Source organism: Canis lupus, chromosome 25 (assembly GCF_011100685.1).
Source record: "Canis lupus familiaris isolate Mischka breed German Shepherd chromosome 25, alternate assembly UU_Cfam_GSD_1.0, whole genome shotgun sequence".
NCBI classification, from domain to species: domain Eukaryota; kingdom Metazoa; phylum Chordata; class Mammalia; order Carnivora; family Canidae; genus Canis; species Canis lupus.
The window spans coordinates 40,607,105-40,678,865 of NC_049246.1; the positions used below are offsets into that span (position 1 = coordinate 40,607,105).

A 71,761-nucleotide genomic window follows, 5' to 3' on the forward strand; every position below is an offset into this window, starting at 1 on the left:
TACTTTTGCACAGATGATGAGCTACTGCTTTCATTATTTTGGCTTCTTTCCACTTAATAATTTATTTTAGAAACCTGTATCACTATATAAGGATTTTTCTCATTTTTTATCCAATTAATATTAATACAAGTGAACATATTGGGGCACCATTATATATTTTCCCCACTCATGTGACAACATTTAAATAGTTTCCAATCCTTTGTCCTCAGAAACACTGCTGAAATGAAAAACATCTGTGAGTCATTTCCAAGGCAGGCGGTACACAGAGGTGTATATTTCAACCACAAAAATCTATAGGTGGAAAGATATTCATATTTTTAATTGTGAGAGTTCAGAGTTTTTCATCACAGCAATGAAGCTAATATATACTCTCACCAACCACCTTTGAGACAGTCTGTTGAACCATTCCCAAAGAACCAAGCATATTATTACACTTTTGGATTAGCTTCTAGTCTGCCAGGTGAAAAATGGTATCTCATTGTACTTTGACAAACATTTCCCAGATGAGTTCATTTAAACATCATGTACATGTCTGAGTCATTTGTATTTCACTTTCTCTGAATTTCCTGTTCACATTCTTTGCCCATTTTTCTATCAGGTAACTGATCTTTTTCTTATCAGTTGGTAATGGTTCTTTATAAACTAGGGAAAGCAGATTTGGAATTTTAAAAAAGATTTTATTTATTTATTCATGAAAGAGAGAGAGAGAGAGAGAGAGAGAGAGACAGAGACACAGGCAGAGGGAGAAGCAGGCTCCATGCAGGGAGCCCGACATGGGACTCGATCCTGGGTTTCCAGGATCACGCCCTGGGCTGAGGGTGGTGCTAAACTGCTGAGCCACCCGGGCTGCCCAGCAGATTTGAAATGTTGCAATATTTATTCCAGCTTATTGTGTCTTTTGCATTTGTTTGCAGTGGTTTTTCTTCCACACGTGTTTAGTTTTATGCTATTTTTTTAATGATTTCAAGGTTTTATACTACTTTAGAAAGGTTTAAGATTATAAAATAATGTTTACATTTTTCTTAGTATTTTTGTGGTTTCACTTTTTTATATCTGTGCATTGATACATCTGTATTACATATAGATGAAGTTATTCTATCACTTGTGGGTACAACTTTGTTTCCCTTTGAAAAAAATGTTCTAATTTATTAAATGTTATTTTTCTTCCTTTTGTATGAGATGCTATCTTTATCATAGTCTAAAATCCCATTAGGAACTAAGGATTAATTCAGAACTTTCTACTCTGTTCCAGTGGACTGTCTCTTTGTGTTACTGTTTCTGTAGTTGAGAGTTTATTTATTTAAAGATTTTATTTATTTGTTCATGAGAGACACACACACACACACAGAGAAAGAGAGAGAGAGGGGGGCAGAGACACAGGCAGAGGGAGAAGCAGGTTCCATGCTGGGAGCCTGATATGGGACTTGATCCCGGGACTCCAGGATCATGCCCTGGGCCAAAGGCAGGCACTAAACCACTGAGCCACCCAGGGATCCCATGTAGTTGAGAGTTTAAATAGAATTTTTTTCTCTGCAAATTATTTAATTTCATTTTCCAACTGGACAAAGCATTTTCTTGGTTCTTCTTTGTTTTCTTTCCAAATTAAATTTAGAATCACCCTTACTAGTTCTGAATAAAGATGTATTTTTTTCCTTCTAGGATGGGATTTAACTTATAAATTTATTTAGAAAACATGATGTCTTTATGTATTTTTTTCTTCCTGAGAACAAGATAGGCTTTTCCATATGTTTAGGTGTTATTTTGCAATCTACAGAAGTGTTTGCAGGTATGGTCATAGATGCCTTACACATTTATTAAATAGATTACATGTAATTATTTTGTATTTTTTTTGTCCTATCATAAATTGGATCTTTTACTCCTATGCATCTTCTAAATGGTTGTTGTATCATGAGTAAAGCTGATTTCTATATACTTTCTGCACTGCAATCTTAGTTTTTAGTTGAGTCTCCTGGGTGAATACTTGTGGTCTCTAGAATAATGATAGTTTTGCCTCCTCTTTTAAAGTTTTTATTTTCTCTCTCTCTCTCTCTCTCTCTCTCTCTCTCTCTCTCCTTGTCTAATTGTGTTGGCTTATACCTCTAGTACAATAAATTAAATAAGGAGAATAATAGCGATTATCTTTTCCTTGGTTTTGATATAAGTAGGAATGTCACTAGTTTTCTCTACTTAGTAGGTGTTGGCTTTGGAGCTGAGTTTTATTTTCAGTCCAGTGATCGAATTTTAGAATTTGGAGAAAAGTATATGTGAGACACAAATCTTGAACCGGCATTCTTTATTTCCATGGCAGATTATTCCATGTGTCTTCTATTGAAGTTTCAAAGGACATACAAGCACAGATGATTCTTAGCACAATTCATCAAGAATTTAGAAAGGCAATTTAATATTTTTGCACATAGTATTTTATGTAGGACAATCTCTGCCACTTAAAAATTAGATGTCCCCCTCGCTGCTGGCCCCATCATTATTTTTTTTTATTTACAAATATTTTCAGAAATTCCTGGAAATTTCCACTTACATTTTTCTGTTTTAGACAGAGATCAAACTGACATATCATGACCTATCTGGAGTCATGGTAGGGAGAAAGCTCACTTCCTCCCCTAGGCCACCAGGAATTGACTTGAATGTCATTCTGTGGATACACAGGAATGTCTGGGGCTATTCCTGAGATAGAATTTCAACAACACTCAGAATAACACAAAGTAAAAAGTAATCATGACAAAATCAAATGGTGATATTATCAAATAGTAGTTTGTGAACAATGCCATGTTATCAGGATTGAAGAGGGGTCCTTAGAAACTGGACCAGACCTGGAGATTCTCTCAGAGCACTGCAAGTTATATAGAAATATACTTGATAAAATAAGGAAAATAACTATGTGACAAAAAATGTCCCATCTCTTGTCTGTTTTGGTAAAATAAAACAAATATTTAAACCTAGCAAAGGGGTTGGTCCAGTTAGTATTTCTGTTTATGAATGGAGAACTTCAACTCCAGGATGACTGGTGTTTTCTCATAGTTTATTTCCATGCCATGTGTATGTCCTAGTGAGTAATCAAAACCAGAATATCTCAGTTCTTGCTACTCACTGGGGTCCCCAACATAAGCTATTTGATCGAGATGATGGGCCTTGTTGACTGCATACAGATGGACACATAGTAGCCGGTCTAAAACTGAGATTTTGTTGTGGTTTTGAAAAGGTTTGTTGAAAACCAGACTTAGGAAGTGTACCAATTTGTGGAACTTAGTAACTTTATGACCAGGAGGATCCTTGCCCAGCGGATGCAGTGGCTGCCATAAGGTTAGAGCTTTGTTCCTGTAATGACATTCCTTAGCCCCTCTGGGTGGGGCTCATCTGGATTCTGACTTGTAGCTGGTCTCTGTGCTTGCTTTTGGCATCTGGTTGAGTAGATGATGTACATGCTTCTCGTTAGAAAAATGCCAGCAATAACTGTAAAATAACTCCCATAAACTAAAAACTAGAGAAAAACACATAGAGGTAATTAGACACACATAAAATATGACTATGTCACTGATAATACACAGTGATGATAATGATTTGCTTGGATTATGGGATAACTAAGACCCAGGATATACACAATACTTTCTTCTTCTATCTTAGAAGAATCAACTATAAAAATGTAAGAAATTCAGTAACTAAGAATGTGGGTTCTGGAGCCAAGGTTGCTTGGGTTCACACCCCAGCTAACACCAACAATAGTGAAAAAACACTAAATTCCACTGATCCATGTGTTTATGTCTACAGGATAGTGAATGAATTTAGTGAATGATAGGAATGAATTTTAGATAATGAGGTTACTTCTTACATAACTATCCCTTTCTTTCCCAGATCCATATGTAAAATGTGAAATGGGGCTATTTCAAGACCCTCAGTGGAGTAGGGAAAAGGAGTTGAGCTCTGCAGTCATGTACCACTTCTAGTCAAATCTCCTAAACCTTGGAACGAATATTATGGCAGGAGGAAAAGCAGACATAGAGGGGGCACAATGGCCAGAGCGGCATCTGACGACATGTTAGTAGCCACCGGCAAATGTTACCGAGTATGGTTATTGCTGAAAACCTACTTGGTGTGTTACAATATGATAAGGAAGGAATTGCTTATTTAAAAATTTGCTCAACTAAGCAATTCAAGAAATTAAATACTGCTTGTGGTGAGGTTGAAAAAACCTTTCAGATTACCTAGTTATTCCACATTCCCCCAACTACCTGAGTAGGAAAACAACAATATTACAGCTTACCTGAATGCTGATTGGCAGGTTGAGTCCTTTCTGATCTACTACGATCACTGTCATAATGGTCTGGATCACCAGGGCCATGAAGGTGTTCATTCCAAACACCAAGGCATAGCGTTCCACACTCAGATTAACCGCGATCTGAAATCTATCATTAAATGTTGAATTACATTCTTTATCAAAATACACATGGGATCCTTACCCTTAAAAGACAGAAAATAAAGAAATGGAGATCAAAGCAGTGTCTTGCTATCAGCCCTTTTTGTCTAAATCTCTTCCAGTTTAGACAAATAGGCAGAGCAAAGGGAATTAAAAAAATACAATACAGTTGAAGGCTGAATTAAAACACCAGTTAAAGGAAATATGGCACAATTTCTCCTCTTCAATTTAATGCTTCCAGAAATTGAACCTAGATTTTCTGAGTCTTCATAACCTGAGAATATTTGATGGTTTCTGATTATAGATACTCTTTCACAGTGAATTTTTATGAAAATGCAAGCAATGTCCAATTCATGGAATCATTTGGAGAGTTATTCTTTTTCCTGTCAATTGTATCAACAGTTTCAAATTTTGGTGGGCGAGTTATTTATTTTTAGGAAGATCCAGATCATGATTGGTTGTATAATTGAGTGAATCTATAAATAATTTATTCTAATAACTATATAGGTTTTGACACCTTATAACTACTGAATGACTGGCAAATGTATGTTATCTAGAGCTGTTCTGTGGAACAAGGGTAAAAGGCTTTTGGTTCTGAAGATTCTTAAAATGAGAAGAAGTAATGTAATCCTACCTTAACAATGTCCTTGAATTAAAAAGAAGAAACTTAAGAGACATGAGTTTGATTTGTTAAACTGACATATTTCCACTAAAAAAAAAAAGTAAACAACCTTATTCTCTTTCATGATCTTTTTCCAAGCTGCTCATATTTCTGTGGTTTGTCAATTCCTTATCAAACATTTTCACACATTAAACCTCAGAACTTAATAAAGCTTCTGGCTCTACTTCTTTCATGTGATTTGAAATTCAAATATTTCTTATCTCTTTTGATTAATATCAAAGCACATTTCCTGTAGTCAGCTTTCTCTGCACTTCTATATGAAACAAAACGTTTTTCATTGTTAAAAACTGATTTCTGAGCTAGTTTCTTATAATCGTTGCATCCACTTTTTTCAATATCCAAGTTTTTATAACCCGCTGAGTATGTTTTGCTTCACCCAAATGTATATGTCTGGTATTACACAAACAACTAAATGAAATTAATGATGAAACCTAAACTTAATCATTCAGAAGCAGATTGCACCCTGCCTTGTTATGGCAAAAAACTTGAAATAAAAATCACAACCCGACAGTGTATCTTTGCTTTTGGTTCATGAACCCATAGGATTTTTTTTCTTTGATGACTTATCTTAGCAGCATTCAGAGGTCAAATAGTTAAATGAAAACATGGCTTCATTGTGCCCAATTTAATATGTAGCCAACATTTAATATTGCTATTGATTAAAATACTTCTGAAGTTTTGCAAAGAACTACAGAAATGCTACAGAAGAGAGAACATGGTGTGGGTTTAGGAGTGGAGAGAAATGATTGGTAATACTTACACTGCTATGGTTATAAGAAGCATATAGCTGGACTTGAATATCAAGTAGCCAGCATAGCATGCCCAGATGTCAGTTGTGTAATGCATGAGAAACAGAGAGCCTGCATTGATGATGGAGAAGATCGCTAGAGCCAACTCTCCCAGAAGATCCCAGTTGACTTTCACGTAGCCCACTGCAAAGGCAGTCACGGCCCCTGAGAAAGAAACATTAAGGGAGATCCACACATTGACTGTGCACATGGGATATGCCACCGTGCTCTATTTACATTTATTTATTTATTTATTTATTTATTTATTTATTATTTATTTATTTTTTTACCGTGCTCTCTTTAAAAAGTCAAGTCTTAGGCAAATGTACATGATGAATGTATGGATTTCACAAAAATAGCATGTAGATTTATCTTTTTCTCAACCATATTTTCTGTTGGCTTCTCTCTTTACCTCCTCCTCTTTCAATCAGGTAGTTGCCACACTTTTAATTAATATCCATTACATGCCATGCACTGTGCCATGTGGAGAGGCCCGAAAGTTTTTTTACCACAGCAGCCTGGGGAGAAACGATCCATAAACCCTGTCACTTGCTACAACATGTGAGGAGCAGGAATAGAGAAGAGTGAAAGGGCTGCTCTGATAGTATACCTGGCCCGTCCATACTTGCCTTTCTCATTGGTTGTTTATCGTAATTTTTTTCAATGGGTAACAGATATGTTGCCCTGGATAGAAAATTTTAGTCTTTATTAGTAATCTTAAACTGCTGGTGTCCATCTCAGTGTCTTTGAGATCTAACCCATTTACTTGAGGTTTTCAGTGAACTCAATATTGACTTACAGAGTTTAAGAGACTGAATAATTGGCAGTCATTAGGGTTAGCATTTATAGTTCTTTTTAGCAAAATAAAAGGTACTTATGTTTCAAGTTACTGATGTTTGATGAACTTTTCCATGTGTGATCCAGGAAAGAACCAATGCTACAAAGGAAATACCATTCTTTCACCCCACCCTCCCAGAATTTGGAATGTAGAAGAAATAATTTCAGTGAACCAAGTCCAGAGCAGTCCTGGTGTGCAGGAGTAAAGGTGAAGCCTACCAAAAGAGAGACAATAAGAGAATGGACGCCACTTGACTTTTCTGAATTTTTTGTAAACGAGGGTGTGGAAATCTCCTACTTCCTAGAAAATATCTTTAAAGTCTCAGTTGAATTTAAGTTCCCACTTACCAGGATATAAATATTTATTGTAGAGTAAACTTCAAAGGCAGATTTCCTTCTGGTGTTAGAATCCTGACTCTTGCATACATTCCACATCTCACTTAAATCTCTTAAGAAAGCTATTTTTAGAACTTTTTTTAAAAAAGATTTATTTATTTATTCATGAGAGAGAGAGAGAGAGAGAGAGAGAGAGAGAGATGTAGAGACACAGGCAGAGGGAGAAGCAGGCTCCATGCAGGGAGCCTGATGTGGGACTCGATCCCAGGACTCCAGGATCATGCCCTGGGCTGAAGGCAGGGACTAAACCGCTGAGCCACCCAGGGATCCCCCCATTTTTAGAACTTTTTGGTGTGGAACCTAAGATTGCTAATGGTCGGCACTAGTTAAATCAAATCTTTTAGTGGTAATCTGGAAGGCTTGAGGGTTCAATCTATTTTACTAAAATAATGAAAACTTCTTACTTATATATAAGGTGAGTATTTTTCTTTGTATATAAAAAAAACAACCTGAAAGAAGAAGGGGTATTATTAACCCCTTTCCTAATGATGAATTGGAATCTTAGGAGTTTGCCTAAAATTTAATCATTTGGTGCTTAATCCAGAGCTCTTGAGTTACTTGCCATAACTCTACCACATTACATACAAATGTCATGGTCCTCTTTTTCTTTCTTCCAGTGCCTTCCATTAAAAACAAAGGTTAATATGCCTTCTGACAGAATTAGCTTACCACCATGGAGTTTAGCAACAAAGACAAAAACTTAATGGGGGTAGCCCATCAAGGGAAGATAAATCAATGTTTGCTTACCTCCAAAGGTTGCAATAGCTTCTACTGCCCCATTATAGATGAAAGAACTCTGGGATGGTGCCTTGTAATCCCACAGGATTTGAACATAGTTCAAAATTTGGTTAAAACCTGCTGTAGAGAAGGCCCACCAGAGGGACCAGTAAAAAAGACGCTTTGAGGAGTAGCATTCCTTCAAATCTTGGAACCACTGCACAAAAACACTTAAAACCAAATTTTTAGGCATTGGGCTATTCACCGGAGCACCATCCAGGTTCCCTGAAATGGTTGGTATTTCTGAAGTGGGTATCTCTTCACCATCTTGTGTGGTAACTTTGGAAGGTTCATCTGACACTGTATTTTTGTTTGATGGTTTCTGTACCTCTTTGTTGGATTTTGCATGAAAAAACATGCTCTTCTTAGGCATTGGTAGGAAAAGTGAAAAAAGAAAGGCCACACAGACAGAGGCCAAGGATATGACATTGAGATAAAAGTACGATACGTTGGCCAGGGACACCAGGAGCTGGGCCAGCACGGAGGCCACTGTGTAGGCCACCAGTGTGATGCTCCTGCAGTAGCCACTCACTTTCTGGTAGTGCTCTGGGCTGACCACGCTGTAAATGTAGGCATAGTAGGCCACCTCGGTGGCAGTCACCATCCCATAGAAGAACTCTACAACCTGCATTGTCTTCACTCCCTGGCCAAACAAGAGCAGCAGCCAGGTGATGATGAAGCTGATCCCTTGCAGGATGATGACTGGCTTGTAGCGGACATAGTCAGTGAGGATGAACACGGGGAGCAGCAGCACCAGATAAGAGTATGTCCAAACTGGTAAGATCTCGTTTGTGATCTGTGAGGTTGAAAAATGGATCATGTGACCATGAAGCACCAGGAGGTGAAAGAGATACCTTTTTACGTAGTACATTACTAAGGTGTAGGTGGCTTGCCCAATATCAAACTCTGCATCCAACTGGATAGGATATTCTTCATATTATGGAAAAGCACAAGTGAAAACTGATTTTCTTTCTTTCTTCTTTCTTTCTTTCTTTCTTTCTTTGATTATTTATTTATTTATTTGAGACAGCGCACAGAGAGAGAGGGAGAGGAAGAAGCATACTCCCTGCTGAGCAGAGAGCCCAACACGGCACTCGATCCCAGGACCTCGAGATCATGACCTGGGTTGAAGGCAGACACTCAACTGACTGAGCCATCCAGGGGCCCCCAGAAAATGGATTTTCAAGGAAAAAAGAGGTCCTCCCCCTTCTTCAAAATAAAACCAATTTATAAATTTATGTGCATCCCAACGGAAGAATATATTTGCTTAATGTGCAATCTGAACTCTCTTAAAGTTAAACAGTATGTACATTTGAGTTAAATTAGTTAAAAATTATTCAACAGACACTCCTGGGGTTTTTAGTCTCTTAAAAAAATACCATTCCTCTTTTGTTCAAAGATTTTAACATTAGACAAAGGGGCTACAATGTTAGAAGACTCCAACAAACTTTATGTTTATTTGATCCATCACCATGTCAGAAATGTCCACAGTCTAATGAACACATGTGAGGACAGAAAAGAATAAATAACCTTGCAAAATTGCAAAGTGGGAACAAGTCATGCATTGCATTATCTTCCTGGCCAAATCTCCCAAAGCTTTTCCCCTCCCAATTCTACTGGTTAACCTCTGCTTACTCAATTCTGTCTCATTTGATGTGGGTATCTCATGGCTATCGTCAGAAATGCAAGGAACCGCAGTGATCATTCCTAGGAAGGAAGGACCAAAGGGGTTGATCTCTGGGGCAGGATGGGTGCGGCGGCAGCACTGTCACACCACACCTGCATTTGTTCTGTTCTGTGCCACTGCTGTAGACAGCAGAGTGATTGCAAAGGCTAGTGGGACTGAGTGGCACCTCTGGGCATAGGTATGCAAACTGGTCTATAGTGGTCACAGAAGCAGACCCCAGTCGGTTCACTGGCTGATTTAGGACCTGTATTTGTCCTTTGTTTTGTCTCAATTGTGATCGGCTTCCATCTAGAAAAAAATTGGAAACAGAGTTGTCGCAAAGTGATTTTACATCACCACACAACACGCTTGCTTTTTTGTCCGTAGCACCTCATCACCAAATTAACTAGCATCGGTTAGCCTTCTGGGTGAAGGCACACACTCTGTAGTGTCTTCGTGGCTATGGCTGGAGATTATAAAACTAGAGCAGGGTAATTCTCCAGGTGGGTGAGTGCCTTTTCTTGTTGCACTTATTATTAAAAAAGGAGGTGGATCTTTTAAGACAATTTGGCCTTCAGGGGAAGATAGAGCTGAGAGATAAAGCTGTTAAGTCTCACTGGCTGGTAAACAGTTTTTCACAACTGAGTAAGTGTCCTAAAAAAAATGATATGGTTCTTTATCATATCCTGCTTATACCTCAGCCATCTAAAAGTTTATTAGGACTAGATCCTGTGCCTGGCAGAGATTTTACGTTAGGATTACGTTAGTATAACAGAATTGATGGAGCCCTGAAAATTACCTTGTGTTAAGACTAATGGTAGAGCTCCATAAAAGTTAAAATATGTGGGATCCCTGGGTGGCGCAGCGGTTTAGCGCCTGCCTTTGGCCCAGGGCGTGATCTTGGAGACCCGGGATCGAATCCTACGTCGGGCTCCTGGTGCATGGAGCCTGCTTCTCCCTCTGCCTATGTCTCTGCCTCTCTCTCTCTGTGACTATCATACATAAATAATAATAATAAAAAATTAAAAAAAATATGTATTGGACTTTAATATGCTGAGGCTTCCCATTTTTACAAGTGTGAGGAGGGAAGACTAGTTTGAATCATTGTATTAAATGACAAATACTATGAAAATGGATCACCAAGGTTAGTGCGTTAATATCTCAAGTTTGATGAAGCCCTAACCCCACATCTTGTTCAAATCCTGTAAAATTAAACCACGTTAAGATATGTATGTATGTATATTAATTTACCTCTGAGCTGGTCAGGTTTTTATCTGGTCCAGATAAATACGGGATAAGGAAGGGTTCTGAGGGTCTCATCATGGAGAAAAATCCAAATAAGCACAGGATCACAGTAGGATAAATCCAGGAATGACTTGACAAAGTTTTGAAACAATCCATGGCTGATCAAATGGAAACAGAGTCAAAATTAGCTGACATTTAATTACTTTTGGCATCTTGGATATAACGAGAAACGTGTTTCTAAATGTTTTGTGGAAGGATAAAGTTTCCTCTGTCTGCAGCTGAAATGGGAAGGTGAATGATTCATAAGTGTTTTCACATCTTCCTTAGGTGCGCCGGTCAAACCCTCCTTAGTCAACAGGCTTCTTACTCATTATTGCTGGGACAGGTTACGCCCCCTTAGTGCTCTTCAGCATAAACATGGTAATGAGTAGTTCCTGATAAATGGTAAACATGGGTTAATTAATGCTTGAAAGGAAGTACAACCCTGGCTGGTGCATTACTGGTGTACATGTGGTAGGTGACATACTTCTAGGAGGTCAACTCCAACTTCACAAGATTTAGTGGCTCAAGTTACTATTTTTTTTTAAGATTTTATTTATTCACGATAGACACAGAGAGAGAGGCAGAGACACAGGCAGAGGGAGAAGTAGGCTCCATGTAGGGAGCCTGATGTGGGACTCGATCCCAGGACTCCAGGATCACGCCCTGAGCTGAAGGCTGACATTCAACCGCTGAGCCACCCAGACATCCCTCAAGTTACTATTAATTCATCTGCCATAGTATTTTGTATTGTGACCCTGAAATCTTTAACACACTGAATGGCCTGTTTATTTACACATTTATCTCCCCGTTAGACCATCCCTTACTTTTGTGGTTGCTTGACACATAGTACACATCCAAAATACTTTTGTTAGGTGTCTCCAATCTGAGAACTTATAATTTCTCAGTTTAAAAAAAAAATTAAGCCAGATGAAGAATCGACTGGCCATTTTTTCCTATATCCCCTCTGTTCGAGACTGATGCTTAGTCTGTGTTGGGAACGAAAGGCACCAGTTTGTAGGTTGCTACCCTGCTCTTCATTAAGATTGGGCCCATTTCTTCCATTGGTCTGCAACTTCACACCACTCAGTGGGGGCAGGGAGCTGATTAATAATAGTTCATGCTTTGTTTCGAAGCCACAAGTGTAATTGCTTGAAATTCAAACTTCAGGCAAGAAGTCCAATGGTGAATCTGCCACAGGAAAATCCCCTCTGATTCCTTCATATTGGGGATCCAGTCTACTTACAAAGTGTCCACATTTTTGGAAGCCTTGGATGGGGAAATTAACTTGCTGTATGATGCTTTTCTGTATATTATCTAGTTTATTAACTCCTAATAATAACTGTAAAAATATATACCACTTTCCCAAATTCCCAGGTGAGCATATGGGACATCCAAGGTGTCCTACAACTGGCTTCCAATCACCCGGTCAAGATCTGAATCCACATATCTCTGATGTCCATCTGGATCCCTTTTCCTGCTCCACTCTGCCTCATTCTGGTAGCTCTAATGATAACCTTTCCTCGTAGTGAGGGAAGAAAGTATTTTCATGAACACATTCATCCTAAAGATTATGACTAACTACATAGAGCCAATTATAGTTTGAAAGTGGACCTAAGAGAGGGAAAGTGATGATCTCTCCAGCAGAGGAAGTCACTGGGTGCAATTCCAGGTATTCAGGAAGACAAACTTTGCTAGGGGCTAGGGAGGTGGGTAGGTCTTGCAGAAGGAAGCGGATGAAGGTCAAACTTCACCGCTGAGAGCTAGTAAAGCTTTGTTTGCATTTCCAGAGTGTACTGCTGGCTGCATCAGGAGAAGGCCAGGGAGGCCCTTAACTCTACAAATGCCTTGCAGTTCAGTTGTGCATCTGTAGAAGGGGGTAATGATGTTAACTGTGTAGGCTTTCTGTGAGTACCGGGTGCCTTGACTGATATCTGGAAAGGACCTGGTGCCATGTTGGGCATAGCACCGCTGCTCAAACACACGGCACTTCTCTTCCCTTTCCTTTCCTCTCTTCATGTTGGAGGATCCAGAATCCACAGTGATTCTGGCTTAATGAGGAGAAATGAGAGAATGTGTCTGGCCTTAGCTGCAAACAGCCGGGAAGTATCTGGGGGGCTCACACCTGTATCCTAGGATATACTGGGCTTCCTTTCCTCACTCCTTTTCTAGCCTCCTCCCCACAGAAACAAACACACGCTCCAAAGCTAGGTTTTCTGCTAGAGGAAATAAGAGAAGACATCTAATCCAACATTTGCAGGAATCCTTTAGTCCAGACAACAGCAGGAGCAACCAGACCCTTTCTGAGGCCATGTCTTGCTTGGTGTCTCTTCTTCCTCCTGCAGGGCTCCAGCCCTTGTCGCTGCCTGCTGGGAGACTTCTACACTGGCAAATATTTGGCTGTTCTTTCACCTGCCCCGACCCAAGGTCTCCTAGGCATCTAGCACTTGCCTCATTTCCTAATCCTTCCTTACTCCGGCCCCTTAACAAAGACCGTGTGGACTTGACTTATGTATCAGATCCCCTGGGAACTTGGAGAAATATGGGCTCCCCGACTCCATCCCTAACGTGTGGTTCAGTAGGTATGGGGGCCAGGGAATCTGCATTCATGCAGAGTGTGATTCTGAGACATGATGCCCAAGGACCACTTGTCCCTCTCTCACCCTCTGGGCAAACTGGCTCCATGCCACGGCCTTGGATCTTAACAGGGTGGAGAGGGAAGTGGATGGAAATTGTCCAGGGAGCTTTTGCAAAATTACACGTAGACATGCAGCCCTGAAATTCTTTTCTGGTTCTCTAGGCCCTGAAGAGTCCAGGCCAGGTGATGGAAAGGTCCTCAGGTGACTGATGTTTTGGGTAGACATCTCACACCGTCAGCCCCAACCCACTAACCTCTTCATGTGCACACATCACTCCCTGTCTGTGACCCATTCTGGCCCAGTTAGCTGAAAACCTTTTCCTGTAGGTGCCCTGGAGTGTCTGTGTCTAGCACTGAATAAATACCACGGGTCTGGCTTCTTTAGTTACTGGCACACGGGTATCTGAAATTCTCCAGCTCAGCATGGCCTTTCACCCACTCTCTGAAGGCAGTGATTTTTTTTCTTACTTGTGAAAGATCCTGCCAACTCACACAGATAAAATGAGAACAACCTATCAGCTACTGTCGGCTTGGCTCCTGCCTTACACCAAGTACTGTATTAGTTGCTGTATAACATTATTGTCTCTGATCCTTAGAACAACCCTAATTATATATATTTACCTATAATTATATATCTTATAGAATATATACAGATACTATTATTTAAATAATTAAAATTATTAAATATGGTTCTATTAAATAAATATGAATAGAATTATATGATATAATAATATATTTATCATATTTAATATTACATATAGTTGACCTTTGACCAACAGGTGTGAATTGCATGGGTCCACTTATAGGTGGATTTTTTCTGGATAAATACAGTACAGTACTATAAATCTGTTTTCTCTACCTTACGATTTTTTCTCTAGCTTACTTTATTGGAAGAATACAATATATAATGCATATAACACATGAAATATGTGTTAATTAACTGTTATCAGTAGGCTTCTGGTCAACAGTAGGCTATTAGTAGTTAAGTTTTGGGGGAGTCAAAAGACAAATGTGGATTTTCAACCGTGCAGGGGTTGGCATCACTAATCTCTATGTTGTTCAAGGATCGATGGTAATTACATAATTTTTATATGTATCTAAAATGTCCCCAATTTCTCAGACATGGGAACGGAGCCCCCTTAAAGCTCATGGGCACTCAGCCAAGCAAGGTTAAGATTGAGGTCAGGGTCAGGTCTGTTGGTGCCAGGTTTATGCCTTCCCTCTACATGGATGAGTAGATGGGTCTGACTTCTCTGGCACCATTCCCACCTCCTGGACATTTTCCTCACCAGCCATCCCCATAGGCACCGTCAGCATGGCCTCTAGGTTTCCAACCCAACAATCCCTGCCCAAATCATTCTCTCCTTACTAGAGAAACCTCTGGCTAATGGGGTCATATAGCTTGGAAGCATTGATCATCACTTTTTATTTTTATCTTATTGAGGAGATGCTACTCTTATCTGTCACATGACTATAGCGATGATAATCAAATTACACAATCCATAATTTCTACATTTGAAAAATTATTTTTTTCCTTGACAGTTTTGTGAGGTAGGTAGATAGAGAAGATGGTATTTACTCATTTTTTGGATGAGGAAATTGAGGGCCACAGGCAGTATTATGTGTGCAGGTTTTCACCCGGATTTGAACTCAGTTTTTCCAATTCCAAGTTCAGTAATCTTTCCTCTGTGTTGCGAGTGCCTGGTCAGCATCCAATTCCTCTTTATTTTAGAATAATGTTTTTCAGATTGTGAGTGTCAACAAAATTTAGTGGGTTGCAAACAGGATTTTTTTAAATGTCCTGTTTGCAGATAAAATATATTAAGAATCAAAATGCACTGCAGAATCAGGCTATGTTTTTTTCTGAGCTTTGTTTGGATTATCAATATAGAAATATACAAAAATGGTCACATCGTAAATTACATCTTTCTCTGGGACACAGTCATGGAGTTAGAAATTGCAGAGGAAAGTGATGCTTGGATGGCTCAGTCGGTTAAGTGTCCAAATCCTGATTTCAGCTTAGGTCATGATCTCAGGGTTGTGAGATCGAGCCCTGCATCTGCCTCTGCACTGGCTGTGGAGCCTGCTTAAGACTCTTTCTCTCCCTCTCCCCCCATTGACACACACTCTCTTTCTAGCTCTCTAAGAAAAAAAAGAAAAGACAAAAGAAGTTGCAGAGGAAAATATAGGATTGAATATTTACTCACATCTCTCCTAAGCACACCTGTTAGGGTCATCATAGGATACCCGTTCCGTCTGGGAGGGCCTCCAGCCTTCATGGTAAAGCACCATTCTAGAAAAGACTGTCCTTTTGCTACTTTTCCATTTATTATTATTTTTGACCATGTAATATTATCCTCATCCTAGAAAGTACTCTAAACCTTCCCTCACTTCATTGACTCTAACTCAAGGACATGAATTGGATGGATTTTCTGACTTGACACTTCTGAAAGTTAGATGTTGATCTTTCCCCCCTTTCTGTGCTTTCCAAAGAAGACAATCCTCTTAAAAAGTTGCTCCTGTAGTAGTAATTCTCACCTATTACTCGTATGCTCCATTACATGGAGCACATGTTCTTGTGCTCCATTTTTAAAAAGGCACAAGAACATTATATGGGCAGTTGGTCAAAAGAAAATACAATAAAAGAATGTTCTCCAAACAAAAGTCAGCTTAGTGTGTTATCATTACTTGAAATCTACAGTGAAAACGCCAGAAACAACCAGAAAGCTGAATCAATCAGCTGCTCCTTCTGGAGGAGACTTGGAGCAGTAACTAGATTTGCCACAGAGCTTACCTCAGTGGGTCGGCTGGGTGGTGTAGGAGAGCTCTTTGGAGGGAGAGCTGTAGCCAACAAGAGCAGGTGAAGGAAAAGAACGCTGGGCATTAGCTTTTGCTTCACTCTCAAGCAAAAGTGGCCCCAGGCAGGGTGCAGTCTCCCTGCGTGGCCTGCCCAGTGTACTAGAGAGCACCTACTTCTGACCCAGTTACACCACCTGCACACATGCAGCGCATATGGCCCCAGTAATAAATGGCCACGTGCACTGCTGGCCTCTCCATATGACCTTGCATGAGCTCTGGGGAACGCAAACACCTTTGCACTGGGAAGTGACCCATCTAAATTACTTGGGAAATGATGTGTTCCGTTCTCTTTTTGATGGCTAAGAAATGATGGTGATTTTTCATTAAAATTCATCAGGGACCTTTTAGCAAGTCTCTGGTCGCTTCTCTCAATCCCTACCTGCAGTCTATTTCTGGAAGGCCACTTATTTTTAGTGCCGCTTCCCTTTCTCTGGTTAGTGTATCTAAACCAACTTTGTTTTAAGACACTCATAGACTCATCTCCATCTCCTAAAAAATGTAAGGTTTACTTGTGTTTCAACTATGACTGGGGTGGGCTGGGGTGGCTTCTCATTGTTTTTGTTTTTATCTTCCTTGGAACAAATTCTTATCATGCATTTCTAGTCTCTTGCTATCAGAGTTCAAGTTTTCATCTCCTCTTTCACTCCAATTCTTAGCATATTATTGACTTTTTCCCATTTTTATCATTCTTTAAGCATTTCTAGTCTCTTGCTATCAGAGTTCAAGTTTTCATCTCCTCTTTCACTCCAATTCTTAGCATATTATTGACTTTTTCCTATTTTTATCATTCTTTAACTACATCTTTAAATCTTTCCAACTGGCTTCAGGTCAATGTCTTTTCCATATGATTCTGCATAGCTTTAATAATCATCACAAGTATTCTTTGATTTATAATAGTGTCCCTGAAATGCCTAGTTTTCTTATATTGGCTGCAGGAGAAATTCATTTATCATCATAATTCTATGGTATAGGGAAAAGGAAACTTTATTTTTATTGTTGCCAGGATCCCCATTTGTACTGAGTTGCAAGGTAAACCTAGAACCTACATTTCCTGGTTGCTGAAGTCTACAGCCATCCCCTTGGCTGTATTTCCTTCAGTTAACTAACTTAGAGACTCATTGTGTGAACCAAACCTTTTCCATATTTGTGCACATAAATATTTTCTCATGCATTGCTCATCTATGCCCTGAAGAACCAGACTGGACACGTGCCAATGTGGACCTTATCTAACTCACAAGCACTGACAGTGTCCTATTTCCTAAACAATAGGCTATACATATGTACTGGTAAGTTGTGGTCACAAATATTTCTAAGTATATATTTACATTGGTGCAGAATAGGCAAGGATAATAAATAATAAACAATAATACAAAGCAAGAACTATAGAGACTGGTACAAGTTGGTGGGCCTTCTCTCTCCTTGAGGCCTGAGTAGACTTCTCTAGCTAGGGGGACCTTTGGGGACCAAATTCTTCCACACACTCTGAGAAGATGGGATTCTCCTCCCACAATGGAAGCCTTTAGAGCTGTGGGTTCCCTGATGCAGGGGACAAGATGACGTAGTCAAAGCAAAGACCATTCGCAAACCTGGTTTTCCAAAGGTTCCAGAGAGCCTAGAGTATCAGGACCTAGTCAGTGGAAAGGAATCATTTTATCAACTCCTTTTCCATGTTTGTTTAGAAGACACTGCCAGAAGTAATTGAGGTGCTAATAAATCTGGAGAAAATTATCTGGAATCTCCAGTCTCCACCCAATTCCTGTCCAATCCTCCCTACTAAACATCCCAGTCATCTCAGAGAGGGTGCCTGACCAGGCAAACCGCATCTGAGAATGGGCTGGTCTCATTTTCACATTATTCTCCAGAATCTTTACTTCAGTCAAAACATCAATTTCAAATAACCGAGCATCAGGTTGGTAAATTAAAATAATCATGAATCTCACCATCTCAAAATGGCAAAGGACTTGGACAGCTGGCCAAGAGATACAACATTTGCAATGGGTTTTCTCCCCAAGGTCCAAGGCCCCTTTAAAAACAGAGTGATGGCCAGCATTTGTTCCATTTTCCCAAAACTCACCTTTCAGGTTTTTCAACACTGCTGGAGCCAAACCCCTCACCAGACAGAAGCAAACCCAAAGTCTGATGACTGAAAACTGAAATATATGCTTGTCACGGACAGCAGAGTATAACAGCTAGTTATGCCTCTCAATCTACTTACTGCTCATGTAGAAGAGACTAGAACTTTGAGTGAAACATCCAAATAAAACGAGGAGCTGCAGTATGCGTAAATCAAGGTACGCTGATGCTGGAGGGAGGCACATTCCAGGGAATTGCTTAATTCTCAATCCTCTATTGCAAAATCAGGATCAGAGGATGATTTCACCAATTTCTAGAGAGCTATTGTATTTTAGCCCTCATCTTATTTAAAGGGCATTTCCCTGACCTCTACCTCACTCTATACACAAAAACTACTTTGATGTAATCAACTCTACGAACCATAAAAGTATCATCTAGAAGAAAACAGATCACTATGAACATAGGCATTGAAAACTCTGTCACTGAACTGATAAAAAGGACTCAAAAGAAAATAAATCAATAAATTGGATTTTATCAAAAAACTGTTATCTGCTTATCAAGAGATACCATTAGGAAAATGGAAAGGAAAACCACAAGAACACTCTACAACCACTAGAATGCCTAAGCACAAAAAAACCTAGCAAACCAAATGTTGGGAACGATTTAGAATTTGTACGCACTCCTTGTGGGAAAGTAAAATGATACCAACAACACTTTGGAAAACCATTTGGCACTCTAGTCAAGAAAATTCATAAACTCACAATGGTGAAAAAAAAAACAGGAAGCAACTGAAATGTCCATTAAGAAGTGAATGAGTAAACAATATCATATATTTAAGTAATGAATACTGATTTTTATCAGCAATAAAAAGGAATGCACTATTGCAAAACTTGGGTGAATATTTAAAGAGTGATGTTCTGCCAAAGGCTCCACACACAAAACTGTGATTCCATTAATGTATGTAAAGTCCTAAAACCAGCAGAACTACTCTGCTGTGATGGAAACTGGATAAGAGTTTGCCCAGGGTAGGAGACAGGGGAGGAACCGACTGTAGTAGGGCACGAGAGAACTTTCTGGAATAATGGAATATCCTATATCTTGATGAGACATAGATACATGGGTGTACATCTTTATAAATGCTCAAACTTAAAATCTATACTTCATATTCTATGTAAATTCTACTTCAAGCAAAACAAAAACAAAAACAAACCCCATTCTATTCCACCTCCCCATCCCCTACTCCTTAAAAGCATTTCACTGTGTGGGACTCTATGCAGCCCTGGACTTTTCTTACTGTTGGAAGCACTAAGGGTTTTCCAAATTCTACATGGCACGATGTGAAAACAGAACAGCATCTCTCTAACTGGGTCTGTCCTAGAAGATTTAGAACAGAAACTGTGCCCACAAATCAAAGCTAGGACAAACTAACAAACTTGGGAAGTCTGGCCACATGTAACATTCTTCGAAATAATACAGAGAGAATCAGAGTTACCTGCGCCTTTCGTGTTCTGAGTTTATTTCTCTCTAGAACTGAGTCCAGTTTCCTGCCTTCAGATCCAACTCCTGCTCCTTCCTGATGTCCCCTGCTGGGAGTCCCTGTCACAATACCCCTCCCTCTCCTTGGAGTCTGGAGTCCTTCAGAACTGAGCTGTCAAGAGCAATGGCTTTATACACTAAAGCCCACCCCCTTCTGAGGGCTTGCAACACCTCTTCCGCGGCCACCCTCTTCTGGAATCTCATTAGAAAAAAAAAAAATAGAGAAACAGATCTTTGTGAAAGAAACACAGGCAGGGAGGTAAACATACCAAAAACATTTTTTTCCTGAATGTTAGAATTAAAATAATCTAGTTTTTTCTCAAAGTTTGTATTAAGGGACTTAGAATCTCAGAAAACTGGGAAGTAGTCTTATTACCTACCAACCACTCATAAGCCCCCTCTCCACAAAAAACAAAACAAAACAAAAACAAAACACAAACAACAACAACAACAACAAACCATGACAAAAGCAAACACTAGAGAACCTTTGCTGAAATGAAGCTTTCTACACAACTTCAAAAAGTATGAATTAGGTCTACATATTCAACATGCTGGCCAGAATAGTTCTCCTTTTGGTCAAAACCACCACAAGAGTAGATACAAGATCTTTAAAACACTTCAGATTCCATTTTGTCATCTATGGCATCATTCTTTTTTGCTGGTGTGAAACATTTGCTGATGAATTAATCATCCTGTTCTGGGCTGTTTCTTCTCTATATGTCTTTGATTAGATCGATCTAGCCTCAGGTGTGGCTCAAGGAATAAAACCAGTAGACAGCTTATAGGGAAAGTCAACTGACCAAGTCTAGCCACTGAAATGTCATGTAGGTAACTAGTCCGATGCAAGGGGTATGTGGACTCAGGCAGGAAAACATTTGTGCTTCAGGGAAAAACAAACAAAACAAAACAAAACAAAACAAAACAAAACAAAAACAACAAAAAAACCAACCTGCATAGTTTGAGTTATTTTACAACTATATGAATTGTAGTGACCAATGGCAATATGAAAGAATTCTTGTCTACAGACATGCAAAGGAATTCTATCCAATGAGGGGACAGCCCTGTGCCCCCACCCCCACAGAAGACCAGTTTTACCTCTATTTCAATATTCCTGATCTATAAATATACCCATTCTTTGGGTTCTCCTTTGACCAGGTTGTAATGGCCTTACCAGTTTCCCCATTGATGAGTTAACAAGACCTCTAACACATGATCATATTTATATCTGTGTGTCCGTCATCACTTTATCTTTTCCCCCAAACCATCCTTTAATACTTGTTATCATTTGTCATGTCTCTAGCCTAGCCAAATGGCTTCCAATTTATTCCTCTGAACTTAAATGACTTGTCAATAGTTGTTAATTATGGAATATGCTATTTAAAATTTTGACATCTTACTGCAGACTTTCCCAGCTTTAGGCTCCCCCCACCCCTGCCTCTCTCCAGGTTGGAGTGTGTGGTGTCCAGTGTGGTTTGGTGGAAAGAATGAAACTTTGGAGTTGGAAGCTTCAATTCCTTCTAGTCCTACCCCGATTGCAGCAAGTAGCTAACCTCCTGAATTTGGCTTATAAAATGTGGATAACCGTACCCACCTCACAAAGTTGTCTCAGGAACTGCTCAATCTGGTTCTAGGCACATAGTAGTTGCTCAATAAAGCTTCTTTCCCATCTGTGTCCTGCAAGCACATGTAGTAAATTCAACCAGAATGAATACAGCTGGGCACTCATAGTTCAAAGAGGGTCACTTCAAAAAAAAGCACAAGGTAAATAATTTCATTTAAATTCATGTGACTATTTATCTTTGAATACAATTACCATTACCCAACTTTGAGAAACCACGGATGATCTCTGACCAATAATGACTGAGCAAACGTCGTATTTTTGACCATTTCTGCCCCTTCTAAGGCAGTATGAAGAAAAACATATTCGAAAGTTAGTTATGTTTGGGTCTATTTAGAATATGTACCTTCATAAAAACACAGCTTTTTGCCTTAGGAGATACAAATGTGTTCCATCCAGTCTTGGTAGTGGCAAAACAGCTCAGTATGAGTATTTGTAGAAAATATTTTCTTCGCCCTTTACAAAGTTTAAGCACTCCACATCCTCACATGTTTTGCACATTGACAGCAGCAGCAGTGATTTGCCAAATAACTGTTCTACGTGTTATTTGATGAATTAGGTTTCCTCTCCAGAAATATCACTGTAAGGTACGGCTGTGTTTTCCTTTATTTTTATTTATTTTTATTTTTAAAATAAATTTTTTTTTTTTTATTTTCCTTTTTCCTGTGTTTTCCTTTAATCCCAATTAAGGGAGGCCTCAGTCTCCCAGGCCTCTTCACTTCAAAGTCCCTTCTCTTTTTCCCCACGGGGGCCTTTCTTCCTTCCATTCTTGTTTTTGTTTGTTTGTTTGTTTTTATTGAAGTTCGATTTGCCAACATATAACACCCAGTGCTCATCCGATCCAGTGCCCTCCTCAGTGCTGTCAACCAGTTACAGGCCCCCCCACTTCCCCTTCCACAACCCTTTGTGTTTCTCAGAGTTAGGAGTCTCTCATGGTTTGTCTCCTTCTCTAATTCCACCCCCCCTCAGTTCCTCTCCCTTTCCTTAAAATCCTTTTCACTATTTCTTATATTCCCTGTATGAGTGAAACCCTATGATGATTGTCCTTCTCCCATGGATTGGGATTTAGAACCCTGGGCCCAAGCTTCTTTTCAGTTGTGATCTGTGCACGTGGGCGTCACCAAGGGGGATGCTGGCCCCTTACCAGAGTCGTGGTCTCATTTACTCGACTTTGCAGACGGCTGAGAGCGAGAGTCTCCCCAGGTTAGGGAGGCGAGCCTCACCCCAGCAGGCGGGAGAGCGCAGGGGCCGCAGCGCCAGGCCCAGGCCGCCCGTCCCGGGGCGCGCGATGGAATCCAGGCGGGTCCGGACCCGCCCGCTGCGGCGCAGAGCGCGCCCCGCCCGCGCAGCCCAACCGGGAGACGCGGGAGGGCGGGGAGGAGGGGTGGGGGTGGGGGTGGGGGTGGGGGTCGGGGTGTTCCTGCCGGACCTCGCCCCCCGCAGCTAGTCTTACCTAGAGGAGGGGGTATCTGCTCGCCGGGTCGCTCACCGGGGAGAACAGGTGCAGCCCGGCGCTGAAGGTAGCCGCGCACCTGGCCCCGAGGCCCCGCCCACCGATTTGCATATGCTAATCACCGGCCTCCCGAACCTTTAGCACCTTTAACACAAGGAGACAATTCCAGGTCCGTGGGCCCACCGGGTAAGGTACCCTGTGTACCGCACCCGAAAGGAGCAACCAAAAGTAATAACCTGATATCTCAATGTGATGAAGCAGGATGGACCGAATACAGTGTGCATCTATTTCTGAATATGTCCTTGCCCATGAGTCCATTTCCTTTTCCCAAAAACTTGCGAGAGAGGTACAGTCAAAAAGCCCATTTTGCACTGAAGCAGGTGAGTCAGAAGTAAACGGAAAAGTCTGGTTTTTGTCGGGGCATCCTGGCTCCAGAGTTAATGTGCTCAGTCACTGTGATTTTATTTTAATATTTTATTTTATTTTATTTTATTTTATTTTATTTTATTATTATTGTATTGTATTGTATTTATTTTATTTTATTTATTTTATTGTATTTATTGTATTTATTTATTTATTTTATTTATTTTATTTATTTATTTATTTATTTTATTTATTTTATTTTATCTTATTTATTTTATTTATTTTATTTTATTTTGTTTTATTTTGTTTTATTTTATTTTGTTTTACTTTATTTCATTTCATTTCATTTTTATTTTATTTCATTTCGTTTCATTTTTATTTTATTTTATTTCATTTCATTTTAATTTAATTTAATTTAATTTAATTTTTTATAAATTTATATTTTATTGGTGTTCAATTTGCCAACATATAGAATAACATTTTCATTTCATTTCATTTCATTCTATTTTATTTTTAAGGTTGTGAGGAGGTGTGGTTTTCTTGCGCTTTGAGAATTTTCCAACGCAAATAGTTCCAATATTAAATAGTTTTTGTTAAGCGGAGGTTGTTAAACAAAAAAGCGTTATGAAGTTCTCATAGATTAAAATGGAAAAAAAAAACCCCACCAGAATCCAGTCTTTTTTTGGTTATCTGTTGGTAGAAATGGAAAACCCTCCCCAAAGATAAATACTGTTTGGTTTCTAAGGACTATGACTGGAACTGAGACTGATTCAAAGCTCCCCCACTGTGTTTTGGATCACTGTCCCGTTGGCTTGGGTTTTCTATTTTCACCTTCCTGTGATTTGCAGAAAATCAATTTAGAAATTACCAAGCTACTCATTGAGGGTGGGAGGACCCTGCTCATTGTGCAAGAGTGCCTTTGTACATTGACTGCCGGGTCCTCCCAGAGAACACCAGAATTTCTTAAAGGTCCAGGGTGTCACAATTTCCTGCATAACCTCTTGCCAAGAGAGGACCTCATTTTGGACCTTGAGTTTACGTCTGTGTTTCTTTGATAGCCCTTGGCCATAGTCTAAGTCAGAGAGAGATGATGAGGAATTCATTCATTGGAAGGAATGTAAATACATTGCTGATTAGGTGGTGAGGTCTGGATTTAGTTGTGTATTATTAGCCAGTGGTGGGAGGGGTATGGATGAGGTTATAGATGATAAGAGATTGGCCATGTTGATTATTGTTGGCTTGGGTGATGGTTCTTAGGAATTTATTGTGCTACATTATCCACTTCCGTTTATATTTGGCATGTTTCATAATAAAAAAAAGTTTGCAAAATTATTTATTTATTAAGAAGCTATTTAGGGGTGCCTCAGTCAGTTAAACATCTAGCTTCAGCTGAGATCATGATCTCAGGGTCCTGGGATCGAGCTCCACGTCAAGCTCCCTGCTCAGAGGAGAGTCTGCTTGTCCCTCTCCCTCTGCTTCCCTCTCCTGCTCATAGTCTCTCCCTTTTCATAAATAAATAAATAAATAAATAAATAAATAAATAAATAAATAAATAAATTCTTTAAAAAGGAAGCTATTTATTGAGTGTATATATATATAGTGTTTTATGTTCTAGGCACTTGAGATACTGCCAGTGAACAAGAGAGTGAATGAGAAATCTTTGCTTTGTGGAATGCACATTTCAGTTTTGTGTGGGGTGAGGCAGAGGGGCGCACCATGCGATAAACATGATAAATTCCTGAATTTTATAGTATGTTAGAAAGTGTTAGGTGTTGGAAAATTAAAAAAAATATATAGGAGAGATTTGATGAGGACACAGGATGATGGAGGAGAGGGCTAAGGTCTGAGCACTGGGGTGTCCATGTCGGGCAAGGCCACATACAGGATGTGAGGGGGTCCCCAGGAGGAGGATGAAAAGCTGAGCGATGAAAGTTTACTAGGGAGGGAGGGTGCTCAGTTGTGTCAAATGCCACTGGGAGCCAGGGAAAAACCCCATGGAAAGTGTCAACCACTCACTTGGTTTTTTTACCCCGTAAATGAATTAAGGGACTCTTATTTTGGTGTTCACCAAAGTGGCCGCAGGGATATACACACAGATTTACTTGAATCGGTGACACAGGAGGTGGAGAAAGTGTGACCACAGAAACCTGTATAGGGTCCTATTTTGTAATGGACTTTCTTTCTCGACATCAATTCCTTGAAGGCATAGACTTGTTTTTCTTTAGACCTCTGGCAAGATACCTGGCCTAACAGCAGCACTTACACATGTGCTGAATGAATGAATGAGTAAAATGTACTCAGAGCAGTGGGGTGAAGCACCCCCGCCATGTGGGGCTGTCCAACACGTACACCCAGAACTCGGTTGCAGACAGACAGCAGGAAGCAGCTGCAGGAGAGTACAGGAATTTCCCTCAATGACACTGATGGCCAAAATTTCAGGTTCTACCCCTCCCCCCCATAGATTTCTCTCTTTATTGTAAAACCCATTATAGGACAGTGTAGGACCAGTCATCCACTAATTGAAACCTATCCCAGGTCTTTAAATATCACCCTTTGTCTTCTGCTCCATTGGCCTCAGTCATGGGACGGTACGCATCTTGTGGAAAGAGACACATTAGAATAATGTGAATATTTTTTTTTTTTTATTAAGAAAGAGTCGCTTTTTTGTTTGCTTGTTTTTTTTACAGAGTCATAGAAATGGGAAGAAGTTAGGGAGTGTACAATAGAAGATTTCATCATAAGTAATTTTTTAAAAAATATTTTATTTATTCATTCTTGAGAGACAGAGAGAGAGAGAGAGAGAGAGAGAGAGAGAGAGGCAGAGACACAGGCAGAGGGAGAAGCAGGCTCCATGCAGGGAGCCCGGTGTAGGACTCGATCCCAGGACTCCAGGATCACACCCTGGGCTAAAGGTGGCACTAAACCACTGAGCCACCCGGGCTACCCCATAAGTAATTTTTTTTAAGAAAATGAAATATTAACCCTCATGATTGTACTTTATCAAGCTTATAATGTAAAAAGATGTTAGACCAGGGTGACCGCCTTCCCACTCTCTAAGGCTGACGCTGTACGGTGGTGGTTTATCTTTCCTCCAAACGGAGACAAGATTTCAAAGATGACGGAGAAGAGTTACCTGCTTGACCTTACCCTCTGGAAAATACAGAGAGAGGAAATTGGTGAAATCACGTGGAAGGGAAAGAACCAGCCCTGCAACTTCAGAGCCCAAGGACAGAGTGAGCAGCTCTGAGACATCAAAGCACATAGAACAGGAGCAAGCAGGCAGGCGGGATGTTGGGAAGCCTTACCCAGTGCTCTGCAAGGAGCCCCCCAACAACTCTGGCCCTGGAGGCAGAGCTGAGGGGCCACCTAGGAGCAGCACTGCTTCTTGCAGCAGCACTTCTGCTGGCAGCACTTCCCGCAGCCGCAGCCGCACGAGCTGCACCCGCAGGAGCGGCGACAGCAGCAGACCACGGGGGCACTGCAGCAGCCCCCACAGCAGCCGCAGCAGCAGGGGCAGCAGGACGAGCAGCAGCCCACCCGGTAGCACCTGCAGGTGGTACAGCTGCCCCCGCAGCCCCCGCAGCCTCCGCAGCTACCGCAGCCTCCGCAGCCACTGCTGCAGCCACCGCAGCCACTGCTGCAGCCACCGCAGCCTCCACAGCCACAGCACCCCATGGTGTCAGTAGAGAGGACTCAGGACAGGTGAGGAGGGCGATCAGGAGAGGTCGAGGGGGGTCTGATGATGCCCTTTGCTTCACGGACCCTTATATACTCCATACAGGGCCTGACCTGGGGCACGTGGCCACTTCCCTGTTGTGGTTTCCACCAGCTTCCTGGGCAGAATTTCACAACAGCCTGAATGCATTTCCTCACTGAATTCCTTTGACTTCAGACTTCACGGAATTGCCTGTTTTAGCATTTACCTCTTCCCCATGTTGTGCTTCTAATAAAACAGCGTGTGTCTAAAACGCTTAATCTTGGTTGCATCTAGCAGCCTTCCAGGGCAAGGAGGGGGTGCACAGGAGTCTCACTTGGATGATGGAAGCCCACCCGGTCTGTGAGCATCAGGATCCCTTCTCACTGAGCGATCTGATCGTCTTTCCTTTGGTTACTGGCAAACCTTTCTCTGCTTGCAGATAATCTTTGCTGAATGTGGGAGGAGATGGAATCCCACCTGGGGAAGCTAAGCATCCCCATTTTCCTCTTTTCACACGTTATGAAGTGCTGAGCTAGAAAGTCCAAAACTTTTCTCATTGAGTTTCAGATTCACCATGTCCTTGACTCATGGGTCAAAATATGGGAAAGTTGCTTGGAGAGACATTGCTCTGGGGTTGGAAGGCTTGTAAGGATGTATTCCAAAATGAGCTTCCCATGCTGGCTCATGTCTCCCTGTATTCTGCACTCATGGGGTAGTGGATGGAGCCAAGTTGGCTCCAAGGCTCAGAGAAAGCCATGGTCTCTCCATGCCTCAGTTTCCTTAGTTTAGGTTAAGTCATGTCTATTTTTTTTTTTTTTAAGTAGACTATAGTTTTTAGTTTTAGGATCACAACACATCTGACCTGAAAGTTCTGAGATTTCCTATATACTCTGTGTTCCCTACAGGGCCTCCCCCACCATCAGCATCCTGCCCCAGAGTGGGACAGTTGTCACAATGGAGGAACCTAACTCAACATGCCATTATCTCCCGAAGTCCACCGTTGACTGCAAGCTCACTTTTGGTGTTACAAATTCCTTGAGTTTTGGTAAATGTATAATGACAGGTAACCACTATTATAGTGTCATACAGAGCAGTGTTCTGCGGATTTGTCCCCTTTTCCCCACTAATCTCTGTCTCCAGTTTTGCCTTTTCCAGAATGTCTTATAATTGAAATAATTCACATTTGATTTGAAAAAATATGCAGTTGACCCTTGAAAAATTCAGTGGTTTCATCCATGATGAAATCCATGATTTCATTTCTATGTGGAATTTCTTTTCGATAAATGCAGTATAGTTGTGTAAATGTATTTTCTGTGCCTTATGATTTTCTAAATAGCATTTTTTCTCTAGCTTAAAGTAAGAACATAGTATATTATATATATATACTAACATATAAAATGTGTCATCCATGTTTTATGCTATCAGTAAGGCTTCTAGTCAACAGTAGACTATTAGTAGTTAAGTTTTCTGGGAGTCAAAAGTTATATTTTAAACTGTGTAGGGGTTTGGTGCCCCAACTCTGCATTGTTCAAGGGTCAACAGTATATCATTTATGTCCTACCTAGGGTTTGTGTTGCCAGGCTTAGAAAAATCACAACAAGATCTTGACTACTACTTACTGAGGTACACAATAAAAGTAAGAGACTTACTTTGTCACCAGAGCTTCTATTTCTAGGTTTTGTAGAAGAAAGGAAGTAAGCACAAGTGCGTAGTAGGTAAGTCCATTCCGGGTACTTTACTGTGATTACTGTCAGCACAGTCCTAGGAGGTAAATGCCATTAGCAATTCTGGTTCAAAGGGGTCAAGGTACATGCAAAGTGTCACATCTGGGGTCTGAGCCAGGATTCCGACTCAGCTCCGCCTCACCCTGGCTGAGCGTAACAAAGGGACGACCATGTCCCCTCAATTGTAAGATCTGCTCCGTTTTCTCAGAACCTCCTGCTGAAACGTCCAGGCTCCATTTTTCCTTTCAATGATAACTTTGAGATTCAGCATCACTTGTTGGTGATTACAATTAGTTCCTGTCATATTTAATGTATATTGTGTAGAACAATGGTTGCTTGAGGTTACACCCCTCTCCAGAAAGGCCTGGAATGGGTCACATCTGCTCAGTCACCCATCACTCCTGAAGGAGCTCCAGTGTCTCGTTACCACTTGGATCACCTTTGCAAATGTCACTCTAGGTTGCACAGCCTGGGCGAATGGTGCATGACCTTGACTTTCATGACCAAGTTTAATTTCTTGGTTTATTTATAATCAGAAAAATACTGTGGTTGGTCATTAATATATATATATATATATATATATATATATATAATTAAAGAAAGATACCTCACCACCATTCTTCTTCTCACCTTGAGAGATTTCTGGTCTTATTCAAAGTTCTACTGAGACATCTTGTGTCTATTTCATCATTGCCCACAAAGCATCACGCATCCCTTCCTTGCCACTTTTTCTCCTCCTTTTTCAGTGCTATGATGTGGGATATTTCCCCTTATGTTTCGGTAGGGCTCTGGATCTCGGGAACATATTAATAAGTAATATATTCTTATTAACCAAAGTTACACAGTCAAGAGGTACATAAAGCATATAAAACCAAAAGAGTATATCTTCCTTCCCTCATATGTGGCCTTGTTAAACTATCTCAGCATAGTATAGCTCAGAATGTTCCAGTCCCAGGAGGTAAGATACGAACTTATTTATTACAAGGGACTGAAACACAGCTAGAGATGCACTACTGTCTTTTTTGTTTAAAAGGATCTCATGAGACAGAACGTAAAGACTGCTAACTCTGGGAAACGAACTAGGGGTGGTAGAAGGGGAGGAGGGCGGGGGGTGGGAGTGAATGGGTGACGGGCACTGGGTGTTATTCTGTATGTATGTAAATTGAACACCAATAAAAAAAATTAAAAAAAAAAGGATCTCATGAGAAATTCTTCAATATGTGCTGCTTTGTTGATTTTTTTCATCAAATACTAGAAGATACCTACCTTTCAGCATCTGAAATGAGAGACTGTCCTAATTGCCAGATTGTACACCATTGTCTGTGTTCCTGGCCAGACTGAGCTCCTTGAAGTCTGGGATCATATTTTATTTATATTTTCATCCCTGTGTCAGGAACATAGCGGTGGACTGAGAAAGGGGCAGACTGGTGGGAAGTGAGAATGTTGCAATGGGCTGAAAGTTCCCCCGAAATGCCTAGGCTGAAATCTTACCCCCCCCCCCCCCCCCCCCCCCGCATTGTGATGGTATTAGGAGGTGGGGCCCTCGGGAGGTGATCAGGTCATGAGGGTGGAGCCCGCACGAATGGGATTAGTGCCCATATAAAGGGACTCCTGAGCACTCTCAAACCTCTTTCCACCATATGGAGATACACGGAGAAGTCTGCAACCACAAAGAGGGCTCTCCTCAAAACCCACCATGGTGGCACCCTGATCTTGGACTTCAAGCCTCCCAAACTGTGGGTATTTATAAGCCACCCAGTCTATGGTATTCTGTTAGAGCAGCCCGAACTGAGACAGATGTGAGGTCAGGCAAAGAAACTTGGGCCAAAGAAGTATCACACCATAGGCTTCCAAACAGATACCAAGGAAGAGGCAGTAGCAGACCTTGGGAAAGATAGGGTCTTCCTACCCAGCCTGGAAGCAACAGGAAGAGAGGGAGAAGAAGGCATGGGATAAGTTTCAACATGACAGGTTTGTCCATGACATTCTCCCAGGCCTGTTTTTATGGCCTCTTTCCTACTTCTTGGAGCGCTGCCTTTCTATTCCCTGCAGCGTAGGTCTCTTGGAAGCCATTTTGAGCTCCCTGGGGAACACTGGTCCATAAACACTTTATGTCCCCAGGTCCCTTTGCCTGGCTTCCTGTCTTTCCAGGAGTGTTTGTGCAGCCAGGAGTCAGAAGACAGGCCCTGCTGGTCCAACCAAGGCACCCTTTCCCTCACCAAGCATCGCTTGTGTTCTCTGTGTTCCCTTTTTCTCCTCCTGTGGGGATGAAAGATAGAACGCTGGGCGGTGCTGACTAGCAAATAGCATAGACTCACGTGGCTTTTTGTTTTGGTTTGGTTTTGTGCTTTGCTCTGTCTACTTCATTTTTTAAAAGGGGCTAGGATTTCGTTTTGTTGGCCTCACTAGTATTTCCTGTGGTTTTCTTACTGTTGACTGCCTGCCTCCCTGGGGTATTGGACACAAAAGAAACTCATGAGAGCACAAGTCAATTTACTCCAACATTTTTTGAGCACTGGCTCCTTGTCAGTATGGTGGCAGGGTCTGTAAGCATAGGTGAGCCCTTCCCTGGCCTCACTCACCAGCCACCCCATGTACTTTGCCCCTTCCTGTCTTAGAGATTCTTTCCAAAGATTTAAAAGGGAAAAAAGAATTTCATACAAAATCCTTTTGTGGACTTCAAGGACTATTTCTAAACTTGCGTCTTTTGCTAGAGTGCTATGATGTGGGATATTTTCCCTTACGTTTCGGTAGAGCTCTGGATCTCGGGATGGGGGGTGCACAATTTTGGCCCTTGAGAGACATATGGGTTGTCATAACTGGGAGAGAAGTTGTCATAACTAATCAGTAGAAGCCAGGGTTGCTGCTTAATATCCTATAATGCATAGGACACCCCCCACCCCCCAACAAGGAGCTATCTGGCTCCGAATGTCAGTAGTGCCAAAGTTAAGAACCCTTACCACTGTTTGATCTTTCCAAAGTATTTTCCGAAGTATTTTCTCATCTACTGTTTCAAAGCGGTAGAGTTGCCTGAGACTCACCTAAAAAAAAAATCTTTCTCAATAATAAAGAAGCATTAGCTCCTGATGCTAATGATGTTCTGTGCTGGAAGGTTCCATAATGCACCATTTTGTACCATTATTTGGTGTGTATTTTAGGACAGGAACGAAGGCTGGGTGTATGGTCACCCATATGAGACCCCAGGAAACATACAATATGGGTCATGTCAATAGCTTTCAAATGTGCCTTGAATATTAATTTAAAAATATATGTACATGGTTAAAATATTTCTCATCATCTATCTGCCATTGTGGGGCATACCATCTTACATGTAGAGTTCCCTCTTAACTGTCATTCGATAAAAACTTCCCAAGCACTCAAATTCATTTTTTCTTCTAATTAGGAAATACTTTTTTTAAGTGCAATAGGAATTGTACCAGAAAAAAAGATGAGTCATTGCAAATATTTACTTGTGCTTTTTAAGCAAGCTCGCAATGTAAAATATACTGTGTGGTGGGACATGGTGACCCGCTTTAGGACTCTGTGGCGGGGAGTAAGATTTTCATTCTTTGGTAAACAATCTCTGATCAGAGGAGCAAGGCTGACTTTGCAGTTGGCAATGATATTTCAGCCTGACACTCCCAGTCTTTGGTGAGAGGACTTCCGGGCTACACAAGGAAATAGCCCCCTAATAATGTTAATTGTTGTTAGAACATCAGACCCTCAGTTGTGCGGTGTGGGCCTTCTTAGTGTGTCCATGGTTGTTGACAGCATCCCCTTTTCCATGGCTCTCAGGAGCCCTTCCTGGAATTTTTAGGGCATTTATTTGACTTAAAAAAATAAATAACCTAATAAATCTAGCTGACATCACAAAAAGGGAAGTAATGAATATATTATGAGATGTTCCCTAGATTGCTGAACTAAATAGCAACAGGGAAGTGGTCATGTGTCTTCCCGCTGCTGCCCCCAGAGCTGGTATATAAGGGGTCCCCCAGTGGAAGGCGGCATCAGACCCCCCTCGACCTCCTGATCACCTTCCTCACCTGTCCTGAGTCCTCTCTACTGACACCATGGGGTGCTGTGGCTGTGGAGGCTGCGGTGGCTGCGGTGGCTGCAGCAGTGGCTGTGGAGGCTGCGGAGGCTGCAGTAGCTGCGGAGGCTGTGGTAGCTGCGGAGGCTGCGGAGGCTGCGGTGGTGGCTGTGGCAGCTGTACCACCTGCAGGTGCTACCGTGTCAACTGCTGCCCCTGCTGTTCTGGCTGCTGTGGCTGCTGCTGCAGCGTCCCCGTGGTCTGCTGCTGCCGCCGCTCCTGCGGGTGCAGCTCGTGCGGGTGCAGCTCGTGCGGGTGCGGCTGCGGGAAGTGCTGCCAGCAGAAGTGCTGCCAGCAGACGTGCTGCTGCAAGAAGCAGTGCTGCTCCTAGGTGGCCCCCCCACCTCTGGGAAGATACAGCAGGTAAATATCCTACTGGTAAAATTTTCTTTCTTCCTTCCAGTCCTCCTGATTTGAATGTCACAGAGGTGACGTGACACTGGTTCTCGGGCTCAGGAGTTTAATACGGATCCCCTGGTCCCCGAGATCCTGCCTCTAAATGGAAAACACCAACACACTCCTCCAACCATTGCCAGAGTATGCGCCCAACAAAATAGAGTGATGATTTTTAATGCTATGCTTTCTTGAAATGTCACTGCTGAAATGTTTGTTTCTACTCCTTTCCCCTCTTCTTGTGGCTTCTACATCCTGAATCTCCACTACTTTCTGTTTCTGTAAATCTAAGACAATGATTTTCCTAATAAATTGCATAAAACTGGCATTCGAAGTCTCGCCAACATCTCTCTTGTCCTGACTCGACTGTGTCTTACCCAAGGATGATTACACCCTTCAAAGACCGACCCCTGGTGTTTGTTTGAGATGGGTTTGGAGTAAGTAACGGATAATCTGTCGTTAATAGGTTTTCACATCATGGTCATAATTTGGTGACTTATCAAGGAGGATAGTTAGGATAGGATAGTTATCCTCCTATGCGAGTCAGAAAAAAGACTCTGGTAACATTATATCAATGGACTCTGTTTCTCCACCTCTGGATTCAACTTTTCTAACAGATTTTGATCTTAGTGTCTATAGCCAGGTGGCAATTCAACACCTTAACCAATGTATACCTACTTAGGTTTTAGTATTTCTAGGTCTGGTGCTATTAACAACCTAAAATCCGACTGCATATTAATGAGAATTTTTATTCCATCACCAGCACTAGTCAACTGTGTCTTTGTCAGGTTGTGGTCACAAAATACTAGTGTGGTCATGGGTAAATAAATCTATCAGTGAACACTATGAGTTACCAAAACACTTTCTTCACTTTGACTATAATCTGTTATATCTAAATAAATTATAGGAACGGAAAAATTACAATGTCACAATGAGAAGGGGCACCTGGGTGGCTCAGTTGGTTAAGCATCTGACTCTTGATTTCTGCTCAGGTCACAATCTCAGGGTCGTGAGATCGAGCCCAGTGTCAGGCTCCACCCTTAGTGGGGACTCTACTTGAGGATTTTCTCTCCCTCGCCCTCTGCCCCTCCCCTCACTCACATTCTCTTTCTCTACATAAATAAAATCTTTAAGATGTCCCAACGGGTTGTTTCAGATCACACATCCCAATGTTCCTTGAAGGTGAAACACACACAGTGTATGTTATTGATAAAGCCACGTTCAGAGTGCAGTACCCTTCCATATGAACTATGCCTCAGACTTTTCTACTTAAATCTGTTTCTTGTGAAAAGCAGGGGATGGAGACCAGGGCAGAAGGGTGCTGCTCAGGGGCTGCCAAGGTGGTTCCCTCCCACTGGCTCACAACCCAGCCCACCGGGTCTCTGGTCCTCTCCTCTCTCTCCCACCGAGGAGGCACTCACAGAGAGCAGGTGCTTTTAGAGTGTTGCACTGAAAAGAACTGCAGGAGGCACTGGGACAGGGAGCAAGGGGAAAAGCACACACCAAATTACAGGGTCGGGGATGCTTCTGGGGAGCCCATGCCAGGGTTCACAAGACTCAAGCAGAAACAGGCACTTCTTGCCTGACCCAAGTCTGTTTTCAAATGCATGGGGAAGATGAGGGTGAGACTGCCTGCTGGGAGGGCTATTACTTGTTACTACTTGCCAGCCATCACACTAATACGTGAAGGAGAAAATAACATAAAATACATGAATTTGCTTCAGCATATACCTGGGGGATCACCAATTCTGGGCATGGTGGGACACATGAGAATAACCAAGGGCTGGGAGCCTTTTTGCACTCAACGGGTGAGGTGGGGGGTGGGGAGATTAGGTCTGAGTTGTTTACTTCTGAGGACGGGGAAATAAGACATGTGTACCAGCAGCATGATATTTTTATAGATACATTATGTTTCCCGATTTTATAAATACATACGGAGTAACCACAAGGTGACACTGTTCTAGGTATCAAGAGTAGATCAACGAGCAAGACAGATAAAAATTCCCATTTGGGGGGCACCTGGATGGCTCAGTAGTTGAGCATCTGCTTTTGGCTCAGGTAGTGATCCTTGGATCCCAGGATCGAGTCCTGCATCAGGCTTCCCACAGTGAGCCTGCTTCTCCCTCTGTCTATGTCTCTGCCTCTCTCTCTGTCTCTCATGAATAAATAAATAAAATCTTAAAAAAAATTCCCATTCTCATAGAACTAACATGCTAGGTGTGGCAGCGAGACAACACACTTAGAAAATGAGTATTGAAAAAAAAGAAAATGAGTATGTTATATAGTATGTTAAAGACTAAAGACTGAGCATACAAATGGTCAATGGCTGAACCATATATAAAAACAGAACTGTCGCCCATCATCTGCAGCAACCAGCCAGGAAACCAGCCTTTATCGAAGTAAGCTGCCCCGGCAGCCAATCTACTACCTGCAAGTCAGATTTCCAGAAGTCCGATCACTATCTCCAGCAAACAACCCAGGAAGTCAAATAATAACTCCTGCAACAATTGGCCCCAAATGGTCAGGACCAGATCACTAACTGGCAGCTTCCGAATTTTTGTCCCTGCTTGCAACTTAGGACAGCTGGAGAGAGCCAGATATGCCATGCCCCCCTTCAACCAGTAACATAGGATGCCCAGCTTCTAGCTAGCTCGTCTCCACCTTCCTCGGGCCACAGGCTCCCAAAAGGGGGACACCTGAAGCCTCTCCTTTTCCACCATAGAGCTCTGCCACTGTCTGCCTTTGAGCCTCTGCCAAAATGCAAGTGATGGGGGCCGACCCCTCTGCTGTAGGGGGCTCCGAATAAATGACCTCTCTCTGTTCTCTTTGGTCTTCGTTTATTTCCATAAGACTCAACAATTTCACTGTCAGGTGTGTATGAACTCTTGTACACGGGCTCCAGCAGGCCTGTACAAACAAGTTCATAGCAGCACTGGCAACAACAGCAAAACCCTGGAAGCAATAGAAATTCCCATCATCCAGAGAGTAGATGAACAAATGAATTTCCATGCATTCACAGGAAGGAATGCATATAGATGTAATAAATCTATGTCCAAAGAAACGCAAAGAAATGACGAGCGCAGGCTTTAAGGTAAGGACTAGCCTAAGTGTCAAGGTGCAGAAAGAAGGGTTGGGGTGATGAGGAACCTTTTAGACTGGGATGTCAAGGGTTTGTCCCATTATATCATCAAAGTAATTAGCAAATTAAATAAAGAAGATGATGTATTACTAAGTAGAATTCATTGTTTTCTGTGTCATAGAGGTCCTTAAAAATATATATATTACCAAGGTGATGTCATGGGGAGAAAAAGAGCATTGTGGTGGAGAGTTGGATTGCAGGGAGGGTGAGTAGGATTTCAATTTTAAATTGAGGAATTTAGATAGGACTCCTGGAGGAGGCAGGTGACGCTGGAGCACAGACCAGAAGTGGGGAGAGAGTGAAGTGTCCAGTTGTCGGGGTCAAGAGAACTGTGGGCCGGAAGCAGAGGAGGGCCCTGGGAGTGGGACTTCAGCACAGTGGTGGGGGGACTGCATCTCATGTGTCAGTTCATATCATGGCCAGTGAGTGTCATAGGACACCTGAGGAGGCGTGAATTAGAGATGAGATCACCTGCCTTTCTCTGCAGAAGGATTCTTGTAACTGGGCCTTGAGAATTGACTACAGGGGGCGCAGGATGGGAGCCAGAGCTGCTGCTCCATCCTGAGGAAGCTCTTGCTGGGCGCAGTGGGGAGGGGGAAAAGCTGGGGCCTGTGGGGTAGGGGTGCAGGTGAGACTGGGTTGGGTCCCAGTGATGCCACCCATATTGCTGATCAATCCAGGGCAGGGTGTAAGAGGAAGATAGATGTCCCTGGGTGCCAGGGCCTCTCTAGGCTGGGAAACAAGAGGATGAAGTCACTGTGGAAGAGAATTAACAGAGTAGGGAGTGTCTGTGAGAAAAGCATTTTAGGGGGAGGCATACTGGTAGGAAGATCAAGGGTCCAATTTCGAACATGTACAACTTAAGTTGTCAACTGGTTTCCCTACTCTAATTATGGCCAGCAATACCTTGGTAAGAGCAGGGTGGCTCTGTTGGTTAAGTGTCTGCCTTTAGCTCAGGTCATGATCTCAGGGTCCTGTGATCGAGTCTCACATTGGGCTCCCTGCTCAGTGGGGAGCCTGCCTCTCTCTCTCCCTCTCCTCCTGTTTGTGCGCACCCTCTCTTTCTGGCAAATAAATAAATAAACTCTTTGGAAAAAAAAGAAATTGAAGGCAGTGTCTGTCTGGGGTGCAGACTTCGCTGCCTTCAAGTTTCTCCTCCTTTGATTCAGGTGCACAGGTAGACAAGCATTCCCCTCCTTCCTGCAGAGGCAGATGCAGAGGCTCCATCAGGGCTTCCATCAGGCAGATGCAGAGCTTCCATCAGGGCATGGGAACCTGGGAGATATTTCCTTCCCTCTGCCCATTTGGGGATGTGTCAGGTAGACCTGTTTCTGTTCTTTGCCTGGATTCAGGTGCCTGCTTGTCTGGGCTAGAGGGTGGGGGGGGGACAGTTCTCTTGTTCAAGCCAATGCTCACAGATGGTCGGGAGCACTGGCTTTGAGTCTCCAGAAAAGATTCCCAGTTCAATTTTAATCCCCAGTGGAGGAGGGCACATGAAAATGAACAGGACAGAGTTTGGCACTTCTCAACAGAGGCGTCATATTCCTAGGCCACATCCCACGTGATGCTTGAAATTAAATGCTCCAAGCATCAGGAAGTAGGGCTGTTGGTTAATTGAGTTCTGAGGTTAATTGTCCTGTTGTGAATCGGGAGGGGGGGAGCAGTGGGTGGGACTGACATGGAATTCACTCTGAAGGGAGCAGATATTTCCACCTTCCACCACCTGAGCCAAGGTAGATTTAAGAATAGGAAAGTGGGGCAAAGCCCTGCCTGGGGCAGGTGAATCCTTCTTTCAAGGGAGTTTAATTCTGGTTTGTGTCAGATTCCTTGGGAAGCAAAGCTGCTTGAAGGCATCCTGCAGGCAGAGCAGGGGTGGGCTGTGGGAAGGCAGCAGGGGGGATGGAAGTGGGGAGAGACACCTGGGGGTGAAGAGCAGGGCTATATTTGGTTGTGATTTTAAACCACTCCCTGTTGTCCTTGAACCTGGGGAGACTCACCAATATAGTTCGAATCTGGGGCCTGAAAATTCATGGGGAATTAAAAGAACACACTGCTCCACACTTGGGATGAAAGGAGAAGAGGACAGTAGACTCAGTGGTTGTAAGAACCGTGGACACCCACTGAGCACCCTCAGCCCAGCAGAGCGGGGACCCCTGAGAGCCAGTGGGTGGCAGTGAAGGGGTTCCCTGGTGATGCGGGTGGGGATGGGGAGAGCAGGGCAGCTGTGCCTGGGTGTGTGATCTGGAACCCTAGGGATCTCTCAGGACAGGCTCAGCAAGAGAGTGCACAGGTTAGGGCAGCTGAGACCACCAGAGGGACTGGATTACAGCAAAAGCCTGGAGCAGATCCAGCCATCATCATTGCCTGTCACCCTCTCTTACTGTCCTCCCCTCCGCGTGCTCTCTCTCTCTCTCAAATAAATAAAATAAATCTTAAAATAACATACCGAATCCAAAAGGTTATCCTGCAGATTAAATGAATCAGTGCCTGGCACAAAATAAGAGTTCAATAAATGCTAGCTATACATTACATCTTTTCTCGCTTCTGATCATTTCCTTGGGGCAAATTCCTTTTTTTTTTTTTAAGATTTTATTTATTTATTCATGAGAGACAGAGAGAGAGGCAGAGACATAGGCAAAAGGAAAAGCAGGTTCCCTGTAGGGAGCCTGATGAGAGACTCATCCCAGGAGCTTGGGGATCACGCCCTGAGCTAAAGGCAGAGGCTCAACCACTGAGTCACCCAGGGGTCCCCTCGGAGCAAATTCTTAAACGTGGATATACTAGATCAAAGGTTATCTATGTTTTGCTGATAAAAGCCACAAAATTGCCCTCTATAAAATGTTTATCAGTTATTTCCAGCCACTGCGTATGATGGTTTCTTTACATTCTGCAACCAACATTAGATATGATTAAAACAATGTTTTGTTAAAACAGTAGATGAGAAAAATTAATGTTTTTCTTACTAGTGAAGTTCACTGTGAAAAAAAGCCCAACTTTAAACATATATCATGAACGCCACGGAGCTTCAACAATGATTAATTTATAGCCAATTATTTTGAAGAAAATTTCTAAAAATTAAAGTATAACCCAATGCCATTGTCATGCCTAAAAATTAAAAATGCTTTTTTCTTCTTTTTTGTTTTTAAAGAGAAAAACAGAGAGAGAGAACGAGGGGGTGGGGGTGGGACAGAGAAGAGAGAATCCCAAGCAGGCTCCACGTGGGGCCTACTGTGGGGCTCCATCTCACGACTCTGAGATCATGACTTGAGCCAAAATCAAGAGTTGGATACTTAACTGACTGAGCCACCCAGGTGCTCCTAAGAATAATTTTTAATTAATATCTCTTAGTAATTAGTTATGCTCATACTTCTCCAAGTATCTTATTTTTAAAAACAGGGTTCTAAGAAGACTTATGTATCCCTGCAAGTGGTTGAAGCAACTCTACGGTCTATTCTAACCTGCATTTCCCCTGCAGCCCTTGCAGTGTCTCCTTGGAATTTGTCTCTATGGTAGACTTAGTTGTCCACAGTGGAGTTCTGGAATTGGAAGACTGCACCCCCATGGAATCATTTAACACTCTGGATTTCCAGTAATCAGCTCTAGTGGCTTGCGACCATCCCCTATCTAGTATTAGGGTGCTAATAGGTGGCGTTGAATTCTTCAATCAAGAGGCATGTCATTCTCTTTGTCTCACTCTGTGTGATCTTGGCATCCATGGCTGGTCACTACTGATGTCCATGAATTCATTAGGGCTGCATTTTCCTTCCCCTTCCATACCAGGACTCTGTCTGCAGAGCCAGATGTCCTCTTCTCACCTCTTTGGTTACTCTGGGGTACATTTTATTTAGGAAAGGCAGGATAAATGCTTGATTCTCTGCTCCCCCATTTTTAAAAGTCAATTTCAAAATAATGTGTTAATTTTCTGGCATCTTCCAAAGATGACTAATGAGGTTTTTTATATTTTTTTCTGTTATTATTATATACACATGTATTTAAATATATCTAATATGTTTCAGTACATTGCAGTTGTTATTCTTTCTGATGCTCAAATGGTCCGCTCAGTGCGATTCCATTATGCTTTGTGACTTCTTGTTTTACAAGGTAACAAGATTTTGGGGGCTTATCTTGTGCATTTGATGACCTAAACCAGGAATCACTCATTTTTCAAGGAGCCCTGATTTATGTTTTTTTTTTCAAATGCCTGATTCTGTCCTTCGTATATTTTTTCCATATGGATTTGTAAGAACTCTATACATATGAAGATATTTATCTTTTGTCTGTCGATGCGCATATATAATTTTTCCAGTTCTTTTTTATTTTTCCAGTTTAAAAAAAAATTGGGACTTTGTTCATCTTGAGTTGTTGGCAGATGTTTAAATGTATAAATTCTATATATTAATTTTTTTCTTATGAGTTTTGGTCTTGGTGCTATACTAAGCACGACCTTCCACATTCTAAGAATATAAAATTATTCTCCCATAGTTTTTGAACTACCCTATGGTTTTAATTTATACTTCAAATAAAAAGTTTAAGTATTGAAATATCCTTATATAAATATTAAAATATAAAAAGATCCATCTGGAATTTAAGAGGATTTGGTGCGGTGTAAGGTTTTTACTTAAAAAAATTCACTTTTTATTTTACTATAGTTATGCATGATGTCACTATTGACAGAAACTAAAATAAGAATACATGGGACCTCTCCATAATACCTTTAAAACTATAAATCTACACAATTTTCAAAATAAGGAAAAAGTCATTTTTTTCTTTTGTTGTTGTTGGTATCCAAGTTTGTATTTCCAAACGGTTGGTTAAATGTACAGTTGCTTAGGTATCTTAGTGGTGAATATGAGGTAATGATAGAAATTACACACAAAAATAGCTACTATGTAGTCATTAAAAAGTTTCTAAAAACAGTTTCTAAAAGGCAAATATTTAATATAAGAGCAATTATATACAATTAAATGTTAAGTCAAAAATCAGAATAAGACATATATTTGTAATACTTTTCATTTTGTTGTATAAATACACAGAAAATAGCACCACTGTTATTAAAAGGGAAAGAGTAGATTAACAATGACAAAATTTGGTGGGCACTACATTAATTAGCTGATCAAGTTTAACATCACCAGTAAGGGATAAACTGACATCACATACTTCTCAATGCCATGTTTTGAGGGGGCAAAAAAATCACCTGTATAGTATTCCTGTTTAACCTGAATTTGATCATGAGGGAAAAAACAGACAAATTCATTTTAAGGGTGATTTTGCAACAACAACAGACAAATTTATTTTAAGGGTGATTTTGCAGCAACAACTTTCCAGGACAGAAATAAAATGTTGGAGGACCATTCTAGATTAAAGTCAACTTAAAATATATCTTTGGTTGGATCCAGGTTGAAAAATTATTAAAAATGTCAATATAAATTGCAAGGCATTCTTGGGATAGAGAAATTAAAGACTGTATATTGCACAGTAGCATGGACCACTATTGAGTTTCTTAAGTGTGAAAATTATGTGATAGTTTTGGAGGAGAAGATCCCTTTTTGGGAAATAGATGCTAATATTTTTAAGGGTGAAGTTTCATATTTGCAACTTATTCTCAAATGAGAAGGAGAGAGAAAAACTAAAACTCTGGCAAAATGTTCACCATTGGGTAGCGAGTGGTATATGGGATCTTCCTGCAATATTCTCACAACTTTTCCATAGGTTTACGATTCCCCAAAATAAAAATATTGGGAAAGAATAGAAATGTAGGAAAATAATGGAAGGAAATATAATGGAATGGTAGGAGTGGTTACTATAAGCAATGTTAACTTTTACCCTTATAATTTGCTGTATTTTGAACTTGTTTATAATGAGCTTACATTATTTTAAATTCAGGAAACAATGTTTTAAAAGAAGGAGGGAGTTATTACTCCATTTTCTCTATTTTTTCTTGCTGAATGTTCCCTGTCAGTTTCCATGATCTGAAGTCACACAGCAGGAGGACACAGGGAAGAAGTTAGGGCAGCAGTTCATGTCCCTGGGTGGCACCTCCTCACATGTTTGGCAAAGTGCTTTTACCAGTGGAGAGTGGAGTGATCCATACTTCTGGTGTGAATGTTTTTGGGGACAAGTTCCTTTCATCTGGGTGTGTTTCCTTAGAAATCTGAGGCACAGTGTAGGTCTAATTCCTTGATGAAAGAACATCTTTTGAAAGGACCTATAGGAACTTGAAAACCTTCAGAGAACCAGCTTAGGGCGAATTATTTAATGAAACCCATAGATTGACCTAACTGGACTATAAGAATTTCCTGATTGTTTCTCAAATTGCTTTACTTTCAACCCAAAGCCTGACAACACTGAATACTTTGGCCAATTGGAAGTTAGGCACCTGCATCCTGCAGAGCAACGAAGGCAGCCACGGTCATTGTCATGGTCACTATTTTGCCTGGACTCCCTCAGCCTCAGACCAGGGGCTGTTGTGTGTAGAAGAGACACAGTGAGTGGCCTGAAGCAGAAGACTACAGAGCACCACTCTCCTTGGGTATGAACACTCCTGGAGCATTAATACTTCTTGGGGGTGATGTCACAGGAACACTATGATGCTTGGTGGTGCTTCTGCCATTTAAAAGCCTGTGGGGGGCAGCCTGGGTGGCCAAGCAGTTTAGCACCGCCTTCGGCCCAGGGCCTGATCCTGGGGCCCCGGGATTGAGTTCCACATCTGGCTCCCTGCAGGGAGTTCACTTCTCCTTCTGCCTGTGTCTCTGCCTCTCTCTCTCTGTGCCTCTCAGGAATAAATAAATTAAAAAAAATCTTAAAAAAAAAGGCAAAAGCCATCTTGAATAATTAAAAAAATAAATAAACACCTGTGGGATTTCCATAGTTAGGTCTTTCTTCCTAATTCCTTTTGTACCCCCACAGGCACCCCACTCATGCACATCTTGTGATAACATCTTTCCCTTGACTGCGTGTTATATTCTGGGTACGTTTCTGTTCCCATAAACGATCTTGCTGAGCTCTCAAAACATCCCTTTAAGTTCATAGAGATCTCACTCTTTTTATTTTTTATTTTTTTAGATTTTATTTATTCATTTGCGAGGAGTGAGGAGCAAGGAGAGGCAGAGAGAGAAGGAGAAGCAGACTCTCTGCTGGGCAGGAAGCCTGAGGCAGGTCTGGATCCCAGGACCTGAAGATCATGATCTGAGCCTAAGGCAGATGCTTAACCACCTGAGCCACCCAGGTGCTCCTGGATCTCACTCTTTTTGACAGATGTGCAGTATTCTGATGTATAGTAACAACATTTAATGAGACCTCAATGGCAGACATTTAGGTTTTTTCCTGTTCTTTAACTACACTGTAATGAATAGCCTTGACAATAATATGTCTTTGCTCCAGATGTGAAATCTCTGAGTTGAAAGGCATGTACTTTTTAAAAAAAAAAAAATGCAGATTGCTAAATTGCCATCCTGAGAAATAGTATCACTTAGCATTCTCACCAATATTGTAGAAAAGCGACAGGTTTTCCATGCCCATTCCAACAGGTTGCTATTTATTTTTTAAAAATAGCTAGTGGGGACTGGGAAAAAGAGAACTGTTCAAGAGATTTTGAAGGCCCAACTTCCTAGTTATCCCTATCTGTGCTTATTTCACACAAACTCACGGTGGTGGTCCTGTGAGTATGATATCCTTTACCGAAAATCCTTTTTGCAAATGAGATGACTGAGTTCACCTCAAAGCTTCATAGCACCAAAAGCTGATTTGTGTACATTTAATGTGAAAATAAAGTTCTGAGGAGCGGTATTAGGTTTTTCCGTAAGGGAATACTTAGGTTGTAGGCAGACCTGAGTTGGCTAAAAATCCATGAGGATTAATCTTTTGTGGTTAAATTTTAAATTTAACCCCAAAATTTTAAATTTAATTGGGGAGATTAACTTGTCAAAAAGATACCATTCCCAGGTCAAATTTAACTGGTATACAAAAATCTATGTTTTTGTGAAATTATTTTGCCTCAGAAGGAAAGTGGGTGGATGGTCGCAGTAGACATTCTGATGCCTGAGGTAGATTTTATCAAGCTCTCTGTGCATGCTTAGCTATTATTGTCAGCTACCTTAAGACCTTTTTGGGAAAAAAAAATATTTCAAGTTACAATATAGATTCAAAACAGATAAAATACTGAAAAAAATGTAATGTTGATTAATGGAGGCCATCCATTACCAAAGCAGTTGACGTTCACAACAAATGTAGGCAACCCCTGCGGTGGGGCTCTTTCTGCCCCACTCCTTACATGCCCCTTTGCCCCCCCTGAACGGTAACCACCAAATAAGAAGCTGATGTGAGACAGTATTTTAAGGATGACCTGGTATAGTTTATTAGAGATTGTTAGTATTATAGCTAGAAATACAAAGCAGCAACTGAGAAATCAGGAATCCATTGTACTTAGAGACAGGAAAGGCAGACGTTGATGGGCAACAGCGATGAACACAGAATCAAATGATCCTCCTGGTCGGAAGTCAGGGCTGCTGCGGGCTGCTCTTGAGGTGTTGGAAGGGCTCCCATCTTTTGGTTTAATTATTCCTTTTGCTTTAGACACTCTGGCGGTGTGAAGTCTTGAGCCACCCCAAGCAAAAAGAGAAGATGGAAAAACAAGGTCCCAGCACAGAGGGAAAGCGGTAGATGTCCCACAGCAGAGCAAGTAGCCAGGGAGCGACAGATGGGGGCCGGCTGGGGGCCCCACAACTACCCCTCCTGGGTCAGCCGCAGGGCCAGCACCTGCCAAGGGCAGCAGCCACCAGAGCTGCAGATGGAGGATCCAGATGTTCTCCACCTTTCCCCACTGGATGTCCCTGTACAAGACCTTGCTCGCAGGAAGTGAAGACTCGCCCACACTTCAGAGTAGGAGATACTCAACCAGAGAAAAAACTCCCAGGAAGCTCAGGTGAGAGGGAGACAGTGGGAACAGGTAGATGGGATGGAGGGGAGCCTTAGCAAAGGCAGCAAGCAGACGGTCCAGCACACCTGCACACCATCCACCTAGGAGCAGCACTGCTTCTTGCAACAGCACTTCTGCTGGCAGCACTTCTGCTGGCAGCAGCCCTTCCCGCACCCACAGGAGCTGCACCCGCACGAGCTGCACCCGCAGGAGCGGCGGCAGCAGCAGACCACGGGGACACTGCAGCAGCCCCCACAGCAGCCGCAGCAGCAGGGGCAGCAGGACGAGCAGCAGCCCACCCGGTAGCACCTGCAGGTGGTACAGCTGCCCCCGCAGCCCCCGCAGCCTCCACAGCCTCCGCAGCTACTGCAGCCTCCGCAGCCTCCACAGCCTCCGCAGCCTCCGCAGCCTCCGCAGCCACTGCTGCAGCCACCGCAGCCTCCACAGCCACAGCACCCCATGGTGTCAGTAGAGAGGACTCAGGACAGGTGAGGAGGGCGATCAGGAGAGGTCGAGGGGGGTCTGATGCCGCCTTCCGCTGGGGGACCCCCTTATATACCAGCACCACAAGTCAAGCCAGTGCCTTGTTTACCTGTCTTCCCAGTAAAGATCTCACGAGGCCTCTTCCACCCTTCCTTGTTGAAGTCGTGGTCAGTTATCCTTGCTAATTTTAACCTTCACTTGTCTCTTAAATCTATATCTGGGTTAGAACATACTTCTAAGAGGTGTGCGCCCATGAGAACGTAAGGGCATATCTGTTTTTTGCCCTGGGGCCTACCAGAGTGCCTGGGCCCTTGTAAGCATTCAACAGATAGCTGTTGAGTTACATAAATGCCTGAAATATTTAAGAACAATCTTTATTATTATTATTATTATTATTATTATTATTATTATTAATTATTTAAATTGTAACCGTGGGAATCTGAGTCTAGAAGCAGGTAAAAGTCCTGTGTTGCCATAGAAACCTCTTAGTCATCATGGGTTTCAAAAAAAAAAAAAAACCATTGCTTTGCTCTCTTCTGGGATTCATGGCACACTTCAATGTCACAAAAAAACTTTCTGAAAGAGCAGGTGAAAACCAGATTGAAAAGAGAAAAAGTAGACATCCCTAAAGGTATCATGTCTCCTCTTAAAACTCAGATATGCTTTTCCTGGCTCAGTGAGATTCTTGGTTCACAAGAATTGCCAGATCATTAAATTTCTTTTAAGGGGCATCCCTGGTAGCTCAGTGGTTTTTGCCGCCTTCAGCCCAGGGCCTATCCTGGAGACCCGGGATCGAGTCCCCTATCAGGCTCCCTGCATGGAGCCTGCTTCTCCCTCTGCCTGTGTCTCTGCCTCTCTCTGTCTCTCTGTGTATCTAATGAGAGACATTTTTAAATAAATGAATAAATAAATAAATAAATAAATAAATAATAAAATCTTAAAAAAAATAAAATTTCTTTTAAGAGTTGTGTAATGTCAGATGCTAAAGATATAATTTTGGGCAGCCTGCTCCTATGTCATCTGCCAACAGTGAAGTTTCTGCTGTTGTTTGTTAAATAATTGAGGGAAAAAAAGTAAGAAAGGTTTCATCGAGAGGCTGGCTGTCTCAGGTTTAAGGCCAACCAAGACCAGGGGAATGTTTATTTGAGATGCTGGCTCTCCGGCTGGCTGCCTCTCCCACCCCCGAGAGCCTGCAGGTGTGATTCGGAGTCCCGAGAAGCATCTTCCTGATGGACGATCATGAGAACCCGCTTAGTGGGGCTGCTCCAGACAACGCTCACAAGGGGACACCACCGACCACAGTCTGTGTGGGGGCCTATGCTGCAGCTTCTGGATGGGACACAACCCAGCCCTGGCAGGTCTGCGCTTCCCCCAGCTTGTGGGTGTCCCTGGATTCACCACGGGCACCTCTTTAACAGGCTTTCCTTTTCAAAGCTAGAGAAGGAAGACTTCGAATGCCCTCCCCTGATCTACTTCTCGTCAACCAGGAGGCTGTCGGGATTCTTCTGGTTTTCCATTTTGGTTGCCCAGCATCCTCGAGAGGCCCCGTGGTGGGCAGGGGAACCCCATGGAAGGTCTCCGATGGCTCCCGTCTGGGACACAAGCATCCTTGTCAGGCGCCTGGAACCCCTTTCCCTCCACTTTAGCCATCATTTTTCTACGTCTGGACTAAAGATGTAACACACAACTCTTCCATTCATAGCAGAAAACTCAGAGGTCACTAAGGGCGCTGCTGTGCTAAAAATAGCAGTGTTACCATGGCAAGGGGCCCCAAGGAGGAAGTGAGGAGAGGTCTTGTGAGATTCTTCTGTGGAAATTGGGCTGAAAAATAAGGGGGGTGTCAGTATATAAGGGGGTCCCCCAGCAGAAGGCGGCATCAGACCTTCCTCGACCTCCTGATCGCCCTCCTCACCTGTCCTGAGTCCTCTCTACTGACACCATGGGGTGCTGTGGCTGTGGAGGCTGCGGTGGCTGCAGCAGTGGCTGCGGAGGCTGCGGAGGCTGCAGTAGCTGCGGAGGCTGTGGAGGCTGTGGAGGCTGCGGTGGCTGCGGGGGCTGCGGTGGCAGCTGTACCACCTGCAGGTGCTACCGTGTCAACTGCTGCCCCTGCTGTTCTGGCTGCTGTGGCTGCTGCTGCAGTGTCCCCGTGGTCTGCTGCTGTCGCCGCTCCTGCGGGTGCAGCTCCTGCGGGTGCAGCTCCTGTGGGTGCGGGAAGGGCTGCTGCCAGCAGAAGTGCTGCCAGCAGACGTGCTGCTGCAAGAAGCAGTGCTGCTCCTAGGTGGCCAGTGTGCAGGTGTGCTGGGCCGTCCGCTTGCTGCCTTCGCTAAGGCTCCCCTCCATCCCATCTACCTGTTCCCCCTGTCTCCCTGCCACCTGGGCTTCCTGGCACTTTCTCCCTTGGTTCTCATCCTCTGGGTTTAGGTGACTTTTGCCATTGTAAAAAATAGTCATGTGGACATTTTATACACTGCCATCCAAGAAAAAAAGCTGGAGAACATTGATCACTGAGCTCAGCAATCCCGACTTCTAGCGTCTTCTCTTCTTCACATTTTTTTTTCTATCTAGACATGAAGTCTTTTTCTATTTACCATATTTACCATAAACGTTCTGTCCTTTCTGTGGCCACAGAAGCTTTCAAGGTGCTCTCCTAAAAATCTCTTAATAAACTCCAAAAATAAACTCTGAACAGTTGTTATTGTTTTATTTTTAGAGCTATCGTCATTAAGCTAACACTCATTATGTTCCTCCACGGGTTCGGGCTGTCAATACACAAATAATTATGTCTTGTGTGATTGCAATCTAGTCATACACAAATAACCACCAACACAAGGCAGAAAAATAAACACGTCAAAAGGCCTCGATGTGGTGTGTGGTGGCAGGAGGGAGTCCACACGGCTGGATGGGGAATGAGTATAAAGGACTGGGAGAGTGTCAAGAAAGACATGACATTTTGGGGTGTGTTTTAAAGAATTAGTGAAGTTTTGACAGGTGGAGATGATTGGGGGCAGATATATCAAGAAAGACAAAAAAGTGAGGGATGGGAAAGTTTAAGACATATATGGGAGCCTGCAAGCTGCGACTGTGAGGTACAGAGTCTATGAGCACGGTTGGAGATAAGCAACGACAAGACCAGGCCTACAATTGATAGAGACAGCAAGGACTAGCATTTGCATTGCTTTTAAAAGTTAGGCATTCTAAGAACTTACAGGTTTTGATGGAAGCCATATTATTACGCCCAAAGAACAGAAAGAGAGGTCAAGTAACTTGTTTAAAGCACATGGTTGGGGGCACCTGGGTGGCTCAGTGGTTGAGCATCTGCCTTTGGCTCAGGTCATGATCCTGGGGTCCTGGGATCAAGTCCTATATCAGGCTTTCTGCGGGGAGCCTGCTTCTCCCTCTCCCTATGTTTCTGCATCTCTCTCTGTGTCTCTCATGAATAAATATCAAAATCTTTAAAAAAAAAAAATCCCATGGATGTTGCTGGTGGAGCTCTGATGTACCATAGTGCTACAGGCTGGTGGTTTCTGGCTGGAGCTGTTTAACGGCAACATACAGAGTTAACTGGCTCGTGGAGAGAGCTGAAGCTATGTCAGCAATCCTGGGAAAGACAAGGAGGACCTGATACGACAGCAAATGGAAGCAGCAAGTGTATTTGTGAGCAATAGAGCACAATGCGAAACCCACCACGCGAGGGCCATGTCTGCAATCACAAGACAGGCAAGACACCAATGGCGATTGCTATGGAATGAATAATGCACCGCTTCCCCCCCTTCATGTGTGGAAGCCCTAGCTCCCAGTGTGATGCTTTTTGGAGATTCTGTCTTTGGGAGGTCATTAGGTTTAGATAAGGTCCTGAGGGTGTGACCTCAAGATGGGATCAGTGCCTTCACAAGAAGAGGAAGAGACACCGGAGTTCTCTCTCTCTCTCTGCCATGTGAAGGTACAGCAAGAAGGTGGGCATTTGCAAGTCAAAATAGAGCTCTCACCAGAGCCCAACCACACCAGCACCCTGATCTCAGACTTCCCAGACTCCAGAACTGTGAGGAAATAAATCTTTGTTGTTTAAGTCACTGGGTCTATGGTCTTTTGTTATGGCAGCCTTGGATAATACAGTGATGGAAGGATACATAGGGATGTCTATTCCTGTTTCTGAGAGATTTGAGATACTGTATAAGACGGCCTGTTTTGAAATTCATGTTAAATATGGTCAACAAATGGGTGAGGAACTGACCATTTCCTTTAAGGTTATTTGTTTACTCTGTAAGGTGACGAGGTCAAGGGACTTGAAAACAATGAAAAAAAGCCATCCAACCACACGGTAAATTCTCTCATACATCACCTCGATCCTGTTCACAGTGTTAATATGTATTTATCTATTTATTTGAGGAGGGGGCACAGATGGAGAGAGAATCCCAAGCAGTCCCCACACCCAGCATGGAGCCACTCACAGGGCTCAATCCCATGACCCTGAGATCATGCCCTGAAACCAAGAGTCGGACTCTCAAATGACTGAGCCACCCAGGCACCTTATTATTAGGCACCTTATTTATTCTATTCCCTCAGCATTTATTTTATTTTGTGAAGTCGCACATTTCCTTGATTTGCCAACCTAAAAAGATCTAGACTTGAAAAAATTGTCTTTTTGGTCTACTTATCTAATCTTGATCTTTCACATTCATTTTTCTAAGAAGACTATTTGGATTCAGATTGTAGACCAAAAATATGCTTTGTGTGGATCACGAGGCTTGGCACACATTACAGTTTGCTAATATTATTAGAATGAGTAGATGCTAATTATAACATGTACATAGCCTATATGTTTTATATATTTACATATTACTCATATTTAACGTTTATTTATATCATATGTGTTATGTCACGAGTTATACATATATTTTATGTATACATATCAGGTTATGTAGGTATCATATGTTACACACAATATTTACACACTTACATATATACACACATACACATGCCTATGCACTCAAATTCTGAATTTTATGACTCAACACATGATTTTTTTTCTTCATTAATTTGTAAAATCTAGGGATTTGTGAAGCTATGTTCTTAAATACATTTGTTTCCATGAAGGCTTGCCTCCGTCTCCTTCTGTCTGTTCCTTCCTGATCTTTGGGTCATCTGTGACTCCTGGGACTTTACCCTCTGTGGATCCTATGATCCAGGTTATCACAGCTTGGACTGTTACCATTCAAAAGACCTTTGGTCACTTCAAAGCAGCCAAAGCAAAGACATAGGAATCTTCAGTATATACCTATATATGGAATGTCCTGAATTGTGTGTTTATTGGCTGTGTGGGGAATAAGGAAGGTGAACATCAGTGAGAGGCTGGGAGTGTGCTGGGAAGGATAGACAGGTAGACCATGATGGTTCACTCAGCTTGCCTTTCAATGTTGGAAAAGTAAGATTTGGTGTATTTTAATTTTTTCTTTGGACCTGACTTCTGGCTCTCTTTGCTGTTACAGGTTAAATGCACTGTTTTGATAAAGATGCCTGAAGTTAAAACAGAGCCTACTGACTTCTATTTAATCTGTGATTCGGGTTCTCTCAACATGAGTGTCTTCACACCTTGGCAAGACCCTCAAGTAATAGCATGGTGCCTTAAATGTCTCCTACATTTTCAATTGATTAAAAAAAAATATATATATATATTTAAGATTCTTATTTATTTATTCCGAGAGAAACAGAGACATAAGCAGAGGGAGAAACAGTCTCCTCTGAGGGGAGCCCAATGTGGGACTTGATCCCCCGGACTCTGGGATCATGACCTGAACTGAAGGCAGGCACTCAACTGCTAAACCATCCAGGCATCCCCAAAAGTTATCTTCTGAATCTACTTCTTGGGATCCCTGGGTGGTGCAGCGGTTTGGCGCCTGCCTTTGGCCCAGGATGCGATCCTGGAGACCCAGGATCGAATCCCACGTCGGGCTCCCTGCATGGAGCCTGCTTCTCCCTCTGCCTGTGTCTCTGCCTCTCTCTCTCTCTCTCTCTCTCTGTGTGACTATCATAAATAAATAAATAAATAAATAAATAAATAAATCTACTTCTTGTGTGTGCACTTAACACTCTTTGGATAAAACGTTAAATGGGTCTCACGGCTTTCTCTGCCTGACTTTAGTTGGGAAGAAGCTTAGAGTCAACTTTTCTAATTCCGGTGTTGAGCAGGACTGCATCATGTCTGTTTTCCGGTATTAATCTTTCCTCTTAGTGTGATTCACATAGCTCAGTACTCCCTTGCCATCACATTTTAACTCTTTATTATTCTGGGTGTTTTTTGTAAGCCCTCTCACGTCCTTTGTGAAATCAAGTGGAGTATAAATCAGCAAGCAAGAAAATAATCAAACAAAAGCCACTGGCACTTCAGCCAAATAAAATGTTGGTAGTTACTTGTCCTTGCTGGAACTTCCCAGAGTTCCTACTGGTCCTAGGTGGTTCCTACTGCTCCACCCTGAGCCATTATCTTCCTTATAGGAAAAATGCATACCTTATGAAAAGCCTTTCTTTATGTGAATTTCCACTCTTCTTCCATCTACTTTATTTTGAGGCATAGTGAAAAATGGACCCAATAATTTCTCCAAACACTAAATTGTGCATAATGCCAAAGAGAGGCAGGTAAGATTGAAAGAGAAGAATTTCACCAGTACCATGATAAATGACCTTTTATCTTGTCCAGAGAGGTAGATTTTCATAGTCCTACCTTGTGGAGATTCAGATGCCATGTTTTCAATGATCCATGCAAATTACTCTTCTTAAATGTAGGCATCTTTTTTCATATATTTTAAATTGTTCTTGTCTCATCCCACTTAGCCATGTCTCAAAGCCATATTTGCTAGTGAAGACTTTTGATTAGGGTCCATTCAAATGGAGGAGAAAAATTGTTTGACCAAAGGCCCCCAAGACACAACGATGACCTCCTGTGCTATTTGATTGGAGGTGTAACCTTCTGTCTCTGTGTCTTCGTATGCTATGATCAGTCTCCAAAAGCCAAATTACAACTCTGTAATGTTTTTTCATCCCTGTTTTGCTGAGACTGCTTTTGGAGCTATCAAACCCAAATTTGAGATTTCTCTCTCTCTCTTTTTTTAAAGACTTTATTTATTCATGATAGACACACAGAGAGAGGCAGAGACATAGGCAGAGGGAGAAGCAGGCTCCATGCAGGGAGCCTGACATGGGACTTGATCCCGGGACTCCAGGATCACACCCTGGGCCGAAGGCAGGTGCCAAACTGCTGAGCCACCCAGGGATCCCCCAAATTTGAGATTTCTTAAGACTTCACAATGTCCTTTTTCTGAATGAAACTCACTCCTGACTTTGCTCCTTCTTTTCTTTCCTTGTTAATCTTCCATTCATATTTCTGTACTTGAAAAAAAATCATATATATGTGGCAATAAAGTGGTACATAACTAATACAAGAAAAAGTGTTTAGAAAACTACTTTTTCTTCTTTAATTTTGTCCCAGAAAGAAATAACTTTTCTGGTGGCTTTTTTTGGATAATGAAAAATAAAGCTTTATTAGTTTTTTAAAATAGCTTATTATGTGTATATCTCCACAATCACATTGTCACTGCATACTCTGCATTTAAAAACAACTCTTTTCATTGGATGTTTTTTGGTGAAGGCTCTGATGAGAACAACGTTTCTTGACATGTTAGGGATTCCCTGAGCACTAATTACACTTTTTAGTCTAAATTTTACAAAAAGGGACACTTAACCCATCCCAGAGCCAGAAGTTTTCTGCAGCATCAGATGCCGATTCCTTCATCTGCATACAGGTGAGCGGGGATGCTGTGTGTCCTGGTGCTAATTTATGAGGGGCAGTTGGCTGAAGTCCAGGAGAGGGTCTTGAAGGATTAGCCTGAAGCAACAGGTGAGGAAGATCAAGGTTGATGTTGGTGTCCTCCCTCCTGTCCTTATTCTGTGCCTTAGGTTGGTGGCGGCGGTGCAGGGGGCTCATGTTTCCATCCTGTGTTCAGTGACTCATGCATCCCCTTTCTTTTTCAAAACCTGCTCTCAGGAAATATTGGATAACAGAAGTCACTCCTTAAAAGTTGAAAGTGACTAGTCCCACACAAAGTTTCATTTAATATTTTCACTGGGAACAGTTTACCTTTGCAGGAATGTTGACTGTGATTACTAGTTGTGGCTGAAGCACTTTTATGACGTTCTGCACAAGTTCTGGTCTAGAGAGGAAAGCTGCCTAAGTAAATAGCACACAGAGTGTTAATCCGTTTAAATAATAATCATGCAAAATTAGAGTTAAGAGTTAATGGCACACTAGATAATCATCCACCATTTTTGCGCTGAACTTTTGGCACATAGCACAAGAGAGTAGAGTGCACCAGATTCAGAAAAGGGCAAAGTTTAATAATTGGTTGTAATGCACCTTGATAGCCATTTCCCCAGGCTCTGTTTTCCTAGCAGGGAAAATGATATCTTAAATGTTTAACACTGTTTGATAGCTACTGTTCTTTGTCTTCAAGAGATGGGATATTAGGCTAAGTGTGTGCACTTTAAATCAAACAGTGATAATTACTGTAGAAGATCTTTCTTTCTTTCTTTCTTTCTTTCTTTCTTTCTTTCTTTCTTTCTTTCTTTCTTTCTCTTCAGCCTCTTGCATCTCACTTATGTATAGAGAACATTACTGAAGTGGAATCATCGTGAGGACAGATTAAAATAGGTTGGATCCTACAAGAAGAAAGCCAAGGCCTTTTCTTTCTCCCCAATTCTTTGGGAATTCACAGGTAATTATTAGAAAGGGAAGAGATGAAGAGGTCGGCCATACTCCAATGTGGAGAGTGCTGGAAAGACAGGAGGGTAAAAATGTTTAGGATGTAAAAACCTGGCTTCTATAAATTGCTTCCCACTTTTGAGCTCTGCTAAGAGGTTGCAGTGAACATTCATATCTTATTTTGTCCTGGATAATGTGATTCTGCTAAGACAGGCCATAGGGCAATGCTGCCTAACAAAGAATGTACACATCTATCTGTCTACCACTCTATCTAAACCTATGTTGATTTTATATCACAAAAGTAAATCATGGTAATGGAGGACCAGTAATGGACAAAGTAAAAAGCAAAAGTCCACTGTGAATCTCATCACTTAAATAAAATCACATTTACATTTGGTAGCTACACTCAGTAATTTTTTCTACACATATACTAACATGTAGTTAATATGGGCAAAATGAGACTAAGCTCTACATACTTGTATGCACCTTCCCTTTTTCACTTGTTTAGTACTGCTCTCCAAATCTTAGGAATTCTTGCAAAGTTTTCCATCTTACAGATTTACTACAGTTGTTTTTATTTTTAATTTATTTTTATTTTTTATTGAATTTTTGCATTGTATTTACCTATATATAAGCTCCATATTCAGTCATGTATTCTCTTTGTTTATTTTTTAAATATTTAAAATTTTTTTTATTGGAGTTCAATTTGCCAACATATAGCATAACACCCAGTTCTCATCCCACCAAGTGCCCCCCTCAGTCACCCCAACCCCCCACTCACCTCCCCTTCCACCACCCCTTGTTCATTTCCCAGAGTTAGGTGTCTCTCATGTTTTGTCACCCTCACTGATATTTTCACTCATTTTCTCTCCTTTCCCTTTATTCCCTTTCACTAATTTCTATATTCCCCAAATGAATGAGACCATATAATGTTTGTCGTTTTCATGATTGACTTATTTCACTCAGCATAATACCCTCCAGGTCTCTCCACCTCGAAGCAAATGATGGGTATTTGTCGTTTCTAATGGCTGAGGAATATTCCATTGTAAACATAGACCACATCTTCTTTATCCATTCATCTGTCGATGGGACACCGAGGCTCCTTCCACAGTTTGGCTATTGTGGACATTGTTGCTAGAAACATTGGGGTGCAGGTGTCCGGCATTTCACTGCATCTGTATCTTTGGGGTAAATCCCCAGTGGTGCAATTGCTGGGCCATAGGGCAGTTCTATTTTTAACTCTTTGAGGAACCTCCACCCAGTTTTCCAGAGTGGCTGCACCAGTTCACATTCCCACCAACAGTGCAAGAGGATTCCCTTTTCTCCGCATTCTCTCCAACACTTGTGGTTTCCTGTTTTGTTAATTTTCCGCATTCTCACTGGTGTGAGGTGGTATCTCATTGTGGTTTTGATTTGTATTTCCCTGATGGCAAGTGATGCGGAGCATTTTCTCATGTGCTTGTTGGCCGTGTCTATGTCTTCCTCTGTAAGATTTCTGTTCATGTCTTTTGCCCATTTCATGATTGGATTGTTTGCTTCTTTGCTTTAATATGTTTTTAAAACTTTGTCACCATTATTGGTCATTTAGTTGGTGTCCAATTTTTTGATATTGTAAACAGGGCTGCAATGAGCATCCTTGAACATAGGGACATAAAGATTCTACTATAAATTACCTTTTAAAAATAGTAAAAGACTCTTATGATCCTTTGTATTTCTATGTTATTAGTTATAACAACTCCTCTTTCATTTCTGATTTTATTTACTTGAGGCCACTCTCTTTTTCTTTATGAGTCTGGCTAAAGGTTTGCCAATTTTCTTTATCTTTCCAAAGAACCAGCTGTTAGTTTTATTGATCTTTTCTGTTGTTTTTTAGTCTCTATTTCATTTATTTCTGTCCTGATCTTTGTTATCTCTTTCCTTCTACTAACTTTGGGCTTCGTTTGTTCTTCTTTTTCTCATTCCTTGAGGTACAAAGTTACATTGTTTATTTGAGATTTTTCTTGTTTCTTGATGTGGACATTTATTGCTATGAAATTCCCTCTTAGAATTCCCTCTTAGCTTTTGCTGAATATCACAAGTTTTGGTGTATTCCATTTCCATTTCCATTTCCATTTCCATTTGTCTTAAGGTCTCTTTGGTTTCTTCTTTGACCCATTGGTTGTTCAGTAACATGTTGTTTAATGTTCACATATTTGTGAATTTTCTTGTTTTCTTCATTTCTAGTTTTATACCATTGTGGTCAGAAAAGATGTTTGATATAATTTCAGTACTCTTAAATTTATTAAGACTTGTTTTGTGGCCTAACATATGATCCATCCTGGAGAATGTTGCATGTACACTTGAAAAAAATGTATTCTCTTGCTTTTGGTTAGACTATAATTTATACATCTATTAAATTCATCTGGTCCAATGTGTCTTTTAAGGCCAATGTTTCCTTATTAATATTCTGTTTGTATGATCTACTCAGTGATGTTAATGAGGCATTAAAATCCCTTACTATTGTATTGCTAACTAATTCTCCCTTTAGGTCTATTAATATTTGCTTTATATATTTAGGTGCTCTTATGTTGGGTATATAATATTTACCAATGTTATACCCTCTCATTGGATTGACCTCTTTATGACTATGTAGTGCCCATCTTTGTCTCATTACTGTTTTTGTATCAAAGTTTATTTTATCTGATATAAGTATAGCTATTCCAGCTTTCTTTTGGTTTCCATTTGCATGAAATATCTTTTTCTATCCCTTAACTTTCAGTCTGTATGTGTCCTTTCATCTAAAATGAGACTCTTGTAGGCAGCATATAGATGAGTCTCATTTTTTTTTAATCGATTCGACCACTTTATGCCGTTTGATTGAGTTAAACTAATTATTGATAGGTATGTACTTACATTCTGTTACTTGTTTTCTGGCTATTTTTATAGGCTTTCTATTCCTTTCTTCTCTTGCCCTCTTCCTTTGTGATTTGATTTCTTTTCTTTTCTTTTCTTTCTTTCTTTTCTTTTCTTTCTTTCTTTCTTTCTTTCTTTCTTTCTTTCTTTCTTTCTTTTTTTAAAGAATGTAAGAGTAGGTGGGAAGGGCAGAGGGAGAGAAAGAATCCTAAGGAGGTTCCATGCCCAGCCTGGAGCCTGTTGTGGAGTTCAATCTCATGACCTTGAGATCATGACCTGGGCTGAAATCAAGAGTTGGACCCCAACCGACCGAGCCACCCAGGCTTCCCTGTTGCTTTTCTTTAGTTATATATGCTTATATTCTTTTTTCTTTAATCTTTATGTATTTACTATAGACTTTTGCTTTGTGGTTCCCACAAAGTTTACATACAGTAATTTATATCTAAAACTATTTTAAGTTGATAACAATTTAAATTTGAAATGAAAGAGACATTGCAACTGATACCACAGAAACACAAAGGATAATTAGAAGCTTCCATGAACAATTATATACCAGCAAATTGGACAATCTAGAAGCAAGGGATAAATTCCTAGAAACATACAACCTCAAAGACTGAACCGTAGTGAAAAAGGAAATCTGAGCTAGTAAAGAGATTAAATCTGTAATCAAAAACCTTACAACACACCAAAGTCCAGACCACATGGCTTCACTGGCAAATCCTATCTCACATTTAAAGAATTAATGCCTTCTCAAAACTCTTCGAAGAAATGGAAGAGAAGGGAACTCTTCCAAATTCATTTTATGATGCCACCATTAGTCTGATACGCAAACCAGACACGGATACCACAAGAAAATTATAGGCCAATATCCCTGATGAACACAGATGCAAAAATCCTCAACAAAATGGTAGCAAACCAAATTTAACAATACATTAAAAAGATTATACTAGGCCTAAAACTAATATAAGATTTTATGTCAACTACACTTCAATTTAAAAAATGGGATATAAAAAATGTACTATGCACCATGATCAAATGGGATTTATTTCAGAGATGCAAGAATGGCTTGACATCTGCAAATCATTAACAAAATGAAGAATAATTATATGATCATCTTAATAGATGCAAGAAAAGCATTCAACAAAATTTAGCTTCTATTTATGATTAAAACTCTCAACAAAGTGGGTATAGAGGGAAAGAACCTCAACATAATAAAGGCCATATATGACAATCCCACAGCTGACATAATAATCAATAGTGAAAAATTTAAAGCCTTTACTCTAAGACCAGGAACAAGACAAGGATACCTACTCTCACTACTTTTTTTTTTTTTTTTAAAACATAACATAGAGATAAAAAGAAATAAAAGGCATCTAAACTGGAAAGAAAGAAGCAAAATTATCACAACTTACAGATGACATAATATTATATATAGAAAAAAATATTATATATAGACACCCTAAAGACTCCACCAAAAAAACTGTTGGAACTAACAAATAAATTCAGTAAAATGCCACATACAGAATCAATATACAAAAATCTGATGTTTCTATACACTGAAAATGAACTATCAGAAAGAGAAATAAATAAAAACAATCCCACTCACAATTGCATCAAAAATAATAAAATGCCTAGGAATATATTTAACAAAAGAGGTGAAAGATCTGTATATTGAAAACTCTTAAGATACTATTAATAGAAGTTGAAGACACAAATAAATGGAAAGATATTCTGTGGTCATTGATTGGAAGAACCAATGCTGTTAAAATGTCAGTACTACCCAAAGCAAGCTACAGATTCAGTAAAATCAAAATATCAGTGGCATTTTCCACAGAAAGAACAAATAATCCTAAAATTTCCAAGAAGCCACAAAACCGCCCCAACTAGTCAAATATCTTGAGAAAGAAGAGAAAGAAAGACAAAGCTGAAGGTATCATGCTGTCTGATTTCAAACTATGTTATAAATGTCAAAGTTATCGTAATTAAACAGTATGATATTGTTCATAAAAAGATCAGACCCGTTGATCTACGGAACAGAATATGGAGTCCAGAAATAAATATGTGCATATATGGTCAATTAACTTAAGACAAAGGAACCAAGAATATGCAATGGGGAAGGGACAGCCTCTTCAATAAATGATATTGGAAAACCGAACAGCTACATGCAAAAGAAGAAAACTAGACCACTATCTTATGCCATATACAGAAGTAAACTCAAGATGGATTAAAAACTTGGACGTAAGATCTGCAACCATAAGAATTCTGGAATAAAACATAGGTAGTAAGCCCCTTGACTTAGGTTTTGGTGGTGATTATTTGAATCAGACACCAAAAGCAAAAATAAACAAGTGGGACTACATCAAAATAAAAATCTTCTCCACCGCTAAGGAAACTAGCAACAAAATGAAAAGGCAATCTACTGAGAGCAAATATTTGCAAGTTGTATATCTGATAAGGGAGTGATATCCAAAATATATATATAAAAAAAATCCAAACAATCCAATTGAAAAATGGGCAGAAGACCTGAACAGATATTTTTCCAAAGAAGACATACAGATAGATGGACAAGGTACATGAAAAGATGCTCATAAGCCATTATATCCTTAATCACCAAGGAAGTGAAAATCAAAGCCACAATGAGCTATTACCTCACACCTATCAGAATGGCTGTTATCAAGATGACAAGAAACAACAGATGTTGGGAGGATGTAGAGATAAGGGAACCCTCCTGCACTATTGGCGGCGAGCTAATGCAGCCACTCTGGAAAACAGTATGGAAGCTCTTCAGAATATTATAAATAGAAATATCATATGATCCAGTAATCTCACTACTGGGTATTTACTCAAAGAATACAAAAACACTTAGTCATTTAAAAAATTGGATTATTTGTTTTTGGATGTTGGGTTGTAGCAATTCTTTACATATTTTGGATACTAACACTTTATCTGATATGTTATCTGTAAATATCTTCTATTCATATGTTGCATTTTAATTTTATTGATTGTTTCTTTCACTGTGCAGACACTTTTTATTTGGATGCACTCCCAATGCTTTATTTTCACTTTTATTTCCCTTGCCTCTGGAGATACATCTAGAAAAAAATGTTGCTACAACCAATGTCAGAGAACTTATTGCCTGTGTTCTCTTCTAGGATTTTCACGGTTTCAGGTCTCACATTTAGGTCTTTAATTTATTTTGAGTGTATTTTTGTGTATGGTGTGAGAAAGTGGTTCAGTTTCATTCCTTTGCATGTAGCAGTCCTCTTCTTCTTTTCTTGAAAGGAGAGTGAAAAGGAATTCATGCCCACCTTAAATCCATGACGCTGGTCTGTGCTTAGATCCTTCCTTTGTGGCTCAGCATAATTCCCTGAGCTTCTAACACCAAATCTCTTTTTTTATTCCTGGCTTCTTAATATCATCATTTTAATAGAGAAAAAAACATGCGTTTACGTAAAACGAAAAGCTGCCTTTATTGGAAAATGAATGAACTGGTACTATGTGAAAATCCATTCATAGAAGTCAGATACCGGGCAGCCTGGTGGCTCAGTGGATTAGAGCCTCCGTCAGCCCAGGGCGTGATCCCAGAGACCTGGGATCAAGTCCCACATCAGGCTTCCTGAGTGGAGCCTGCTTCTCCCTCTGCCTGTGTCTCTGCCTCTCTGTGTGTGTGTGTGTCTCTCATGAGAAAATAAATAAAATATTAAAATAAAATAAAATAAAATAAAATAAAATAAAATAAAAGTCAGATACCAATAATTATGAGACTAGGTGATAGTTGTTACCAGAGTAATACATATAACCTATGATGGAATGGAGAAGAATAAATTTTGGGGTGGTAAGGGAGATATAATGAGGGGGAGAAGCTCCATGAAGAGAGAGAACCTGCCTTGTAAACAGTTATGAGTGTGAGAAAGGCATGTGGAGTGGGGAAGAGTGTGACCACGGGTGGTGGAGATGCCCTATAGTAAAATCCTGAAACCCCTACGGATTTTTGTAAGCCACTCAAAGCCAGACTTTATCCTCCAGGCAGTGGTGAACCAGAAGGACTTTGAAGCAGGGGAGTGGCGTGATTAGATCTGAGCTCTCCAAAGTCCTCTCTGATGAGGAAACAACCGAAGCAAAGGGTTTGAACAAGCCATTCACAGGGCGTGCATTGAGAGGTGGTGGTGGTGGATGACAAATGACCAGGAAACATTGCAAATCCTTTGGAAAACGGAAAATCCCTGGAAGAGAATCAAGGGACTCCTGTGAAGTGGACTTTATACTATTCATGTTGAAACATGAAACTGTAAGCAGAGAGCCTAGAGAGGTGGACACCTCAACAATTCCAATGCAACAATAATTAGCTCTCACCGCGCGTTACTTTCTGGGCACTTTTCATACATTAGCTCCTAGAATTCATGCAACGATTTCATGATATAAATTCTGTTTTACCTCCAACTTACAGGTAAAGGTAATGCACACAGAAGCATTAGGTGGATCTACTCACTTCATTTAACTAGTAGTTGGCCAAAGGAGCTCTGGAATTTCTCCAGGTTGGCTCCAGGGCCGGCAGCTCTTAAACGCAGCCTTGCTCTGCCTCCTGGTGGTTGAGTGTGGAAAGTGCAACAGTAGAGTTGTGTCTAGGCCGGTGCCTCGAGGTCAACGAAGGCTCCAGGAAGATGTGAGCTGGAGAAAAGTTAGAAAGACATTTGACACAGAGGGCTGGAGGACACTTAAGACGTTTGAGACAGAGGGAGCAACTCGGGTGAAGGCAGGAAGGCCACAGTTGTGACGTCCTGCACAGGGAACATGATGATCCTGGTGAGCCAGGAGGACAGTGGGATGTGTCAGGAGATAAGTGGAGAGGTCACAGAGAGCAAGTTCATAGGGGACCTTCTAGGGACTGGGACTTTGAACTCGAGCTGATGGGAAAGCACTGAAGAATGGACCACGAGAGTAACGGGGTGAGTTTCCCATTTGACACAAATTCCCCAGTTGTTACAAGGAAGCAGGAAAATGGATGCGAGAGATAAGACCAGGGCAAGAGGCCAAGAGAACAACCAGAGGGAGAAGCTGAGCTGCTGGTGGAGGGTGGGGAGGACAGCATGGCCAAGGATGGCTTCGGGTGCACAGTGGTCAGAGCTTGGGAGTGGACATGAGGTGTGTGTGTGGGGGGCGAGACAGAAGGGTGAAGAGTGATGGTGGGACCTGCAGTCATGATGGCCCTCCATGGAGAGGAATTGGGAGGAGCCAGTTTGGGGACACCAGGAAAAATACATGGTTACAGTTGTTCATTGTTTCTGAAGCTCCCTAGAAGTGAGCTTCAATCAAGGAAGATTGTGACTCCAGGAGATATTTGGTTCTTATGTTATGGGAGTGGGGACTGTTGGTTGCTGCTGAACATGGTGTGGAGCTCAGGACTCCTCCACAACAAAAAATTATGTGACCCCCAAATGTCAAGGAGGCCCACCTAAGCCTGCACCCAGCTTGGTGTCATCTGTGTGGCTGCTGGGTCAGAGCCCCAGAGCAGGCCACTGACCGGCTAGGTCATGCTGTGTCTGTCCCTGCCATGTTGCTGGGGGACCAAGAGCAGAATAATTCCATCTTAGGGAAATAGGGCCCTGCACTCCTGGTAGATTCCCATCAATCCCACACAGGGCTATGTTCATTTAGGGTTCCCTGCCCCACAGGAGGGACTAGTCAGCTGCTGTGAGCTAAGAAGTGCATTCCAAGGCCCAGACGGCCTTCTCTTCTACAAAACCATTGGATAAAGTTGGCCACTGGTGGAAGTAAGGTTCTCCCTCAAGGGGATATCAGTTTGTTCTGAGGGTAGGTTCAAGGTTTCCTCCTTCTCTTTCTCCAGGGCTGCCACCTTAGGAGCAGAGAAGTGGGACCAGTAGGCTCATGGAGTTGCAGCTTTACCGGCCGCCCATCCAACACTTGACTTTGAGATTGATTCTCAACAAAACATGAATTCTTCTTCACTGTTGGTGCTGTGAGCTGAAGTCCCAAGAATAGGGCTGCAAACACATGATGGTGGGTGGGTGAGTGGACGGGGGTGGCTGCTTCCCCAGGATGTCTGTGGAACCCTCACTCTGTCCAGCAGCTCTTGGCCACAGCTGCAGCTGCAGCCCAGGCAGAGACACATCCCACCATGCTGTTTGAGTGAAAGTAACTCATTTCCCCTGACTGACATCACCGAGCTGATGGTTGAGAACAATTTTCTTAAGAACCATTCCTTTTTTGCATATGCAGGAGGATCTGGAGGGCAGAGAGAAAATTGCTTTATGGCGATTCATAGACTCTTCATCCATTGAAAGTTTGCATGGGCTCTAACACATTACTTTTCTTGAGGCAAAACTAATGTTTGAGAAAAGAGTTTGTGGGGCGCCTGGGCGATGCAGTGGTTTAAGCATTTGACTCTTGGTTTTGGCTCATGCATGGTCTCAGGGGCCTGGGATGGAGCTCTGCGTTTGTTCCATGCTCAGCCCAGAATCTGCTTGGGTTTCTCTCTCCTTCTCCCTCTATCCCTCCCCACCGACCTCCCACCCCCTCTCATCTCACTCTCTCTCTCTGTCTTTATCTTGAATAAATAAATCTTTTAAAAAAAGAGTTTGCAAGTTGTGGGTACCAATTTAGCTAGGAAAATCAGACTCTTAGGTTAGAGTCTAGATGGGAGATGCACTAAGACGTGGAGATTCTCTACCGACAGGACACCCTTCTTGAAAGCCAAAGATATATATGAAATGAAAGACAAAGCAGAACAGTGTGGGTAAAACACAGCTAGCTCACATTTGCTAGAAATGAGCTTTGTGGTTTTAGAATGCTAGTTGACTCAGTTTCTCCATTGGTTTTGAAAAATGGCTCTATTTGCTTATAGCGGGGGTGGCGTAGGAACCATTTGTTTAAATGTTTTGTAATAATAAGACAAGAGAGGCAAGTGAGAAGAACAAGATGCAGACTGCTGGGCCAATGATGCTACACATCGTTCTTATGTGTTAAGAACTGTCAAACTGTTTCCCCTCCTCACATTCCTTCCCCCGGTGACCAGGTTTTATTTTCTGTTGAATTTGGATGTGGTGGTTGGGGGTGGGGGGGAGCCTGGCAAGTATTTTCCTGTTAAATGGGGAAATGGGGACGCAGTTCAACTGTCGTCATCCTCTGACTGATGCCTTCAGCCATAGTCAACTGTCTTCACTGCCTGGTTTCTCAGCTCTTTCTATTTACCAAGTAACAGAGATGAAAGAACTAGGTCAGGGATGAAGGAGCTATCTGGCCATTGACCAACGTTCAGGCGGCCTCACCTCCCTGAGTTTCAGGAAAGCAGCGCTCTTCCTCCTGGGAGGTGTTAAGGCCTGGGCTCCTAGGCAGAGACCAGAGATGGGGACTACATGTGAGCACCCAGTTAAACATAAACTCTCCCATTCAAGTGGCCTTTGACCAACTGGACAGGACTGACTCACTCTCAGGGGACGTCTCTCTGCTATCAGGCTTTCAAAAGAAGGATCTGGAATCATAAGATGCAGAACAGTTGAGGCAGCAGGAAGTCCAGAGGCCAAGTTGCTTGTCTACCCTTCCTCAATAAGAGCTGGCCTTACCACTTTCTGAGAGGACCACCTCGACTGTGCCTTCATGGCTTTGGCCTGAATCTCCTCATAACAGAAGGACTGAATATTCTACTTCATGAAACCTAAAGAAGAATGGCAGAGGTCAGACGTTCCAAGTGTATTCAGAACCTGGACACAGTGGCACCCAGAAATTTGTGGGTTCATGCTGAGGGTGATGAAGAGTGATGGCTGGGCTCCTTAATGCTATGTGACCACTCACTGCATGGGGACAGACTCTGAGGAACCTGGTACACAAGGGAGACACTCAATGCAAAGAAGAGCTCCACCATAGGCCCACATGCTCTTGGGGGGCAGGAACACTGTCCCAAAGGAGATGGGACCTTTGGCTTTCAGCAGACACTCTGCTGTTCATGTGAACTGGTTTTCTGAGTCAATCCTCTTGAGAGGAGTCTTAGCTGTTTTTGGTGCAGACACATTCATGGTTTATTGTTGTAGAGCCTTATTACCTTTGTCTGCTTTGTTCATAATAACATCTCACCTATATAAGTCACATAAGAAATTGTAGCGTATTTCAAAACATGTTTTTGATTTGGCATAAAGTCTCTGTATCATTTGATATCGTATCTTTTAAAAATTTGTGGAAGTCTCGGGGTGTCTGGGTGGCTCAGTTGGTCGAGTGCCTACCTCTGGGTTTTGTCTCAGGTTATGATCAGGGTCATGAGATGGGGCCCCACAATGGGCTCCGCACTCAGCATGGAGTCTACCTGAGATTCTCTCTCTCCCTCTCTCTTTGCCTCTCCTACCTCCACCAGCTCATGTGCTCACATTCTTTATTCTGAAATAAATAAACAAATATTTTAAGGATTAAAAAAAAAAGATGCAGAACAGTTTAACTTTGTGACACTCTTTTTTTCTGCTAAAGTTCCTGGGAGGCATTCCCTCTTGCTGAGCGCTGTTGAAATTGTTCCTCTGTGGTTTACCGTTTGTCAATAACATTGAAGTCTTGGCTCATTGATTAATTTGAAAATCCTCCAGGCCCCGAGGCCTTTCTAATCAGGGAACCTAGAAGAGAGGTGTGAGAAAATGTGTCTTGGGGGAGTGTGCAAACAGATGCTGAATGAGGCCTCGTGGCCAAACCAGAGGTGCAGGGGTCCCCCAGGTCTTGAATTGACTCTGTTGGGTTGTACCTCATTAATCTGTCTCTGCTTCTTTATCTTTAAACAAAAACGTGCCTTGATCACCATGTGGAAGTCTGCTGGGCTGCTGCTGTGGCCAAGAACTTGCAGGGCAGCGTGAGGGGTCCACAGGCATCCTGGAGAAGCAGCCCCCTTTGTCCCTTCCGCTCACCCGCCCACCAGCCTGGGTTTGCACCCGTATTAGTTTCCTCTTGCCACTGTATTAAATAACCACAAGTGGAGTGGCTCCCAATGACACACATCTGTTCTCATATGGTTCAAGGGACCAGAAGTTCTAGATGGGAAGTCAGTTGTGATGGGATAAAATCAAGGTGTGGGCAGAGCTGGTTCCCTCTGGAAGTCCTGAGGGGGGTGGGGAAAGACCTAGATTCTGGAAGCCTCAGGCATATCTTGACTCAGGCCTTCCCTGCATCTGTTCCGCCTCAGGCATATCTTGACTCAGGCCTTCCCTGCATCTGTTCCACCCTCGGCTTCCAGGTCACTTCACTTTCTGCCAATTGGGTAGTCAAATCCTCTCCTGGCACCCCACTTTTGACCACATTTGTGATTATATTTAGGGCCCACCTTAATAATCCAGGATAATTTTATCACAAAAACCTTGATCAGGGTACTTGGGTGGCTCAGTCAGTGGAGAATCTGAATCTTGATTTCAGCTCAGGTCATGATCTCAGGGTGGTGAGATCGAGCCCCGCGTCAGGTTCTGTGCTCAGTGGGGTCTGTTTGAGGATCCTCTCTCTCTCTCTCCTTCTGTTTTCCCCCCGCCCCATGCTCTTTCTCTCTCTCTCTCTCAAATAAATAAGTAGTTTGTTTGTTTTTGTTTTTTTTTTTAAAGGGCCTAATCAAGTCTGCAAAATCCTTTCTGCCTCGCAAGGTGGCATTCACAGGTCACAGGGACAAGGACTTGGTAACCTTTGGGGGCCAGTATTCAGCCGACCAGAACACTTTTCCTTCAACATCTGTCAAACTGGGTGACTCAGAGGATCATGTTTAGTCTGGGGGAAATCCTCATAATGTCCGAAAGTACTTGCAAAATAGGAGGCTGACACAGCTATGCTAAAAGCAAATGTTTTAGCTTTAGGAAGTGTTATTTGGACAAAGAAAATGCTTCCTTTAGAATTCAACCAGCTAGCAAACAAAACATTTGTTTGCTGAAACATTTTGTTTAAATGGCAGCTTTTCATTATAATTTATATTTTTATTTTATATATTGTTACAGTTGGCACTGTCGGGATGACTTCCACTAATTTCCCTCCAGCTTTGTTTGATAGGTGTTTTCCTTAGAGCCTCCTAATTTCTGGAACTCCTTTCCCCTCTGATCATGAGTCACTGAGTTTTGAGTTGTGTCAAGCTGCTCTCACACAAGCTACTGCAGGGAATGTGCTTCAGCTAAGAAAAGAGACATCTGGATGCTGGAGGAGTATTTCATTTTCTCCACGTCAGAAACAGTGAACATCCTAGGGTACATGGTTGAATGCTTGATGGAGGTAGAGGTCATGTTTTAAAAGATGTTGTCTTCAGGGTTGGTCTGAATGTCAGGAGATCTGGCTCTAACCAGATGACAAATTTGGGGTCATCCATTTGGCTTCTGTGGTCATTGGTTCATCACTAGAAAGAAAAAAGGATTTTCCTACATTATCTGTGGATCTGCTTCCTCCTCTCCCATGCTAGGATTCTTATAAGTTAAGTCTACTCTGACAAGTTTCTCCACTCTGACAAAGGCCTTAGGAGGCCTTCTGGGTCATTATTGAGGTCCTCCTCTAGGTACTTTTCTCCTTGAGATTCCCCAGAGTGACAAGAATAAACTCTCAATGTACAAAGCAAACAAACCCAGAAAACAAACAAGGGAGGGTTTGAAAGCTATAGGAAGTTGTTTTTTTTTTTTTTTTTTAAGTAGGTTCTATGCCCAGCATGGAGCCCAACATGTGGATTGAACTCCCGACTCTAGATCAAGACCTGAGCTGAGATCAAGAGATGGACACTTTACCCACTGAGCCACCCAGGTGCCCCCAGGAAGTCCTGTTTATTTGCTCCTGGGCCTATGTGGTGAAATGGGCAGGTTCTATTGTATCAGTGAAGTTCACATCATACTTCTTAGTAGCCTCGTCAAGCCCTACCAACCACACAACTAGCCTAGTCAAGCCCTGCAAACCACACAGCCCACCCCACTGCTCGAACACTAGTCTCATGCTATGATATATGTCTAGGTTTCTGACGTATAAGGGATGTGTCTAGATCCAGGTCACCCTATTGTCCTTACTCTATTCTCTCATCATACCCAAATTTCTGTTAATTTTTTAAATTAAGGCTTTTTTTTTTTAAAGTCCAGTTTTAGGTTCAAAGCAAATTGAGAGGAATGTGCAGAAATTTTGCATATAACCTCTGACCCTACCCAGGAACAACCTCCCCAGGTGGTGCATTTGTTAGAATTGATAGACCTTCATTGATATGTCATTATAACCCGGAGTCCATAGTTTACACTAGGGTTCACTGTTGGTGTTGTACATTCTATGGGATTAGACAAATGTGTAATGAAATTTACCCATTATCATGGTATCATACAGAATATTTTCATAGCTCTGTAAATTCTCTGTCTTCTCCTTTTTCATCCCTCCCCCTCACCCCAACCCTTGGCAACCACTGATCTTTTTACTGTTTCCATAGTTATGCCTTTTCCAGAATGTCATAGAGTTGGAATCTTACAGTATAGTCTTTTCTTTCCTTTTAAAAAAGTTTTTTAGAAAAAGATTTAATTTATTTATTGGAGAGGAGGGGCAGAGGGAGAGTGAGAAGCAGACTCCCTGCGGGGCACGGAGGCTCCATCCCAGTATCCTGAGATCATGACCTGAGCCAAAGGTATAAGTTAACTGACTGAGTCAGGCTCCCCAGAATGGAGCCTTTACAAATTGGCTTCTTTCACTAACTAACATACATTTATGGTTCCTCCATTTTCTTCGCATGGTTTGATGGCTCATTTCATTTTAGTGCCAAATAATACTCCAGATGTACCACAGTTTATTTACCCATTCACCTACTGAAGGACATCTTGGTTGCTTCCAAGTATAGGCACTTATGAATAAAGCTGCTATAAATATCCGGGTGCACATATGGATTTTGTGTGGACATGAATTTTTAACTCCTTTGGATAAATACCAAGGAGCACAGTTGCGGGATCATATGCTAAGAGTGTGTTTAGTTTTTGTAAGAAGCCATCCATCTTCCAAAGTGGCTGTACCATTTTGCATTCCCATGAGCAGTGAATGAGAGTTTCTGTCGCTCCACATCCTTACCAGCACTTGGTGCTGTCAGTGTTCTAGATTTTGGCCATTCTAATAGGTGTGGAGTGATGGCTTGATGTTGTTTTAATTTGCATTTCCCTGATGATAGATGCTATGGGGCACTTTTCATATGCTTGTCTGTCATCTGTATATCTTCTTTAGTGAGGTGTCTTTTTTTTTTTTTAGATCTAATTGTTAGTGTTTTCATTGTTAATGTTTAAGAGTTCTTGCAATCCTTTATTGCATTTCTCTTTTGAAAATATTTTCTCCTAGTCTGTGGCCTACCTTCTCATTCTATTGATAGTGTTTTTTGCAGAGCATACATTTTTAATTTTAATGAAGTCTAGATTTTTGGTTATTTCTTTTTACGGTTTGTGAGATGGTGTTATATCTAAAAAATCATTGCCTTACCGAAAGTCATGGAGATTTTCTCTTATGTTATCTTCTAGGAATATTATGGTTTGGGGTTTTAGTTTCTGTTGATCTTTAATGCAAGCACTTTAGCTTTCTCTTTTGTGTCCTTGTCTTTGCACATGATATGTTTACTCACTTATGATGTTTTTGTTTATGAAAACAGATTCCTCTCTGAGAGTATTTCTGGAAGCTCGCATTAAGATAGTGGTGTGGCATACTTATTCTCTATGTACTTAGTTATCCTATAATATTCATGAAGGGGAAGGTGAAGACTGTCTAGGGTAAGAGGACATTTGGTTCAAACAGGAATATAATCTTGCTTTGAAAGCATCATTTTTTTTTCTAAACCAAATAATACAAAATAAATAGTTGCTTTTTAGAAACAGATAACTATTACCTCCTATTTCTTCTTTGGCCTTCTAATAGTTATAAATGCTTTTTCTTTGGACATAATTATGAATTACTTTACCCTTTCTCCATATCTGAACATTTTATCTTTTTTGCCCAAATTAAAATAAGCAGGAAAAAGGCTGAGGGGTCAATGATAGATAGATCATCAAATATGGTATTGGAAGAACTACATTGGACTCCTGGTTCTCCACTCACTAGATAACTCACTCTGGAAAAGCCACTCAACTGATTCGGCCTCCATTTCATATCTGAAACATGAGTGGTTGTGCCAGACGACCTCTAAAGTTTCTATGAAAATATAACTGAACTCTAAGTAGGTCAGTTTTCATAGATTTTTCCACATCTAAGTTGACCCTAGAAAGACTTTTCAAATCTATGTAAGTCAATTTAAAAAGACAAAGAACATAAGAGAGGAAATGATGAGTCTATAGCTTTCCATTTCTGAATTTTTAAAATCCAAGTTCTGGTATTTTCTATCAGAATTTCCACTGATCATGGAAAGGGCATTGGATCTCTCTTCTGTCTTGTCATTAATTAATAATCTTTAATTTCTCTTCCTCCTGAAGTTATACAGGGGTTCCACGTTTTTATCTTTTTTGGTACTTTGGTAGAGCATATGGACACTGTCAATGCTGATGTCTAAGAAACATTAATATTGAAATTTATCCCTGGTGTTGTGGTGTTTTGTCTCCACTAATAGAAAGTGGAAAAAAAATCTCTCCCACACCTTGAAAACTGATGTGAAAAGCGATACTGACAGTAAAGGTTATTCTTGTAATGAAAAGAAAAATTTTGACATTTACATATTTTGGTTCATTTTTTTTCTTCCTTCCTATGTGCTGACATGTGCAGTCCCAATCGACATGATTAATTTTCACTTGTTGTTCTTCATTTGGCATCACTTCATACAAGCCATTTGTTTAAAACCAAAAAAATGGCAAGAAGGCGTCACTATAAATTTATGGTTTCTGTCCCAAGTTTTAGGTTGCTAGTGTTGCTTTGAGCCTCAGAGAGACTCTGGTAAAAAGCACATGGGATTATAGGATGTTTGCAGTATTATCTGATTCTTGTTGAGATGGAGAATGTGGTGAGGAGATGGTATCAATGCTCATCCCAAGGGTTTAGTTCTGTTCTATGTTGTTGCTGAAGGAGTATGAGCTTTAGAGTCAGGCAGGCTCAGGTTTTCATCTTGGCCCTGACAATTCATTGCTGTGTGAACTTTGGACTGGATGCAAATTTCCCTGAGTCTCATTTTTCTTATCTGTAAAATGAGCTCTAATGAGCCTGTCTCACATGGTTATAATAAGCATTGGTTTAGAACACCATTATTGTTAGCAAGAATCCCAATTCTGGCATGAATAATTCCCAAATATCATTTTGAGAGACACTAGAATAAATAGTTTATATGAAGTCTCTTAACACAGAGCTTTTG

General features: G+C 41.6%; 2 protein-coding genes across 19 annotated transcripts; one reads left to right on the top strand and one right to left on the bottom strand.

The window, feature by feature from the left end:
- Positions 1–2,276: 2,276 nt before the first annotated feature.
- LOC486151 (thiamine transporter 2) lies at positions 2,277–39,922 on the bottom strand. Of its 16 annotated transcripts, XM_038574039.1 has the most exons (10): positions 39,901–39,922; positions 32,864–33,256; positions 31,781–31,861; positions 28,746–28,857; positions 21,557–21,707; positions 10,827–10,978; positions 7,880–8,705; positions 5,872–6,064; positions 4,277–4,418; positions 2,277–3,496 (listed from the first exon to the last, which is right to left on the bottom strand). In XM_038574039.1, exons 6-10 carry the CDS (start codon positions 10,974–10,976, stop codon positions 3,320–3,322), a joined length of 1,488 nt encoding a protein of 495 aa, XP_038429967.1. In that variant the 5' UTR covers positions 10,977–10,978; positions 21,557–21,707; positions 28,746–28,857; positions 31,781–31,861; positions 32,864–33,256; positions 39,901–39,922; the 3' UTR covers positions 2,277–3,319. The 16 variants fall into 16 exon arrangements, with proteins under 16 accessions (XP_038429967.1, XP_038429971.1, XP_038429979.1 ...); XM_038574043.1 differs by lacking the exon at positions 39,901–39,922 and having other exon boundaries at positions 21,557–21,639; positions 32,864–33,590; XM_038574051.1 differs by lacking the exons at positions 28,746–28,857; positions 39,901–39,922 and having other exon boundaries at positions 21,557–21,639; positions 32,864–33,590.
- Positions 39,923–42,777: 2,855 nt separating this feature from the next.
- Positions 42,778–46,393, top strand: LOC119865855 (antifreeze protein Maxi-like). Of its 3 annotated transcripts, none has more exons than XM_038573078.1 (3): positions 42,778–42,971; positions 45,014–45,362; positions 45,501–46,393. In XM_038573078.1, the coding sequence occupies exons 2-3, from the start codon at positions 45,101–45,103 to the stop codon at positions 46,022–46,024; spliced, it is 786 nt and encodes a 261-aa protein (XP_038429006.1). In that variant the 5' UTR covers positions 42,778–42,971; positions 45,014–45,100; the 3' UTR covers positions 46,025–46,393. The 3 variants fall into 3 exon arrangements, with proteins under 3 accessions (XP_038429006.1, XP_038429008.1, XP_038429007.1); XM_038573080.1 differs by having other exon boundaries at positions 45,537–46,393; XM_038573079.1 differs by lacking the exon at positions 42,778–42,971 and adding an exon at positions 43,606–43,667.
- The last annotated feature ends 25,368 nt before the right edge of the window (positions 46,394–71,761 follow it).

Bases quoted from the DNA above. Each gene is read 5' to 3' on its own strand.
- LOC486151 (XM_038574039.1), bottom strand. From the start codon at position 10,976: ATGGATTGTTTCAAAACTTTGTCAAGTCATTCCTGGATTTATCCTACT. The intron at 8,706-10,826 runs GTAAATTAATAT...TCAACCTCACAG, and splicing joins AAAACCTGACCAGCTCAGAG to ATCACAAACGAGATCTTACC. The intron at 4,419-5,871 runs GTAAGTATTACC...ATTTAATGATAG, and splicing joins CTTCTTATAACCATAGCAGT to ATTTCAGATCGCGGTTAATC.
- LOC119865855 (XM_038573078.1), top strand. From the start codon at position 45,101: ATGTCCCACAGCAGAGCAAGTAGCCAGGGAGCGACAGATGGGGGCCGG. The intron at 45,363-45,500 runs GTGAGAGGGAGA...TTCTGCTGGCAG, and splicing joins AAAACTCCCAGGAAGCTCAG to CACTTCTGCTGGCAGCAGCC.